This window comes from Eschscholzia californica, unplaced genomic scaffold (genome assembly GCF_041429995.1).
Source record: "Eschscholzia californica isolate CP2 unplaced genomic scaffold, dmEscCali1.0.p SCAF_5, whole genome shotgun sequence".
Taxonomy (NCBI): Eukaryota; Viridiplantae; Streptophyta; class Magnoliopsida; order Ranunculales; family Papaveraceae; genus Eschscholzia; species Eschscholzia californica.
The window spans coordinates 8,589,334-8,656,062 of record NW_028238472.1 but is presented as its reverse complement, the minus strand read 5'-3'; the positions used below and the strand labels follow the sequence as shown (position 1 = coordinate 8,656,062).

Below are 66,729 nucleotides of genomic sequence, written 5' to 3'. Positions count from 1 at the left end.
CACCTCTGTTGGGTCCAATTTATCCACAAATCTTCTGGAGTGTCTCTCTCACCAAATCAATACTCTTCAAAATGACTCCCTCATCGCTACCCCTATAATGGAGGAGATTAGAAATGTTGTCTTCTCCCTCAAACCAGGAGCAGCACCAGGGCCAGACGGCTACCCCCTTCTTTCTACCAATCCAACTGGGAAATAGTGCAGGATGACATAAAAGATATGGTCACTCATTTTTTTAGCACAACGTCTCTCCCCCCACAGTCCAACCAAACTCACATCTGTCTTCTCCCTAAAACAAAAACTCCTATGGACTTCAGACCGATTAGCCTTCTCAATACGACTTACAAAACTATCACTAAAATCATGGCAAACCGCCTCAAAATCATCCTACCGGATTTCATCTCCCCCTTTCAGGCGCTTATGTTCCCGGTAGGCAGATCACTGACAACATTCTGATCAACCAAGAACTTGTCCATTCCTACAAAAAGATTCGCGGGTCTAAAAGTTATTTTGGTCTCAAACTTGACATGTCTAAAGCTTTCGACTACATTGAATGGAGCTATTTGGAGAAAATCATGTCTATCATGGGCTTCTCATCTCATTAGACCCATATGATCAAAGCTTGTCTCAATTCCAGTACCAAGGCAGTGCTCATTAATGGTCGTCCTGGATCGACTTTCGAGGTTAGTCGCGGAATCAGGCAAGGCGACCCCCTCTCTCCTTTCTTGTTCGCTATTGTCATGGAAGGTCTTAGCCGCCTGCTGGAGAACAATACCAATCATAACTTTTTCATTGGTTTCCTTATCCCCAACTCCAATCTCACCATCAAGCATCTCTAATTTGTAGATGATTGCATCATCTTCTACCAAAATACTCCCGAAAATGTGCACAATCTCAAACAAATTCTGAAAGAATTCAGTGAGGCATCTGTTCGAATGGTTAACTATGCTAAATCCAACATATTCTTCTCAAAAACTCGCACCCCAAATTTAAAAGGATAATCATTCGTAATCTCAAAGTCCATCAATCATCGTCCGGAGATCAATACCTCGGCACAAATCTTTTTATCGATAGAAACAAAAATCAAGCTTTTAAATCCTTTCTCACACAAATCAAAAACAAACTCTCTAAGTGGCAAACAAATCTTCTCTCACAAGCTGGTCGATCGATAGTAATTTCAACTATCGCAGCGACCGTTCCCCGATACCAAATGTAGTTCTTTGCCATTCCCAAAGGCATTTGTAACAGCATAGAGTCCCTACAGAGGACTTTCTGGTGGGGAAAATCCAAACCTTACACACTATCAACTGGTCTGCCATTTGTAAGCCACGCAAATTAGGAGGACTAGGGCTTCGTCTTCCTCTCCTTGATAATCAAGCTTTCCTTAACAAACTGAACTGGCGGCTCCTCGACAATCCTCATTCCATATGGGTTCAAATTTTCAAAGCTAAATATTTTCCCAAATCGGCTAAACCCTCTCCCCCTAAAGCAAACCATTCATGGCCTTGGAAAACTTTAAGTAAACAGTATAATCAAGTTGATGGATTAGTATTCTGGGATGTCAACGAAGGCACTCAAATCAATATCTGGCATGATTTCTGGATTCCGAATCATCTGCCTCTAATCATAAACCAGAGCAACTCTAGTCTCAGTTGGGTGGCCCAGCTCAATACAAATAATAATTGGAACACTAACTTGATTAATAATTGTTTTGATAGTGACACTTGCAGCGCGATTTTAAGTATTAATTTGCAGGCTGATAAGGAGGACTCAGCAAAATGGACACTCACTAAATCTGGTAAGTTTTCGACTAAATCTATGTATAACTATCTAAGAACGGGTAACAATGGACTAACGCACGACACCAATGACTGGTTTTTCATGTGGAACCAAAATACCATACCACGCATAAAACTACTTCTTTAGAAATGTTGTACGAATAGTTTATCAGTTAGGGACAAAATTGGCAGATATATTGGTAACACCTATATTTGTATTAACTGTGATGAAAATGAAACTTTAGACCATGTGATGTTACACTGCAACTACGCCAGAGCGATTTGATTTCACTTTCAGGTTAGATCTGAGCAATTAACCACGGTTAGTCAATGGATTCAGCAATGGAAAAAACTGGATGAGGAAATTACTACTTTATATGCTAAAATCTTTTGGTTTATCTGGAAAGCGAGGTGCGAAAATGGCTTCACCACTCAAAAACAGACTCCCATACAAATGATCACTCGCATAAAAAATACGTCCACTACACCTCTAAAAATTGAACTCATAATAAGTAACAAATGCAGGGGAAAATCACGGCAACAAATATGAAGACCTCCATCGACGCCATTTCTTAAGATCAATGTAGATGACTCTTTTATTCAACTTACAAAACCAGCAGGAATAAGGTGTATCATACATGATGACGAAGCAAATTTTATCATAGCGGTAGCAGACACAGTTAGAGGACAAAATGCAGAAGAATGTGAAAGTCTAGCTATACACTACGGCATTTTATGGGTTATTCAACTTCAAATACAACATGTCCATATTGAAAGTGATAATCAAAATATTATCGAGTACATCAATGATCAAAGCGACGGTTTACATTGGCAGTCCAGATAAATAATCTCAACATCTCTAGAACGCAAGTATAAGTTCACAGCTATCATCTTCACCTATGCTCCCAGGGAATGCAACTCCAAAGCCGATGCTCTAGCTAAATGAGGAAGAAATAATATTTAGAAAAAAAAATGTGGGATGTAGAACCACCATTTCTTTCCGCCTTAAATTAAAGACCTCTTGTAAGAACCTTGTTGTTAGTTTACTTTAATATATCTCATCAAAAAAATGAGATGTTGGATAAATAAAATACAAGGAGGTGCATAAGAACTGTATTAAAGTCATTACAATTTCCATTTGGATATAAAATTACATTTACTTCACTTATTACTGCCAACAGTTCAATAACATAGGTCACCTTTTCAGGGATACATCAAAAATTTTGGGAGTACAAAATTATAAGTATAGTTTTTTTTTCGTTTTTTGCTTGTTTTCTTATGTTTCCCCAGCTCCGACCACCATAATTTCTCTCTCCTTCCCCTCTCTCTTTCTCCTCCTTCCTTTCTTTTCTCCTACCTCTCTCTCTCTCCTCCTCCTTCCTTTCTTTTCTCCTACCTCTCTCTCTCCTCCTTCATCTTTCTCTATCTGTTCCGGCGGAAGGGGTGGAGTGTCTCCTTCGCCAGAAAGATAGAGAGAGGAGTTAGAGGGAGAATGGGGAGGAGAGAGAAAAGAAAGATAAGTGGTGGTGGCAGGGCCGTGTTTGAGGGGGGTGGGCAGGACGTCCGCCCTGGTCCCCCACCAAACATGGGCCCAATCTTAAATTTCTACTAATAAGTGTTCCTAATACTAAGAGCTTATACTTGTAATGTGTATGGCTCAGTGGAGAAAAGTCTGTCTTGCGCTTTAATGGTCACGGGTTCGACTTCCATGAATAACACTTTTTTATCTTCTTAGAGTGGTTCTATAAGCGACCCTACTTATTGTTGTTGGCACCCTTAAGAATTCCACAAGTTCTTCTTGTATTCAGTTTTATACCAAAATAATTTTCACAACATTATCAAGTTTTATGTTAGCCTATTCTGACATAAAATCTTAGTTCTACATGTATCGATTATCATCTCTAACATTTATTATGTTCTCTTTGATCATCTAAGAGTCTAATTACTTAGTTGTTATACAGCTGGCATATCAATGAAACTTTACTAGAAAATTATTTGAAGTGATCATTAGAAACTTCATACTACGAGTTTGGTTTCGTGAACAATTTAATGTCATCTACATTATGGAATAATTTTGAATATTTATTTATTGATATGTTAAATACATTTTCAACTTTATGTTAACGTACTAGAGGGTCTCCCATAAAGTTTGGCACTGGGTCCTCATATTCTCAGCCACGCCTCTGGGTGGTGGGAGGAGAAGAGGATGAAGAAAATGAGGAGAGATAGGAGAAAACAGGGGTGGTCGCAAATGGGTGGTTGGAGATGAGAAAGAAAAAGTTCTGTTGTCCTGAAAAAATTGACAAAACCCACAATTTTCCTTTAAAATTTTATACCTTAGAAAAATTTAGCGAAACCCGCCGTTTTCCTTTGGACGCTAATGTGAGTGATATTCAATATTTAGACTAGACACTTGAACTAACAAACACATATAACAAGTATCAGTAATCTCATCAAAAAAAAAAAAAAAAGTATCAGTACATGGCTGAGATTGGTTATCCGGCAGTCTGGAAATTACCGCAAATCGATAACAAAGTCAGCAGACGGATCAACCAGTTCGTCAGCTCTCCAATGCGTTGACCCAAGGGTTGCTCCTCCAAATATACCTATTTATTTTTAAATCAAATTGTCTATACATAACTCAACCAAAATTGTTTCGTCCTCTCATTTCTACTTTAAAGATGAGCCAAACCAACACAACCAAGGATGTCGACTCGATCTGCCCAATCCGTGACATTGAGGGTTCACGACCGGCATCGGTGCCTATAGATAGATGGATGTGTACCCGAAACATCATCAATCTTATTCCATGACAAATGTCAACGGTAGAAATAAATATAGCATTTTGTACATATTTATTTCTACGAAGGATGTATTTTATTTCAAGTGAGAGAGATTTAACAAGTCGTGTCCAATATCTATATGCCCTAATAGTTGGCTTTTCGGAATCGTGTTATGACATCCTATATTGTAACATAAATGCTAATCAAACTAATTTAGTCGGCTTCACTTCCGTGGGACATTTCTATTGGTGCCTAGACAGCTGTGTTAATAAAATTATAAAATGTTCAGATTATTACAGCTTGCATGTGATGAGATCATGAGAATCCCAGAGAGATAGAAACTCAACTCATCCACCTCTCTAAATTCCAACATATTTAGCTTGCATGTAAACCCATTGTACATTTTTTTTTTGTTGAAGGTGTAAACTTAATATACATAGTTAGTTCATTCCAACTCACAATGCATGTCATGTATTGTATTTCAAATTGGTCACCTTTTATATATAACAATGGACGATTCCATAGTCGAAAAGAAGAGTGAATGAATGCGTTGAATCCATGGCAGGAAACACCCAAAACGCGTTATGAAAACTCGAGTTCTTTTGAGCCCATGGAACCTAAAATATGTCATGCACCCTTTATCGGTAGGACTTATGTTGTCATGCACCCTTTATCGGTACGACTTATGGACAACCGAAATCCAGAAACAAGTTCAACCCGACTGCCTAATAAAAAAGATGGGTCAGATTCAAATTTTGAAGTTATACTCGACCTCCCGCCTCATCCTTGAAAAGAATCTTAAATTGAACCAATTTCGAGTGGAAGATAGGTTATTTCGACCCAAAATAACCAAAAAATCTTATTACTAAATTTTGCCGCGGTCTCCATGTGTAGCATTGAAAAATAAAACACAGCTTCTTTTCGATGTTTAGTGAATTGGCCATTAGACTTTTTATAAATTTATGATCCCCACAATTCATACTTTTTGGGTGACATAAGCGCAATACATGGTACATCTTGAGTTTTGTCTAAAACTTAAATTACTCATCTGAGTCCGCTCAATAATTTTAATTTGTGACCTTTAGGGTCTTTAATTTGTGACTTTTAGGGTCTTTTTGTTGTATCTTTTGCAATCTTGTACTCCTTTCTTTCATGTTGTCTTTACTTTGTAAGTTTCATGTTATTTTTTACTTTAGTAAATGCATGTTTTGTACTCAACGGAGTCCAAAACTATCATTTACTAAAGATATCTCTAAGATATCCAAATTGAATTTTGCATAAAATTTTACTTTAGTAAATGCTTGTACTCAAAGGACTATGAATGAAATTCTGGTTTATCTCAAAAAAAAAAATTAATGGACATAAATTTCAAAGTTCAACCGCCCACAGTTACTTGACCCTACCCTATGTGAATCCTTCTAAAAAGAAAAACAATATGCTAGAAAGCAGTGTTTGAAATCGACAATCAAAACAAACCACGAACACATCTCTTTAAATTAAACTATTAGATCATCTCTAATACTCGATCTTATAAACTCTGAGTGCTACATAAAATTTTTAAAAATTTTCTTTAACAACTTTTTACAATGCAAAATTCAATTTGGATCTTTAAGATGATGTGGGGGTAGTTAAATAGAGATTTCTCAAAATCACACTAAATTTTTAGATTGTCCACTTAAGATATCTCTAATTGTTCAACTCATCATTTATAAGTTTGTACCAATAGAAATCAAGTTTTTATATATCTTCAACATAACCAAATACTTGTTTACAAAAATTATCATGCCATATAAGTAAACAAAATAATTTTTGAGATTTGCATTGGGGACACAAAATTTGGAGATCTATGTGGCAATTTTGGGATTTGCAATGGAGACACAAAATTTGTAGATCTATGTTTCGCCACATAGATATGAGAGTCACAAAATTTGGAGTTTCTTTTAAGTTTTGCATTAGAGATGTTCTTAGAGCATCTGCAATGAGACATTAAAAGAACACTCTAAAAATCGTAGTTGTCAAGTGTCAATTAAGACTCTCTTTCCTAAGAACATCTCCAATGCAACACTCTTGCTCTCCTACTTAAAAACTCTAAAAATCATAGTTTTCAAGTGGCAATTCAGATTCTTTTTCCTAAGATCATCTCCGATATAACATTCAAACTCTAAATCTTAAAGTTCCTCACAAGATTTTCTTAGAGTTTTTCTTAAAGACTATCTAGAATGCAAAACTCAACTTGAATCTCTATAATGACGTGGCATCATTTATTGCAGAGATCATTAAGAAGACACTCTAAATTTAGTGTCATCTAAGAAATTTCATTAATTTTATATTTAAAATACAGTACAATTCTTAGAGTTTTTGTTAAGTGTTGCATATGAGAAATCTTTCTATTAGAGTATTTCTAAATGACCTAGTAAGAGATTAAGAGGCGCGATTAAGGAGACGCATGTCTCAATCTAGATCTCTATTAATTCAATAGTAAAATTTAGTTAAAAAGTAAAGTTTTCTATTGTATAAGTTTTATAGTGACACCTCGAGAGTCCCAAGGAGAGACTCTACTTTTAGAGTGTCTCTATTGAGAGTTTTTATAATAAATATTTTCACATCATAAAGTGTGTAATAGAGTGTCAATTGAAGAAGGTTTTTAGCGAAAACTCTAAAAATCTTAAGTGACACTCTAAGTTATATAATTTGAGTGGTTCTCATCGAGACGCTTTTAGTCTCATTAGACCATCTTTAATGAAAAACTAAAAAAAACTCAAAAGTCTCAATTGAGATTTTATATCCTTGCATTATTGAGACCCTATTATCAAAAGGGATCTCTAATGCAACACTCTAAAACATAAAAATTTCTTAAGTGTCATTTCCTAGATTGGATGTTTTGTTTTTAATATTAAGTAGATAATTAAGATCTCCCGTAGAAATCTTAAATATTTAGTTTTTTCTTGAGATATCTTAGGACTAAATTTTGCCACTTTCATCTTAAGCGCAAATTAAATTTTTATTGGAGAAAGTTTTATAAAAAAACCCAAAATCTAAGTGGCGCTAAATTTTTTCAATTTGAATGTTACATTGGAAATGTTTGATCTGAAGACCTACACAAATGAGGATGAACCAATGTTTTCCTTTTTGGAAATTGATTACGATAGTCATTATAATGACACTGATACATCAATAAGATGTGATAAGCACGATAACCGACAAATTTGAATCCTTACAGAAACGAGCCTAAAGTCCAACTAAACAACTAGCCTAAAGCCCAATTGCAAAGCCTATCTAACTATTATATTTATACATTTTAATAACCCAAATTTAATAAACCATAGTTTTCAGTTCGGCTGGAAATCGAACCTGAGACTTTCAAGATTTCGGAGTACATGCAATACTAACAGAGCTATCAGTTGTTGGCCAGATTAATGAGCCAATGTTATTCCTCATGCACTTTTCGCATGCCCTAGAGAACCATTACATTCACTTTTTAGGCGTCTCAATACCTTGTTGACTTAAATAAATATAAAATCATGACATAACTTATGTCATTCACTTACCTATCAATCTTCTTTTTCAATTTGATATCTACTTCTTCCTTCTACTACTTCTAATATAAACACCGAGAGAACCTATATCAAGAGAAACCAAAAATACTCACAAAAACCTGCTAATTAATCACATGGATTATTCAAAAAATCACATCCGCGATTTATTATTATTTTCCATAATCATAGTAGGAATCATGTATATATTGTTCTGGTCGCCAAGTAATATCTCAATGATGAATCTGTCTTCAATTCAACATTATCATCCATCTTCAAACAAGGTAATTTTCCATTAATCCTTTCTGTAATCAATATGAATTCTGTTTCTAATCAAGTTTTAATTCAATATTAAATGTTTAATATGTAATTATTGTTTAGAGTAGCATTGAAGTGGTTGATACACGTAAAGACGAGCTTCAAACAGCGTTGGAAGAAGCTTCGACTGGGAATAATAAAACGCTCATAATAGCCATTGTGAATAAAGCTTATGTCGAAGGCGAAATAACTATGCTCAGCTTATTTCTTGAGAGTTTTTGGGTTGGAGAAAATACTCGATCTTTGGTTGACCATCTTCTTCTTGTTACTGTCGATCAAGTTTCCTTCGATCGGTGTAAGTTTTTACGACTTCATTGTTATAGACTTGTTACAGATGGGGTTGATTTTGCAGGCGAAAAATTGTTCATGTCAAAAGATTTCCTGAAAATGATGTGGGCAAGAACTCTGTTCCTCGGCAATGTTCTAAAGCGGGGTTTCAACTTCGTTTTTACAGTAAGTTTTCATTTTGTTTCGCTATTTAGTGAAAATCCTAAAAGAATATTTTTCTTTTGGAATATTATTACATTTTCATGATGTACCAATGTCTTGTAACGACTAGCATAAATCGGAGTCGATTCTCAAAAGAAAAAGAAAACACATAGAGGTCTTGGCTCCATTGCAGTTGGAGGAATGTTAAAAACTCAAGTAACTTAATTTGTTCTATGACATAAATATTTGATCGAAGATATTTTATAATTGGTAAATGCGTAGAATGCGAAAACACTGTGTATTTTTTAATTTATTATAAGACTCGGAAAGATCTTTTTAACTTATTTGTGGTAATTGGAGAGATAATTAACCAATCAAAAAAGTCTTAAATTAGTCAATTTCTCAAGTCTTTCTATGGACTACACCATTAAATTTTGGAGTTCCCTTCTCTCTCAAACATTTCCTATTCCACCTAACCCTAATTTTGAATGGTTGGAGCTTGCTCATATGTAGAGTATAAGTCTTGGATCTGATGGGACGGATTTGTCTTAATTTGCCCTAATAAGAAAAGAGAAATTAGAGACTATGTTAATAAGTCTAATCTCAACTTCTAACGTGGCATATGTTAATTAATTTGAAAAACATTGTTTAATTTATTAATTTGCTAATAATTAACCATTAATAGAGGCTATATCTTAGGTCTAATCGGCCAGGTTTCATCTAAATTGACAACTTGAGTTCTGATTTTTTTTTTCTTTTTTGCCTTTCATAAAATGTAGGTCGTTTTGCATACGTGTACATGTAGTGATTGGCCGAATACTGACTTTTTATATAGGTCATCGAGATCTTAACAAGCAACTACTAAGGGTGTTAGAAATCAAGACGGCTATTCGATTGTATTGAAGTATACATTCATATAAAACCTCGAAATTCAATAAGTTAGTTCGGAAAATTCAGAAACTACATTTTTATTCAAAAATTCTCGAAACAATTCAGTATATTATTCCATTATTAAAAGAATATAATTTTCATACAAGGATCGCAAAAATACTCAAATAAAGTTCACTCGACATGAAGCTAATTAAGTAAGATTATTAACATGAGATCATGTGACTTCTTTTTTTTTTGCAGGATACGGATGTTATGTGGTTAAATAACCCATTTTCAAGATTGAGCGAAGACAAAAACGAAGATATGCAAATAAGTGTTGACCTATACACAGGTGACCCTTGGTCGGAATCAAACCCAATGAACACGGGGTTTTATTTCATTAGGTCGAATAATAAGACAATCACATTATTTGAGAGGTGGTACATTATGAAAGATCATGCAAATTATACAAATAAGAAAGAACAAGATGTATTAGTAGGGTTAATGAGGAATGGTTTATTTAGAGAATTAGGGTTAAAAGTAAGGTTCCTTGAAACCCTATATTTTAGTGGATTTTGTTCCGAAAGTCGGGACTTAAATGTAGTTTGTACAGTTCATGCGAATTGTTGTCGAAGTATAAATGCTAAGGTGAAAGATCTAACCGTAGTTCTTCGAGATTGGAGGAGATTCAAGACCACAAATGAGACATCTTCTTCGACAAGGGCGAACTTCCAGTGGTCGCCGCATTTGGGATGCATGAATTCATGGAGAACAAACTCAAGTACAGAGAATAAAAATAGGAAAAATTCAACCCTAGTTTGAGATACTACGTACAATTATTTTTCTGAGTTTCTTCCATAATTTCGAAGGTGTGTTTGATTATATGTTGTTGATCAGAGTTTTTTTTGACAAGTGGTACCATTGTATTATTTATGAAACATGAAACGATACAACACTGAACAGTGGGGTACAAATATGAAGAAACAACTATTACATTTATAATTTAACCCATTCTCTTCATTCTGTGTCGTCGACAGTTGACATCCTTCTCCGCAATAGTAAGTGGAAAGGATTGGTACTCCAAAGACGATCATAAAGAACCATATCCAACGAAACTGAACCATCTCCCCGTAAAATGGCAAGATTGAGACCCGGTTGGCGGAACGTGACTCCCATTCCTGCAAGTAGCCACTAACTAACAGTCTAACCCATACTTCACAATCAAATTCAGTTCAGAGCACACCCGAAGAACCAAGTGGAAAAAGAAAATCAGAGCTTCAAAGAAGCCTTGCGATTTCTTAAAGGCGGAATCAACAGATTCCAGGATTACCCCCCAGTATTCTCTCGATAGAGAAGTCGTGTCCCACCACAACCCGAAGAGATTGCGATCGAACACCTGGTAAATAGGGTCGCTGAAGAAGTCTGAGTCAAAAGACTCAACAAAGACAGCAAAATAATGCAGACAAGCTGCAGAAGGTGGAAGGTGAGGCAGAGAAGCATATCTGGTGAGAATTGAGGTCAAAGCTAAGGCTACTAAAGCAGTGCTAGCCGAAATAGGAAGAACCCAAAACATTTCCAAGAAGTCTGAAATTTTCTTGCCCGGGTCAAAAGGCCGGCCCAGAAGGAATAAAAGCCAGACCCCCCTGGACTCTCTCGGGTCGAAAGGAGTGCTTAATAGATAAGTGGACCCAACCTCACACTTGAAAATAGGAATGGGCCCCAGAATAAGTAACATGCCTCGAAACAAAGAGCCCTTTGTTGTCATGCTTATAAATTGTAGTCCAAAGCCACCTGACAGTTGTTGATCAGAGTTCTATCAAATTTTTTAATATTTTTAAAGCCCTAAATTTGATATTATTCAATTCGGTTTTTAGTTCTAAAACATATAAGATTTAATACCATTTTCTTTTATTTTCTGGCTAGCAATTCGAAGATTCTGATAAAACCTTACAATTGATTACAACCTATCTTCGATTCTCTGTTATTTTGATGGAAACCCTCAACTTGAAATTTGTCCATTTGATTTTTAGATATAAATTAGGGTATATCCTGTGCCCTAGAGCACGAACAATTGTATCAATTAAATTTGACGACTTTCTATATAATGGATATCCTAACTTTTTGGTATTCCACTTATTGTTTCTTTTCTTTTGTTTCTTTTTTTTTTTCTTAAATTAGTTATTTTATTGAGAGAGATAAGTTTCAATTTTTTTTAACCCTTGCAATATCTTTTGTTTCATTTTTCTTTAAATTAGATATTTTATTTCTAAGAAGGACACCGTTGTTTTTTTTTAATAGGTTATTTTATTTCTAATAAGGACTATATGTTAAATTTAAGGAAGGGCTTCTAGACAATATTATTTATTAAAAAATGATGTTTGTCTCAGTCAACGTTTTCCCTTCTGTTTTATTATATAGATATTATCAGATTTAGTACCATTTATGTTCACCTAATATAAGTAAGTCAAAAACATGTTATACATAAGTAGGCTATAAGATTTAATGAAATGCTAGATAAATGTTCAAAATTTTGTCATGTAAGTCAGAAAATATGTTATATGTAACTAGGTTGTTAGAATCAATAAAATGCTAGAGAAAATGTCAAAATTTTGGTCACTTGATCTTAGTCAAGAAACATATTACACATGATTATGCTATTGGAATCATCAAAATGCTAGAAAAATATCCTTCACGTGATGTAAGTAAGTCAGAGAACATATCATACTTAACTATGTTGTTAATCACGCAAATGCTAAAAAAAATGTTCAAAATTTTGTTTACCTATTCAAATTAAGTCAGAATATATGTTAAATTAACCTAAGTATGTTGTTAGAATCAATAAAACACTAGATAAACATTAAACATTTTGTTCACCTACTCTATATAAGTCAGAAAAATATTCAAATTTCATTTGATCTAAGTATCTCAATTTTGAATATATGACACATTTTTCGTATTAAAAAAAAAAGGTAAAAAGACAAACCAAAAAAAATATTTAGATGGGGTATTTAGCGATACCCACTCATCCCTGATGTCCAATTAGGGGTGTCCCCTTTTTTAATTGGATATTAGGGATACCCCTTTTTTGTACTTATATGTACAAAACTACCCTTGTTCTTATCGTTTCTTTTTTTTTTCTTCGATATCTTATATCTCTTCGATGTTATGTTTATCAACTTATTTTCGTTTCTCATAAAAAAAAAATTCTCGTATCTATCTTTTTTTAATTTACTAACAAAATTTATCAAAAATTTAAAAAATTGATAAATCAGAACAATTCGAAATAAAAATCGTAAATTCTAAGAAAAAAATTAACTTTTCATTTGTTTTTTCTTTTACGATAAAAATGATGTATGTTACCCATTTGAAGACCTCTTGATATTTATTGTTCTTTTTATTAATTATAACTCGTATCATTCAATAAATACAACTGGAAATTGAGATTCTGAATAGAACAAAAAGTAAAAAAAAAATTAAAATGAAATTACTCAATGAACTTGCAAATGAGATTTCAAAATTCTTAGAACTGGCAAAATTAGAGTGTTATGTTAGTCGTGAATTTACAAAGAGTTAATTCCTATATGGCTCCCTACTTTGTGACCAGCTTCCTTTATGGACCCCAAATTTCTGTAAATTCAAATATGGCCCCCTATTATGGAAATGTCATAACTACCCTTCCCATTAATATATTTTCAAAATAAAAACAAAAACCTAAATTCCACCTCACTTCCTTCTCCACCACTCATCTCTCTCCACGTCACCTCTCTTTCCAACTCACCTCTCTCTCTCTCCAAGTCAGCACTCTCTTATCCGATGAAGGTTGCCGGCCGGAAAATTTTCCGGCCGGCGACCTTCAACCTTAAAAAAAAAAAAAAAAAAAAATTCACTCATCTCTCTCTCTCTAAAAATTCCGGCGAAGGGAAACCCCCTTCGCCGGAATCTGGTCTGTTGAAGAACAGACCCATTCTGGTCTGTTCTTCAACAGATCTGGTCTGTTGAAGAACGGACCAGAACGGGTCTGTTGAAGAACGGACCAGAACGGGTCTGTTGAAGAACGGACCAGAACGGGTCTGTTGAAGAACGGACCAGAACGGGTCTGTTGAAGAACAGACCAGAACGGGTCTGTTGAAGAACAGACCAGAACATTCCGGCGAAGGGAAACCCCCTTCGCCGGAATTTTTAGAGAGAGAGAGAGATGAGTGAAAAAAAAAATTTTTTTTTTTTTGAAGTTTGAAGTTTGAAGTTTGAAGGTCGTCGGCCGGAAAATTTTCCGGCCGGCAACCTTCATCAGAGAAGAGAGTGTTGACTTGGAGAGAGAGGTGACGTGGAGAGAGATGAGCGGTGGGGAAGGAAGTGGGGTGGAATTTAGGTTTTTTTAATTTTATTTTGAAAATATATTAATGGGAAGGGTAGTTATGACATTTCCATGAAAATAGGGGGTCATATTTGAATTTACAGAAATTTGGGGGCCATAAAGGAAGCTGGTCACAAAGTAGGGGGCCATATAGGAATTAACTCATTTACAAACTAGATAGAAAAAATTACGAGAAGACCAAAGTTAGAATGTTATGTCGGACGTAATGATATAAAAGAGAAGAAAATAAAATACAATATCTCGGTCGTTGTGATTTATCAATTTTAAATTTTCGATAAATGTTGTTGGTAAATTAAAAAATGATGGATAAGAGAAAAAAAAATTATGAAAAATGAAAATAAGTTCATAAACATAACATCGAAGACTTATAAGATATCAAACAAAAAAAGAAACAATAAGAACAAGGGTAGTTTTGTACTTTTAAGTACAAAAAAGGGGACTAATAACTCTTCCTTGCAATAATAACGAAAGATTGAACAGAACTAAAGATAAGTTTAGAGAGGGAGAGAGAGCCGGGCTGAGCGATTTCCTCCCTGGTGGCGGTTACCGTCGAAGAAATTGGTGTTACCGTTCCCTTCTCTTTCACTAACCCTAGATAATATAGATCTCTTATCTTCTTCTTCTTCCTTCTCTTAATCTCTCTCTATCTCTTCATTGGAACTGTTGATCTTAGTTCTCATTTTCTTCCCTTTCTCACAATCACACTCAAATCCAAATTCATCTCTCTGCAACAACAACATCAATGGATCTCAGTCGAGGGTTCATAGTTACAGCAAGGATTGATCTACTAGGTTTTTTATGGTTTCCAGTAAGGGATAGAAAACAATGAGAAATCATAGACCGGATCTGAAGAATATAGCCGAATCAATCTACACTGGAGGGGCATGGATTAGGTTTCTAAATCATTCTAATCACGATTGTGATTCGTGAAGAGGAAAAGATGGACTTTGGTAATGGTTTGTATATGAATAACAATGAAGATTTGGTGTTGTACGTGGTGTGCTCCATGGCGGTGACGGCGGCGGTTTTCCACTCACGGAGGCGGTTTTCCGGTGACAGCGACGGTGGTTCTTTTGGTTTTTCCTGTTTTTTTTTTTTTACCTTTAGGGCCCTTTCATCCTTGATCTTTAGGATCCTTTCATTTTTCGACCTTTAGGGTCATTTATTGAGTCGGTGTCTAGTCTCATTTCTTTCTCTTCATGAGGCACTTTGCATTTAAAGGTACGTAACTCTCATGAAGTCTTCAAATGAGAGAAACAATTATGATCATCCATGTAACATTGTGATTTAATCACTTATGAATGATAATTGGTTCGCATGGTTTCAAAAAAAAAAAAGTACAAAAAAGAGGGCATCCCTAATATCTATATAATAAAACAGAAGGGAAAACGATGACTGGGACAAACACTCTTTTTTAACCAAGGATATTGTCTAGAAGCCCTTCTCAAAATTTAAATATAGTCCTTCGCAGAGATAAAGTTACATATTTAAAAAATAATAACCGTATCCTTCTTAGAAATAAAATAACTAATTTAAGAAAAAAAGAAATAAAATAAATTTCAAGAGTTAAAAAAAGAAATTAAAATCTCTCTCTCAATAAAATAATAACTAATTTAAGGAAAAGGAAACAAAAAAAAAATAATACAAAAAAATGAGGGCATCCAAAATATAACAATAAAATTTCGTTACATTTGATTGATACAACTGTCGGTGACCTAGGGCACGGGATATACCCTATTTCAATTAAAAAAAAGACATCCCTAATTGAGAGATGAGGGGGTATCGCTAAATACCCCTATTTAGATTCATAATTGTTGCATCTAAGTACAACATAAGTTTTTTTTTTTTTTGTTAAGGACTAAGTACAACATAAGTACTCAAAAAAAAAAAGTACAACATAAGTATTTTAACCACAGCTAACTGAGAGATGCATGAACTTCAAATTATTAGTTTCCTTTTTTTTAAAAGGAACTCAATCATAATTGTTAAAGAATTTGAGCACGCACAAATTTTGACAATAAAAGGAGAGTCCTGTCCGTCTAAAACTTCCAGGTTATTAAAATCTTTAAAATTTAAACTTTTTTAATTAACGTTCCGATTTCTATACTAAAAATCAATTTAATAAATTTAATCGTTTGATTATAATGAAAATATAAGATATTTAATTTAAAAATTAATATTTTACTTATAAGAATAAGTATAACTAAAGGAAATATACAATTGTCTTTAGAAAAAACTAGTAAAGGATAATTATCGAATTGGACTATCGCATTTATATCCAAATCCTTTAAAATTTATCGTATAACTTCTATTAGATGCGTATGTATTCAGACATCTTGTATTCAAATAATGTTCTCCTCATCGATTACGAGTTCAGCTTCAAATATCGGAATGTTCGAATAACCATTGACACATAATCCAACCAGGCCAAAACATTTTTTACTTCTATCCCTGCATGACGAAGAGATGAAATAAGGCACTTCTCATCAGTTGGACTCCTTAACCAATAAAGATCAAACTCGACTAAACCTTAATGGGCGGACGTGTTAATTGGTTTGGCTTTCGATTGAGCCAAGAATTGTTGGAATCGTCTGAATTTTCCTATGCAGTTAGCACTAATATATAATTAGTTGAATTAGTAACAAGAATCAGAGTGGCGCAGCGGAAGCGTGGTGGGCCCATAACCCACAGGTCCCAGGATCGAAACCTGGCTCTGATAATAAATTTTTTTTTTTTTTTTTCACTTAGCAAATTGATTCAAAACATGAGAGCTCAATTTTGTATTCCCTATCTGTTATGAAAGAAGGGTTGGGGTGAAATGGTGTGACCGTATGAGACATGCCTCATAACTATGAGGTTTAGTGTTCGAAACATTTGAACTCCACTACCCGAGCATTTAGCTTTCAGAGAGTATAAACTGAACACCTTCTGCTTTTGCACTTAGCAAATTGATTCAAAACATGAGAGCTCAATTTTGTATTCCCTATCTGTTATGAAAGAAGGGTTGGGGTGAAATGGTGTGACCGTATGAGACATGCCTCATAACTATGAGGTTTAGTGTTCGAAACATTTGAACTCCACTACCCGAGCATTTAGCTTTCAGAGAGTATAAACTGAACACCTTCTGCTAGTGATTATTTTTTTTCGTATCTTGACTTGCTTTTGGGCAATATTTACGGACGACACATGGTTTAGTACAGTATATTCTAACTCGTTTAGATTACAACAGTACAATACCAAATGGCCATTTCAAAGAAACTCAAAGATATGTTCAATCTTGTCGCAATTCAAAATGGAACTACAAACTTTCTGAAACAACAAGATTCGAATTTTGGTCTTTTCATCTGAAAGAGATACACATGTTACAACCTAAACAAAAGTAAGTTTCAGTAGACACAAACTTAATTTCTTCATTCCATCTAAGGAAAACACAAGATACAACCCAAGAACAAGTCAAAAAAAAAACAAGCAAAGAGAGTTAAAAATAAGAGTCATTACTAATCATAAAGATGAAGAAGCTCTAATGAGTCAGCAGCTATAGAATGTAACAATTCCTTCGCCTTTTTCTTTGTTTCTTGATCTTAGGAGGATGAAGAGCCACTTTAATTGCACTATCAAATACTGCCTTCACATTCTGCATTCCCGAAAAATGTGGTTCTTAGTAGCATGAAAATCTGGATATTTGATGAAGTCAGGCTTAACGGTGTCCCTAACTGCCTATTCGGGCTTCACCACCTAACAAATCTAGGCGCCAAACCCACATAAAAGCCTAGCAAATATGCAAGAGAAAGTCATATATTGTAGTTGAGTTCTTCAAAGTCTCCTAAGTGTCGGATTAAGTGCCTTGCAGATGAAACTTCCGCGTACTGTGTCACAGGAAGTTCGTGTGCTCCGTTTGTGAATTTGGAATATTGTCCATGTTATGTGGCCGAATGATTATACTTCAGTTTCTTAACATGTTCCTCAAAAATCTCATACACACAAGTTTAAATGAACAGTGAAAAGCTAGCAACAATCTTGGGTGTTCTTGTATCTTGTTCAAGACAAGCAAATGAATTACAATAATAGATTATGTGGGGATGAAATGAACATGATCTAGCTAAAATGTCCGCACGTTGTTATAATTTCTACAAATGCACAATATAAGAGTACATCACTAAATTGCTTATGTCGATCATTTGAATTCAACAGAATTGATAGATTGGAGAAATAGTAGATATACCTGCTGGGTCTTAGAGCTGCACTCTATATACGCCAATGCACCTATCTGTTTCTTTAATTCTTGACCCTGAAAATTTTAGACCGTTTATGAGCTATTAACATTTAAGATGCATGGATACTCCTTTTACGTTTATTTTTTGTGTCAGAAACAGATACTCGTCTCAGGAACTCAAATACCTGTGCCGTTGATATGGTACATGCTCCAGGATAATCAATGTAGAATTGCTTGTCTTCTCTCAAGTCTAAGCCACAAAGAACCCCATAAACCATCAAGAAATGATAAAAATGTGAAGTGTGTTTTGCACATATAGTGCCGTTACCAAAATAAAGGGTTCTTGTAAAAGGAACAAACTTTACCTAGTTTTGTGCCGACAAGAATAATTGGAACCGAGGGTGCGTAATGTCTAAGCTCAGGGATCCACTTCCCGGATTGAATGAATCCCGAAAAGAACGCGAAAGAGATGAATAAAACTAATTAGAAAATGGGGTATGTCTTTGGAAATGTCTTCAGCATTCTTCTTCGACCTCAAATATAATATTAAATTTGCTAAAAAACATATATCAATACCAAGAATTTTAAAAAAAATTACTTTTTTCGTTATGTTCTCAAAGCTAGGTCTGCTGATAAGTGAGAAAGCAAGAATGAAAACATCTGCCCCTCTATAGCTCAGAGGTCTGAGTCTGTTGTAATCTTCTTGACCTGCAGAAGTAAAATTTTAACTTTAGGCCCCAAAAGCTGCGAATTTGTTGACCTAGAACATTACCTTTCATTGACATTGGTATGTAACCAAGATATTAATTCCAAATGACAGTTCCAGTAATCAGTAACGTTTTCTTTGGTTTCAAGAACCATAAAAGTTTAGTTATTTTGACGTAACTCTATTAGAATTGTCGTGTCAAATACTCAGATACTCTTGTCGAATACTCTCGGACACTTCAGTGGGTACGATATGAGATTTGTATGCAATCCAAAGAAAATTTTCGTCCGTAAAATAGAAAGACCTAATACTATGACAAGAAAATACATGTTTACAGCCGTATCCCCGTTTTTGAGCTTTTAGGTATCCGATTCCGAATTTTAAACTTACATAAACTTAAACTACGAAATTTTCTTGCATTTCGAACATAGCCAATTAGAAAGATCTTAGTAGTTTCACCAATATGAGGGTGAATTGTTAACAACAACAACATTCTCTAAGCACATACAATCAAGAATTTGAACCCAATAGAAATCTCACATAACTAAATTGAAACAATGAGGAAGAAAAGATCAAAACAGAGAGAGAGAGATTACCAGCAGTGTCCCAAAGACCAAGACTAACAGTTTGTCCATCAACAAGAACACTAGCACTAAAGTTATCAAAAACAGTTGGAACATAATCCTGTTTTTAAAGTAAATTTCATCAACAAAGTCATAAAAACAAAGAAAGAAGAACCATAAATATGAAGAAAAAAAATAGATCAAAAAATAGAAGAAAGAAAAGAAAGAGAAATATTTACAGTTGGGAAAGTGTTGCTAGTGTAGGAGATGAGAAGACATGTCTTCCCAACAGCTCCATCTCCAACTGTAACACATTTTATAAACTTAGATGTACTCATCATCCCCAACAAAACCCTTCTTCACAAAAACCTTAAAATTCCATTTACACTTCACAGAATCACTTTCTCTCTCTATTAAGCATTACCCATTGTAATTGCAGAGTCTCTCTCTATCTCCCCTTCCTCTCTCTTTGTTTACTGAGTTGCAGAAAAGAGACTAGAGAAAGAGAGAGAATGCAAAGAAAGTTATAAAGTTAGGACCTTTAAGCTTTTTTTTCTTCCTTGGGGGGAAAAACTTTATTAAGGATTTAAGATGCTTTAACATTTGTTTAAGCAATCAGATAGGTAAAGAGGGAAATCTATCTATATATCTAATGTTAGAGATGACCAAATTATAGCCGTTTGATTTTTCATTGACTTGGAAATCAAGGTACTACTGTCTTCTCATTTCTATTCCCTACCAAGTCCTTTATTCATTTCTTCTTACAATTTTTGAATTAAGGAGAACCCTCTTTGTTTTTCTCTTTTTATGGTGACAACATTTGACTACAAAAATCAATATCATAACACTTATAATGTCTTTAGAGAAAAGGGCAATTTTAAATTTTCACCTTTTAAATGAAGTTTTTTTTTCTTTTTTGTCAAGGAAAAGAAAATGAAATTATTGTAACTAAGAGTATATTTTTTTTTCAAATGTTACGAGTACGTTGTGGTGTTAATTTTTTCGCACCACCTTAAATAGGATACGATATAATTTTGTCTTTTTACACCTTTTCAAACGGCATGAAAATGCCCATTTTATATTGTCAAGGTACGATATATGTTGTACAAGATTCTTTTTACATAGACTACAACAGTCATTACAATGTGTTGATACACCGTGAAGATGCATCAAGATTTATGAATTTGAATAAACACTCTAACAACTGTCGCATATATCAATCTTTAAAGATCATACAAATGAGTAATTACTCTATGGGTTATTTCTCATATGACCCCCTAATTTATGATCAGCTTCCCGTCTAGCTCTCTAGTTTATCTAAAATACCAAGATGACCCCCTTTTTTCATTTTTCCGTCCATTGATTGTTAACTTATTTTTATGACTTTCACATCAACTCTTTTTTTTTCTCTCTCAAAACTTTCTCTCTCTCTCATTTTCTCTTTCTTTTTCTTCTTCTCCTGCAATCCATCTTCAATTCCCCAAGATTTTTCTTTGTTCCCCCTTCTTCTTCTTTAACCCCATATTTTTTCTTCTATTCTCTGCAAACCCATCTTATTTCTCTCCCTACTCTTTAAAATTCATTTTTTTTCTTCACCACCCAACTTCCACAACCCGACATCAACAACCGAGACGTTTTATCTAGGGTTTTCTAACTTTGTGATCCAAGTGTGAATTATAAGCAACCGAGATGATGAGAGAGTTTTTAGAGAGAAAGAGAGTTGACGAACTGGGAATTAAAAGGAGGACATTTTTGGAAAGTCTTAAAAAAACTAACAGTCTATAGACGGAAAAGAAGAAAAAGGGAGTCATATAGATATTTTTGATAAAATAGGAAGCAGGAAGTTGGTCATAAACTAGGGGGTCATTTGGAAAATAACTCATACTTTTATACCTCAATTCAACAAATCATAAATTGCTCTTCAATCGGGAACAAATTGGAATATCCAGACTGCTTATTCATGAATTGACTAAGCAATATAACAACCATCATATATCAACCTTTAAAGGTCATCGGGTCTTTACTTTATTTATACATAAATTTAATAGATTTTCATTCAATGGAGAAAATGAGAGACTTCTAGACTGCAAATTGTATTTGCAACTACTACACCAAAAAATGGTACACGTCGTGCAAATTCATACGCAGAACTGTTCTATAAAAAAGTTTCGACTATTTATCGGCTTCTAATACCTCTTTCGGTGAGTCCCACTACCTTTTGGTGTAAGGTTGGACACCCCTCTTAAGTTCATGAGATCGTGAGATCGAATCTTGTTAGAAATCGTTTGTCATCAAAATTTATCCCATATAATTTAGACAAAATATATAATAAATTTATCGTATTTTAGGCCTCCTTCATGTGGTCGGGCTCTAGACCATTCAACTTCTTACACTAGATAACACCCAACATTTTCCACCCCTTGTATTGCATAGACCGCTCAAATTCTTCAAACCCCGTTTCTGCCGAATATATATAAAGCTTTCTGCTTGATCAAGACTCAAGAAGAGATTAATCGAAATCGAGGCGATTGTGATTCTCTCTCTCTCTCTCTCTCTCTCTCTCTGGAAAATGGATTTTTCTGAACAGGAAGTTGATTTATTTGGGGAAGATTACGAAACAGAAGGAGAAAAAGATAATACCAACAACAACAATAACAACAACAACAACGACGATGGAGATAGTCATAACTCATCATCTTCTTCATCTTCCTCCTCATCTTCTTCCTCTAATGGTAGTGTTAGCAGAAGTGGTAGTGGAAGTGGTAGTGGTAGCGGAAGTGGTAGTGGTAGCGATGGAGATGAAGAAGAAGTTCAAGGAGGTGGAAGAGGAGGAGGAGACAAGGAATATGGGTATGATGATAAAGATCTATTTGATTCTGATAATGAAGGGTATGTCAAAACTGCAGCTTCTAGCCCTTTTCCTGTTCCTGGTGAGTTTTTCAAATTAGGGTTTTCTTCTTTACATACTAGTCTACTAATCATGAATTGTGAAAGGTTTATACTTTAGATGATTAAAGATTGAATTTTGAAGGATGCCCAATTTAGTTTTTGGTGTAGATTCCAATTATTGATTATGTTTAAGGTTGATTCTCTATTGACAACCTAGTATATAAGTTTGATCAATTGATTAATCTTGGAGTAGGTAATTTAGGGGAATGAATACCCATTAAGATTTTCCTTGGTATTTCTGTTGAGGGTTTATGTGGTAATCACTTTTTGTACTTCTTTTTTTCTTTTGATTTTCCATCTTTGTTCCTTGGTTGATTTAGCATATATTAAGCTGAAATTGGTAGAAGAATATGAACTAAACTATTGGTGAATTAGAGTAGGTTTGAAATCCCAATGTTGGAGAAGTGTTTTTTTTTTACATAAATTAATAATTTGATTCTTAGATGACAAATAGTTTTTACATTTTGGATGCCTTCTTATTTCCATTACAAGTTAATCGGCAATTTCGCAACTTTATAGTTTCTTATTACTGTCACACAAAGTTTAACCTAGTTTCTACTCGGCTAAACCTAATACGAAATACATGTTTGTGTTGGTTTGTCGTTTACAAGTGATCAAAAGGAAAAATTTGTATATATGAATTATGATATTGCTTGAATCCTTTTGTCATAATGTTGATTTATCTTCACTCTTTAGAGAAATATCTGGACCAGCTGTTAGGCTTTAATGATATATTATTAGATTTTCTTTCTTTTTTAAGGATTGAATTGAATACAACTCAGCTTTTAGCATACTTTAGTGGCGAAGAAGCCTTAATTTCTTCTTGAAGTATCTGGTAAAGCTAAAAAAACTGAGTCGTGACAATTAAGATAACGAAATGTTGTAAAGTCTTCAAGCAGATATTACTACAAATTTGATACTTTTAACAATTTTATACTTATTTTAACACATAATATTAGTATGGGACAAGTTACCAAATTTGTTTCTCTAATTCTCTCTTTGTGGTGTTATGGATTCTTAACTTGTGTACTTCCTTTGTTGAATGAAATCTTTATGGCAGAATTACCTCCTATGAGGGAGTCTAACTATCCATCCAGAGGTGGACGTGGACGCGGACGCCATCAGTCTGGGTTTCAAAATGGTAGAGGGGGGAATGGCATCTTACCCCGACCTGGATCATATGGTCAACGACAAAGTTATGGGTATGGTTCTAGATTTTCGAATCCTCCACGAGATGAACGTTTTGTTTCCGAAATGAAGCTTACAAAGACTGAAGAAACCTTATCTCGGAAACCTATTGCATTTCAGGAGGTACTTAAACTTGTCCAACTTTTTTTTATTTCTTGGATTGAATTCTTGTTAACCCTGTGATGAAATGAAAGGCGCACGAATAGCTTGGGTCTGTAAAATGCAAATGTACGTTATCCTGCATAGTTGAATTGTTCTAAGCAGGATTGAGCCAACTTGTTGTATAGGGACGGGCTGAAATTTCATCAAAGAAATTCAAAGAAGCATGCGTTATATCTCTGTTTTATTTTTATTCAGCTAGTTTCTCTTCCTATATCTATCACATCCTATCTGTAACTTTCTCTTGCAGCCGTGTGAAATTGCGTGTTATAGTCGTGTTGAAGGTGGAGATGTTCACTTCGATGAAAGCAGCTTGGTAGGCATCATACAACCCCATTGATTCTGATGCTTCTTTACTATGAGAAATAAATGAGTCATAGAGTTTGTGTAGATTTTCTAATTTATACCACTCTCTATTATATATTATTAGAGACTTTTTAAGCGGCTTATTACTGAAGAAGTTGGAGCTGATTTGAATCAAGGGTTTGATACTTTCATCGAGAAAAAAGGTAACATCTTACATTGAGGAAACTTTCATCTATTTCTGGTAATAGCGTGAGCTTTAAAGACGCTATATATAGCTTATATAAATTTTCTTCATGTAGAAAATATCTCTAGGCAATAGTTATATCTTCTTTCCTGTTCACTTTGTGCTTGAGTGCTATTTTAAGTAGGAAAACTACTGTTCTTTATATCAGACTTGGGATCAATGGGCTTTGGTGATATGCTTGCTTGCATAAGAAACAAGAATATCCCACTTTCTAACCATATTCATTTTGTGGTAAGATATTATAATTTCTTTTTTGCTGCTTGTGCTTGGGCATAAAATATTGGACAATTGTATAAACATGTGATTCATTGTGCAGACGTACCGGAACAACCTCAACAAGGTACCCACTAAACCTCTACAATATAACACACCCTTTCGGAAAACATTGTAACAAACTTTTCCGTTTGATGACATTTACTTCTACTGCTGATTTCGCCTTTTGTGTAGATATTGGCTACTGCATATATTAGAAACGAACCTTGGGAAATGGGGGTACATAAGAGAAAAGGGGTTGTTTATCTTGATGTCCATAAGCTTCCAGAAAGACCTCAAACTGAGCTAGATCGTCGAAGGTACCTAGATTATTGCATGAAAGGTTTCTATGGATATTACTTATTATTTTTAGTAAATTATAATGAGCAGAAGTAACTTTGAGAACAATGCCTTGGATATTAGATGTTATTGGGGCTACTGCTTTGAGTCCCTTGCGACTGAAGATTCAAGTAGAGCCGATGGAGAAAGTATACATCATGTTGATGCAAATGTCGAGTTTTGCTCTGTGATCAGAACCAAATTAGGGGCTCATCGTATTCTAATGGGTGCTGAAATGGACTGTTGTGATTCCACTGATGATGGAAGGAAGTTCTATATTGAGTTGAAAACTAGTCGAGAGGTTCATTCTTTCTCTACCTTGTGGTCAATTTTCTTATGTGGATATGATTCACTTCTTCACCCTCCAAACCATGTAAATCATGAATTATTAACACTGTTACTTTTGAGTTTGAGCTCGTCTAACATTTTCTTTTCCATATCACAGTTGTTCAACTACCATACGGAAGAAAGATTTGAAAAGGAAAAACTTCTGAAATTTTGGGTATGAATTGCTTGAAATATCTTGAATGCTAATATACTTGTAGTCGTGTACATCGATGCTATTACTCGTATGTTTTGGAATATGTGCAGTTCTCAGCTAAAATACTTGTACATCTGATCTGATCATTCTAAATTTTGTTAAATTTTAGATCCCAAAACATGTAAATTGTTAGGAACTTGTTTTGATAAATGGTGCGACTTATGTCATTTGAAGTTGTAATTCTCCTCTTATACGTGTGTGCTCTATAGATATTTTCGTAGAAAGGCAAATCTATATTGATATGTCAGATAACGTGTATAAGAATTGTCATCAACATTGGAGCACCAGACTTCTGACATCAAGAAATCATCCAAATTTGGCAAGGTTTCATGAAAATGATAACTCCGTAGATCTCACATGTAGGACACACAAAAACATATCAGATTCTATATGTAAGATATCATTTAAAGTATCCTGGTCCTAAAAAAATCCCTTATTCCGAAAATGTGTAAGATGATCAAGTCGTGCATTTCCAAGATAGAAAGTTTTCCGTAATCACCTGTGAAGGGTTCCAGTTGTACCTAGGCTGATTCCGAAAATGTGTCCAAATATCGGATGTAAGCTCCCAATGGACTGTATCCTGGCATTTTATTTGCGCATCAGGCATCTATTCGCCATGGGGAACTCCATCGTTTGCATCCTATCCTGAGCTGGAGTCCCCTTAAACGAGGGCCTCATATAAAAATTGTACTTTTCTTGGGCAGTTGTCTTCTCCATCCTTACATGGAAATGTTAGTGTTGATTCTTCTCCTAGCCCGTTAAAAGATTTGACCAATGGTCAAACACAAAAAATTGTGTCGATTCAGTAGATGTTGATCTCCAATCCAGTTTGAGTAATGTCTTCCTTAGTGTTTGGTAGAACTTTAAGGAAAATTTGGAAGTACGGTAGTTTCTGTTAGTCTTTTTTGTTCTTTCTGGTAATTGATTGTCTGCTGTGTATGTGGTTATCTAATGAGATTTAATGTTGCAGATCCAGTCATTTCTAGCCGGTGTTCCTTACATTGTTATTGGATATAGGTAAACCCTACATCTTGCATAACTCTTAGATTGTCATGGTTTTACGTTCTTGAAGATGATTAAAATATGGAAATACAATTTAAAAAACATTAACTCTTATTTTTGAAATTATGAGAAATGATATTCATGCCGGGAAGTGGGTGGGTATTAGTTTGGAAGCTCTTGGGCACCAATATATATATACATATATATACATATATATATATATATATATGTTAATTTAAATATACAAGAGGGAAAAAGAGAGAGATTGGTCATGTTATTTTGCTTTTCACCTTCCGTCGGTTCTATCTTACGAACTTGACATATGAAAATGTTGTAGCATAAATAGCAATTTGCATATGGTGATCCTAATTGTGGTACCTCATTATGCAAAGGACTCTTGTAAACTTCTCAATACACATTTCTTGTATATGCGCGAAATAGTTATTCTGGATCACTCAAATTTGGTTTTTTGTAGCTGTCCTAGCATTTGTTGTTAGATCAAACATTGTCGTTCTCTTTTCTTGCTACAGGGATGATGATGGTCGACTTGTTCGGACTGAGAGGTTAAGAACCAAGGATATATCACAAAGAGTGAAGATGAAGAACTATTGGCAGGTACTGAAATTTTATATAGCAAGTATTCGGGAAATCTAGTTATATGTTGTCTCCTACCTTCCTAAACTATATCTTGTTTTTACGACCCTAGAATCCGATGATTAAGCGAAGTACAGGGCCCATGATCAAGCTGGGCTTCCAAATGAGGCATATATGTCTTACCTTAACTACATCAAAGATGTAGCAAATCTAATGTCAGTTAATCGAAATCTTGGCAGTCAGAAATGCTATGTTCACTTTTGGAGTTCATTACTTATATTTCGTCATATAACAACTCACTCTTTAGGTAAAGAGTGTGGGTTTTGTACTTAAAACACGAGAGCTACTTATTTTATTTAACACCAATCACATTATCAACCACATCATCCGTGATCTTAGGTACCAGCCTAGCATTGATGTACCTTCACCAACCATTATACTCTTCACCTGACTAGCCTAGTGTGAAGCGGAGTTGAAAGGCCCGATAAAGATGTAAGGTGCTATCCTATAATCTAGTTCTAGGTGGTCTTCTCGTGGAAGAGCAATGTGGGACCATGTGCGAGGAGTATGGGCCTTATGACTACGTCGTCGAGAAACCCTTGACACAAGGAAAGGTAATAAAAGAATGACTAGAGGAGAACCAACAAAAACCATAAAAAGGAAATAAAAGAAGAATAGCCGAACTAAAGGATGATGTGCCCAATTTAAGAATAGGACTAACATAGTAATAATTAAAAATTTACAACTCATTCTATAATTCTCTTGCATTTAGTATTGTGTTTTCTTCCGAGTTAAGTGTTTGTTACTGAAATATATAATCCTTTAGCTTCATCTATCTGTGCGCTCATTTTTTTGTCAGGGAGGTGTTTGTTTGGCATTTGCCGATGAAGTCCTATGCTGGCTCTATGGAACAGTTAAAGAGAGTGAGTTCGATCTTACTTTTCTCTATTAGTCAATCTTTTAAATGTCATTATTCATTATAAATCCTATACATTTTTCGACAGATGAAGACTATATCTTGCAATTTGCATATCCTTTTACTCGTTTAGAGCTTCTACAAGCGCAGTCTTGCCCTGACTCTATCACTACCCATGCCGAACAAGTATGAGCGTTATTTATGTCGTTGTTTACCCGGATCTAGATACAGACAGGTATAAATTTTATGTTTCTTGGAACCTTGAGCTGAAGTTCTTGATAGGGAAATTTCGATAGACAGATGGCTCAATAGTCATGAAAGCTATAAAAGTATAAAGAACTTTTATGTTATAAAAGAGATAGTTGAAAATTTTGTACTGGCAATTGGCTTAATAGTGTTGCAAAACTATGGAACTGATAAGTTACTTTTTGAGATGATTTCATGTTATATGTAACCCGATCGACTGTAAAAAGGAAATGAGTCTATTCATTCATCAGTTTGTTTTGATTCCAGGTCCTGTTTTTCGTAAGTTGGTATTCCTCTGTGTTCAGATATTTAGTTCGATATAATACAATTCATCTTCTCAAGACTTTATGAATATGCCAGGCAAATGCTTTGGCATGCTAGTCTAGGTATGCAGAAGTCTAGACGTGCCGAAGGTCTAGACGTGCCGAAGGTCTAGATGTGCCCAGTGCCCCCGGACTGACATGTACAATCTCTTGATTTGCTATATTTATGAATCATGAATGCTGACTAACTGTGTAAGCTAAACATCTCAAAAATTAACAAAATGACTAACAAACATTTTTTTTTTGAATTGTTCAGTGTGTGCCTCGAACCCTTGATCTTTAGGTGGAAGATTATACCTCTTACCACTCCGAACAAGGGTTGTTGGCTAAATGAACAACAAACATGATCCAGTGAAGTAACCTATTTCACTCAACTAAAGCGAAACTTTCATTTTCGAGTGAACTTTAAGATCGAATGCCACATGTTATTTCGTTTTCGAGTGAACTTTAAGATCGAATGCCACATGTTATTTCGTTTTCGAGTGAACTTTAAGATCGAATGCCACATGCTAATCGGGTTTTCTTACGCACTTTGAGATGGGGTGAGAGGGAGCGGTGCAAAATAACTTCCCATGGAAGCAACCAGTGTTGTTTTGTTCATTGGATTGATGGTAGTGGGGATGTTGATGTTGTGCATAGTCTAAACTATGTAGATACCAGTTTGGGTTACTGCTCGGGCTCGACTCCTAAGATTCTGCTTCAGTTTGGGTTTTCTTACGCACTTTGAGATGGGGTGAGAGGGAGTAGTGCAAAAACCTTCTCTATGATAATTCTTTAAGTTGGTCACAAATCAGATGACCAAACAATTATTGACCCTTTTAACACGATTCCTTAAATTTTATACCGAAAACGAACTTGAAAAAATCGAACGCTTGTGGCTCAACTAACCAAGTAAAAGAGTAAGATAAAAAGTAGAAAGTGACTCATTTATAAAATCACCCCCTGTAACCCTTTTAACACGATTCCTTAAATTTTATACCGAAAACGAACTTGAAAAAATCGAACGCTTGTGGCTCAACTAACCAAGTAAAAGAGAAAGATAAAAAGTAGAAAGTGACTCATTTATAGAATCACCCCCTGTAAACTAACGAGCCTATGTATTATATGGTGTAAAGAAGAGAGAAAAGAACTTCAAAAAGCGTGGATAAGAAATGAAAAAAAAATGTGAAGTTAAAGTTAACAGATCAATGACAACTTATGGATCAAAAATTTCAGTTTGACAAACATGGGGCCAAATTTTCATGAGGGTCAAGTTAACTGATGGAATGATAGCTTATATACATTAATAGATGTAAGAGGAGTGAGTCTCGGTGGAAGAAGTTTGCCATCAAGATTTACCCCATGTAATTTAGACAATTTATAAAGTAATAATGTAATAAATTTGTCGGGTTTTAGACCTCTTTCATGTTATCGGACTTTAAGCCTCTTTCATTATGGTTTAAATTAGGCGGTTATCATGCTTATCACATCTTCATGATGTATCAATGCCTAGTAACGACTACGTAGATCATAGTCGATTTCTCAACGAAAAAAAAATAAAAAAAATGTAAGAGGAGTGAGAAAAAGCTAATTGATGGAATGACAGTTTAGGGGTCAAAAATTTCAGCTGGACAAACATGGGGGCCAAATTTTCACATTGGTCACAAATTGGTGTTTGAAACGGAATTAACCCACAAAAATCGAAACCCTTACTTTCTCTCTCTACTTCTGCTCTGTCTTCGAACTTGGAAGCCACCTTACCACAAAACAAAATGGAGTAGAGAGATTGATATCAAGGGTTTCTCTTGCTTTTCATCTCTCTAGCGAAACCCTAATTTTCTCCTTTCTTAACCCAGCTATTTTTCTTCTCTCTTGAATTCCCAATTTCTTTCTTATTTCCCTCTCTCCTTCTAGAAAATTTTAAACCTTTTTTATTAGGCGTTGTTCAATTTCGTTAAATTTAGGGTAAATTTTATATACTGGGAAGGATTGATTCATTAAAGGTGAGGACAAATAATAAAAGGAAAAGGGGAGGAGAGGATATGTATAAAGATCGAGGAGGTGTTGGATCGAAGTCAGAGAATGTTTCTCTTGATCGTAGAAGGATCAATGATGCCCTAGATAAACATCTTGAGAAATCTTCACCATCTTCTTCAAGAGGTTTGAATGGGAAAGACAAAGAGAGATTGTCAATTCCTTCAACATCTTCAGGAAAACAACCTCCTGATCATAGAGACACTCGTTCTGCTTCTCTCTCCAAAGCTAAGTGTTCTGAAGGTAAAACCCCAATTTCTTAAAAGTTTTTAATTTATTCAGTTGAAATTCACTCATTTTATGTGATTTTTATGCTCTTTGGTGTTGATTCACTTGTTGCCTTACTTTTGGTGTGGGTCTCTTGAAGAATTATTATTTCTCATCTTATTGTGAAGTTTTTTTTTGATATCCCAAAAAAATTTTCCCTTAAATTACTACATTTACTTTGATTATGATGAAGGGTTTTAGGGTTCGACAAGGATAGTTTATGTGACATCATAGGCTGAAGGTCTCTGTGGTATATTTCAATTGTGATGAATCAAGTTTTTTAGGGCCTGAGTGTCTCGCTAGAACCACAAATTAGTTTCATAATCACTTGATCAGTTTGCTCTTGAATTATGATGCTGTGATATAGACATCATATAATCTACATTTTAGAAAGGAGAATTCTTTTTTGGCAATTTAGAAATTCTTAGAAGTGATTTGTTACAAATCACAAGGTGATATAGTGCTACATTAGCCTTATTTGAGGATTATGAACTACATATACGTCAGTAATTGATATTTTAATTCCATCATATTATCTACTAATGTAACTATTAAAAATGATTTTGTGCTGATTGATGTTCTTGTTGACTTTAATTGCAGAAGAATCTGAGTCAGACAGTGAAGAATCTGATGTAAGTGGTTCTGATGGGGAAGACACATCCTGGATTTCATGGTTTTGCAATCTCCGTGGGAACGAATTCTTCTGTGAAGTTGATGACGAGTACATTCAAGATGATTTTAACCTTTGTGGCTTAAGCAGTCAAGTTCCATATTATGATTATGCCCTTGATTTGATATTGGACGTTGAATCCTCTCATGGTAAGCATATCTTCTTCTCTTTTTAATTTATTTCTCTGTTTATAAAGGCATACAGCTTCATTCTGTTTCTAAACATATCATCCTTTTGGAAGTGGTTGAAGAACGGCTTATTGCATAGCTATTGGTTTTGCTTGTTCTTTACCCTCGTGATAAAATTCCAATATATCAAGATAAATATACGCAACTTCAATTATAGACTAATGGTATTGACCATAATGATTTGGCTTACTAATTCGACTGACTTTTTCAGTGTGTATGTTTGATTGTTCTTTTTTCTTGTGCGAAGTTCTTACCTTCTACTGATCTTATATTCCATACTGGATTTTTGCTCGGAGAGCATGTAGGTCTCAACTTAAATTTCGATTACTTGTGTTTACTCACAACAGACAATCATTATATACAAAAATGTATGTGATTTAATTTAAGCAGTAGACTGCTAAAACAAATATGCTTAGACAACCCCTCTTATAATAAGGTTCCGGACCTTCCGGTTTAATAATAAGATAATTTTACAAGCTGAACAAGGACCATATTTTTTGTGTATTAACTATTAAGTTGTCACCTTGCTTGGGCATTGTGAAGCTTTTTTTTGGTTTCAGTTGACCATGGCAAACTCTGTTTAGATGTTGCTTCATCAGTGGAAGTAAGAGGTTCCTTAAGAAGGGTAGCGACACTTGGACTCTAATACATTGTTTTTGCTTAGGTCAATTTGGAAATGTAAAAAACTGATGATCTATAATGTTTCTGAGGTAATATTCGAGAAATGTTTCTGAAGTTAGCAGTGGGGACAACTGTTAACCAGCATTCTGATTTTGTTTTGTTTTTTCATTGATTCATCCAAGTGAATTTCTATTATTGACTTTTTGCATTTAAATCTCTTCCATTTATATATATACATATATATATATATATATATATATATATATATATATATATATATATAACCTCATTTTAAAAAATAAAGTGTCAAATGTATCAGCAGTCTAGGTATATATAATGGATGTTTAGGAAAAGCACAAATTATGAGCACCACGTCAACTTCTCAGGCAAGCGCACAAGAAGTGTGAGCTTCTGCCTTTCTGCGAGATCTTCCTCTTTTTGAGTTCTTACTAAATGAAGGAATGTCATATCATACTTGCGTGTAAATTCAAGGTTCTTCTTTACTGAAATGACTTACTCTCTGTGAATTGATGTATAAGTTTTGTGCCCTAGCTCAACTTTTCAATTATTATCAAACAGTGAACTTTTCTTTTGTTGTTAACTTTGATTCCTATTTATGACCTTGCACAGGTGATATGTTTACGGAGGAACAAAATGAATTAGTCGAGTCAGCAGCGGAGATGTTGTATGGATTAATTCATGTCCGTTATATATTAACCACCAAAGGCATGGCTGCAATGGTGAGTTAATGCTAACTGCCATACTAGTTGTCTCTTTTAACATCTGAATCTGACTCAAATTTATGTGTGTTTTACATACTTCTTTCCTTTCTTACCTCTTCTTCTGGTTATCGACTTAGCTTAACATGTACAATGTAACTTCACAGTTAGAGAAGTACAAGAATTACGACTTTGGACGATGCCCAAGAGTTTACTGCTGTGGTCAACCCTGTCTTCCAGTCGGTCAATCTGACATTCCCCGATCTAGCACCGTCAAGATCTATTGCCCCAAATGTGAAGATATTTACTACCCACGATCTAAGTACCAAGGAAGTATCCTTTTCCGCTATTTCATTTACTATTGTGTATATCATCCTTTACGGCATTATGTTTTAGTATAACTAGATTTACTTGTCTCACTTAGATATGTTCTCGACATCATATGCTAATATCTCGTATAGTTTGCTTCAGACCCGTTACCATCACGGCATTCCCATTAAGGATCATCTAGGTACTTTGCTTCTCACCCGAGGGCGGCATGTATGCCCCATCGTTGCAAAGAGCAGGGTCTGAATCTTGTTGTTTTATTGAAAGAGGAATTCAATCATTCCTAGAGTACAGAATCATTTAGGAGCGATATATGTTTTAGCGTTCAACCCATTGAGGGTTTAGGCATCTTCTTATTTCTCATATTATTACATGCCAATTTCTTTGATTGGATCCACCTAGATATTGACGGAGCTTATTTCGGCACAACATTTCCTCACTTATTTCTCATGTCATATGGGCATTTGAAGCCACAGAAACCATCACAGAGTTATACACCAAGAATTTTCGGTTTCAAGCTTCACAAGCCATGAATATTCATGCTGCAACTCAGGGTTGAGATTTCCCGTACACAGTTGCTGAGATTTTCATCTTCTTTGTTTCGCTCTGTGGAAGAAATGAAGATGATTGAGGTCTTATAAACCCTAGTAGAGTTTGGAAGTTCTTCAAGTAGTATTATTATTGGATTCAAACTCTTTCTATACTACGAAGGAAGGATTGTTCGAAAGGAAACAGTTGGTCACTCAGCTGCTATTTTTTCCTGGTTTTTAAATGCTAGTCATATATGTACTAAGACATATCTGTCAAATTGTGTAACATCTAATATTTACGCGTTTTTTTTTTCACTGTTAAATTGGGTTGCTTTGAAGTCTTTATAATTTATTATCGGTTGTAATACTGCTATATCATCTTAGTTGAGCTAGGTACTTCAAGTGTGAACTGATATATACAGGAAAGAACTGTGTTTTATTACTCATTTTTTATCCAAGAACAAAAGAAAACTGACCAAAAAACAAAAGTAACGGTGATATAGTGTTAACTTGAGGAAAGAAAATGTTAAATAAAGGAATATCAAAGGAACAGTTTTAGACTCGCTAACTGTGCGTTATTGAACCGTTATATCGATCCATGGTGTGTCATTAATGTCATTTGTTCGAAGTTGCATATTAGTTTTATTATTAGGTTATTTTCCAAATGGCATGATTAGCTTTTTGCGTAGCTTCTTAGTTTATCGAAAATACTCAGATGATCACTTTTCTGCCGTACCCCTCCGATTACTATTCTTTCAATAAAAAGGCGTTACAGTTAAAGTTGATAAAAAAAACGTTACTTATGTTGCGTTTTTGTTTTTCATTTTACTTACTACTTCTTTTTTACTTTTCAAATGTGTTTATGGAAGTAAGAAAATCGTAAAAAACAGTGTCCGTGCCGTTTTTTAAGCTATTGCCACGTGGCAAAAAAGAAGGGGGTTGATTCGTTTGAACGGGTCCTATCCTTTTCCGCAAGTGAAGTTGAGACTTGAGAAGAGGCGAAAGGTTGAAGGAAGAAGGATTTGTATGATTGTATCTCATCCCCAAAATACCCTTTCATTAACCTCATAATCACCATACTACATCTACCCCTCATAAACAAATAGTAATATTTTTGGAGGAGCACCCCTCATTGTTTTTTGGTTTACAAACAAGTACTAGTCTATATGATTCTATGAAACTTTCAAGCTATATTTATCTATAACCTTCAAGTTATTTTTATCTATAATATCATATGAATTTTATGTTTATGCTTCTTTGTGGAAATAGTATAGGTAAAAATATGAAAGCTAGTAACCTAGTTTAGTTGTAAAGCTACGTCTTTCAGATTACAAACTTAAATCTTTTGGGCAGCTACTATATTTTTTATTTGATTGTTTATAGTTCAAGGATTTGACAAAATAGTTAAAGCACTCGTGTGGTACTATAGTGACTCTAAAGAACCTAGTCGTCTTGTTTGGATATGGTTAATCGGCAAATAAACCTTAACTTTTAGGGAGCCAACATTGTCATATCTAGTTTTGTCAAAATGATTGGATGACTCCTAAATTTTATAGTTATGTCAATTTAGTGCTTATTATTTGTCATCTAATTTTATGATTTTTATTTGTTTAATTTTTCTCCCACCTCTATCTATCCTTTTCCTTTGTCCATGAAAGACCTCTACGAATGGCATCCCAAAAGAATTAAGTTGAAATGTTTAAGTCTATTTCAAATATTCAAAACTTCCTTTATGAAGTTCAAGTACGAGCAAAAATTGAAAGAAAAAACAGAGAGAAATATGGATAGGTTGTAGAGATAAAGGAGGAGAGGAAAGATGTAAGGTATAACTCCTCCCCCATTAGGATAAGAGGTTGACAATCATTTGATTGGATTAGGGAGAGGGATGTCGTGCATACTAAGACAAACATCCACCAACGAACCCTCTAAAGAGAGTGAAGTCCAATATTATGTACCAATGAAAAAAGTTCCTTAAAAGTCAAGTAAATAAAGTTTGGGTCTATTAATATAAATCCACTAAATTTGAGAGATAAATGACAGATGCAAGTGGGAGAAACACACCAAATACTATTAAAAAGAAAACAAACACTAAAAATGTTTTTAAAGAATATAGTTAAACATAGGACCAATCTAGTCAATTGGAAAGAATTAGGGTGTAAATATAGAATTGAATACAAGATGAGGGTCATTAGGAATTAACACATTTCAACAAGGAGATACATAAAAAAAAGGAGTGGCATCATAGTAAATGAGAAAGCAAATAAAGGGTATCTCAATAATCTCTCTTCTCATCCCCTAAATCGAGTTTTCTCCCCTTCTTTTTCTCTCTCTATCTGCAAAAACTCAAAGCCATAGAAGAAAACACAAATCAGATAAAAAAGAGAAAGAAATACAAACTCAAAAGACACAACAACAACAAACACACACAGATATAGAGAGAGAAACAAGAAAGGGTTAGAGAGAGAAAAGAAAGAAAGAAATTGTTTGATACAGATGTAAATGCATCAGAAGAAATCTGAAGTTCAGATCGGAAAAGAAAGTAGCGGTTTCTCTTCCGATTTCAATCCAACACCGCCACTTTTTCCTCTTCATCATAAAAATTTATACCACTCTCAATTACTTATCCACCACCACCCAATACCATCATCATCTCTTCATCATAATCTTACCATTCAAGTTCCACCACCACCACCACTTTCATCATCAGAACCACCACCACCAACACCTCCGTTTTCATCATCAACAACAACAACAACCCAAGATGAGAATTCCCTCACAAACCCATCTACAGTTCTTCTCTCTACCCCTCACAAGAGACCCATAATGAATCACCAGCACCACCACCACTCTTCTGCAACTCTTTCTCACTCACCCACTTTATCTTCCCTTCATCATCACCACCACCATAATCAACATCAACCCTTTGCCCCACTTTCAATTTCATCAAAGAAATCACCTTCTTCTTGTCCATCTCCTTATCTAATCTCATCCGCCACCAAGGCCGCCTTTCGCCTATTACGTCAAATACGTCACATCCGTCGTCTTCGTCTCCACCTTCGTCTTATCCTTCTTCTCTCTTTACCTTCTTTCTACTTCTTCCTCTCAAACCCTCATTCTTCTTTCCTTCTTGATTTTCTTTCAGCTCTTGCTTTCTCTTTTGCTCTTCTTCTCTCTTTAAATCTTGCCCTACCTCGTCTACCCTCAATTCGTCTCCTTCTTTCTCGCTCGTTTCCTTTAAAGCTTTTATCTTCTCCTTCATCTTCTAGATCACCCCCTCCTCCTGTTTTTTGGTCAATTGGGTCGAAACCCAAATTGGAAAATAGGGTCAATTCTGGATCTGGAGTTCAAGTTTATAGCAATGGTGATATCTATGAGGGTGAATTTCATAAAGGGAAATGCTCAGGAAGTGGGGTTTATCACTATTACATGAGTGGTAGATATGAAGGGGATTGGGTTGATGAGAAATATGATGGGTATGGAGTTGAAACTTGGGCAAGAGGGAGTCGATATCGTGGGCAGTATAGACAGGGATTAAGACATGGATTTGGGGTTTACAAGTTCTATACTGGTGATGTTTATGCAGGAGAATGGTCAAGTGGTCAAAGCCATGGATGTGGAGTTCATACTTGTGAGGATGGGAGTAGATATGTTGGTGAATTCAAGTGGGGTGTCAAGCATGGTCTTGGGCACTATCATTTCAGGTAATTTTATTAGATATTGGAGTTGTTCCATTGATTTGTTTACTCTCTTGTCTTGAGGGACTAGTTTGTTTAGGTCTTTGATCGTTAGATTGCATGTATTGTATTGAATTTGTGAATATTGGTTTCATAGCTTATCGAATCGCTTTATATGCCCCATAGATGTGGTGAAGTAGATAGCTATATTTGCATTATGAGCTTGTGTCGAATAATGGATAGTTGAACCTTGATTATTTTGATCTCGTTGATTCTTAAACCTTCGTTACCCTGTTTGTTCTAAAGTTAAGGTTTTAGTTTATGTTGATTGTGGTTTGTTTATAATAGATAAGACAGTCCATATTCTTTTGGTTTATCAACAGATAGTAGATTTTTTTGATAAGTATCAACAGATAGTAGATGAAGTACAATACCTTTAATCTCTTCTTTTGCTTTGTTTGTTTCATATTGGGATGTCCAATTCTTATGCTTTTCACTATTCAGTGACCTGTTTAGTGTAACAAGGAGAAGTGTAATGAGTGGAAGCGTTGAGTGAAATAGGTTTATCGTCATTTCATATTAAGGTTTAAGTTTCCACACAAGTTTCAGGCTGGAGTCTCTTACTTACGGAACACTTCACTTGGAAATTTAATTAAGAAGCTGGTAAACCTATCTCATCCATGCCTTTCTAGTGGCCTTCATAAGTTGCCAGGGAAGTTGTAGTGTTCAACACTTCAACCGTAAAGTGGTGATGTTGTATCATTAGGATTACTGTTTCTCTTTCTCTTTCCCTCTAGTTGGTAGTGGTACGAAATTAAGCTGTTCATTGTGCACTAAATAGTTAGTACTTTATATCACATCTCGAGTAATTTCTAAAAAAAGAAAAACAAGCTTTTCACTCAGTTACTCGTCAAGAAATTATATACCCAACTGTTGTTTGAATCGCTAGTCTAGTAGTTTGAGAATAACAAGGTTAAATTATTATTGATAGTAGGAGTACTTAGACTTCGGATGATAAAAAAAATGGTTAGAGAAGCAATGACTGTCACACTTTTCATTTCCTAAATGACTTCATGGATATTTTGGTCCATCTACTTTAACCAATTGGTTTTACTCTGGCTATTGTTTTTATATTCTTCGGCGATATGATCTTTTTGTTCAAATCTTGCATTCTTGCTTATGAAGAAAAAAATTTGTATGCAGAAATGGGGACAATTATGCTGGAGAATATTTTGCTGACAAAATGCATGGTTTTGGGGTATATCGCTTTGCCAATGGCCACAGATATGAAGGAGCCTGGCATGAAGGAAGACGACAAGGGCTCGGAATGTACACATTTAGAAATGGTGAAACACAATCTGGTCACTGGCAAAGTGGTGTCCTTGATGTCCCTAGCACACAAAACATTCAACCTGGATCTCCTGTTGCTGTTAATCATTCTAAAGTGTTAAACACAGTTCAGGTGATTTACCAATCCTTCATTAATGAATTCTGCTCATGTCATAGGCACGTACGTGTTCATGATTTCTTTCGATTATAAATTAGCATCCTTTTAGCTTCTAAGTTTGTATTCACTATCAATTTGTCATGTAAGTTTATGGCTAAAATAGTTATCCATTTGAATCAGAGACTGAACTCAGAGAATAATAATAGCAAGTATGAAAATTTGTGAGGCTAATACTAGTACAGCGTTCCCCTAAAGCTTAACCGTAAACTATGATGTCAAAAGAGAAGTAATGGTACCTCGCCTTTCTGATTTTGCTCTTTATTAACTTATATGTGTTTGCTAAATCGGTAATGATATTTGGTAACTACATATCTATATAATAGGATCACCTTGCCCTCCTGTAGTCACCCCGGCTTGTTTACGTTAAACTTTTCTGTCTCGTTTCAGTTTTTGCCCTGGCCCATTAACGTTAGACCCCTCCATCCCAGTTCCAGTTTTTGCCCCAGCCCATTAATGTTCTTTACTCCTCTCCCCTATTTCAGTTTTCGTCCCGGCAAGCTAAGGTTAAACTCCTTCCCCCTTCAGTTTTTGCCCGGCCCGTTATTATCAGTTACCCCGTTTGAGCTTCCTCCCTAATACCTTGACTGAAGCGACTAGTGAGCTAGAGTAAAAGATTACGGAGATTGTTTTTTTACTGAGAATCATCTGTTTTCCTTGATCATCATTACTGAGAATCATTTGTTTTCCTTGATCATCAGGAAGCACGAAGGGCTGCAGAGAAAGCGTACGATGTGGGGAGAGTGGACGAAAGGGTAAACAGGGCAGTTGCTGCAGCAAATAAAGCAGCTAACGCAGCAAGAGTAGCTGCTGTTAAAGCCGTCCGAAACAGAATGCATCATCCTGAAAATGAAGCTGAAGATATACTTTCGATTGTGTAATATTGCTATAGCACCAATCAATTCTCTCTGACAAGCTGCAATTTGACTCAAATTGCACTCTCTTAGCTCAATTACTATGTAGGGAGAGAGAGCAAGTTATAGGGAAGAAAGATGATGAAAACAATGGCAGAAGAAATTTACAGTATTTTCCTTTTGTTTTTTTAGTCTTCCATGTAAGGAAGGTGCCAACTTGGAACCACTATTAGTTGTTGAAAGGACAACTGATGAGGAGCAAGTTGGTTGGTTTCCTCTATTTTGTTGTCATTGTAATATGTATAGGATGATGATGATGATGATTAGTAGAGAAAGTGTACTAGTGAGAAGAAGAGGAAAGTACCATGACAAACTTCATGTTTGTTTTGTAGGTAGAGAGAGAAACAAGACAGAGAGGTCTTAGTTTTCTTTTGTATGTCTTTATGTTGTTTTTGCTTGTATATTAGAGGGATGAAGTAGAAAGGGTAAATGGAAGTGCTGGTAGCAGAGGTGAAACCTCAGCCTAGCATTTGTTTCTATGTTCTCTGTGTGAAACTGTCGACACTGTTGTGGATGAAAAAAAATCGATTTGAAAAATTGTTATGTTATTGAAGAAAGACACGAAATTTGTTATGTTATTGAAGAGATTACAATCTCTCAAAACCCACTATCAAAAACCCCAACTGCTGAAAATGGATCTTACTAGAAATTGCTCTTTTGTAATGAAGATTTGAAAAATTGTTATGTTATTGAAGAAAGACACGAAATTTGTTATGTTATTGAAGAGATTACAATCTCTCAAAACCCACTATCAAAAACCCCAACTGCTGAAAATGGATCTTACTAGAAATTGCTCTTTTGTAATGAAGATTTGATGAATGAAAACTTGGCAAGCCAAAGACAACCATTTCTTTTTTCTTTTTTGTGTTGCAAGGACTTCACAATACAGATGAAGGATAAAAGGTAGGATTATAGTCCAAATTCTACTAGAATTATGAGTTCCAACCCATTTAGCTAAACTGTCTGCGTGCATATTTCCTTTGCGAGGGATGTGACAGAATTTGATGCTTATGAATTGTGGAAGTAAGTTTCTTATCTTCGAAACGTGAAACTTGGATTGTCATTGAATCGGTATGGTTGAGTTTTGAAGATGCTTGAGTGTCTACATTGTCACTTTCTATGTGATGAGTTTTTTATGCTACTAGCTGCCCATTTGATACCCATTGAAATGACTAATAATTCGCTTTCTTCTGCGGTTCTGGCTCTGATTATAGAGCCATGAATTGAGCTTTATGATTATGAACGATGCAACTGATTCCGACCTGCTCATTAATTATTAATATTCATAAAAGAGGCGTCTGTATTAATCCTGACATAAGGGTTAGTAAGAGGTGACCGGTTAATTATTTTTGGCTTCAACTTATAAGTAATACTGGTGTTATTGATGTTGGAACCAACAACCATAACGCGCCTTCCAGATAAACCATAAAATAGTTGTATAGTAAGTATTCTTGTTAAGGTTATCTGTTTTTGCAGTATCATTCCAAGAAGTAATCCAGTCTTTTAACGATTACGTTGTCGGTTTTGATATTAGAGTAAGACCGCACATTAGGGGCCGGCCCGGTTTGGAAAGTGATAGAAGTAATAATAAGAAAGAGAAGAGCTAAGATTCAGGAAAGGATGACCGGAGGGTATTAGTTCCATTTTTGAAATGGGAGTCGTTTTTTTTTTCTCCCCGGCCTCGTCGTGATTGCCTTCCTTTAGCCGCCCAGCAGAACAAGCGCCCCTTCGGATCATCAGTTCAATGTTGAATGATGAGGAAAGAAAGGAGTGGATCTCCGGGAAGGGAAGCTTTATGGGAGAAAGGAGGAAAAGTATGTTCGTGAGATGTCTAACTAGGAGACTTCTTGATATTCAAAATAAAAGTCCATTTGGTATGTGAACCAAATATTTAAGGAATCAGTTAAGTTTTTTTGCTTTCCTAAATGGCCCCAAAACATGAGGTTGACCAATAACTCTAATCTCCATCTCCATCTCCATCTCCATCTCCATCTCCTCCACCTTTACCATCCTTTCACCTTGCTCACCCTCTCTTCATAATCTGCCCAATATCTCTTTTTCCTGCGCATTGAGAAGAGCACAAAACCAACCCAACAACTAATTCAAACCACTAGCATGTCATTGCCTAGTTAAGAAGATAAGACCCTCGAGAACGTGTCTTTCTTTTGTGTTTACAACATAGTAAATCAGTTGGATTGGAAAAAAAACAACAGATACCAAAGAAAACAATACCAACTCCTCTCAATCGAGGATAATGCACTTCGGCATCCAGGAAAAAGTAATCAGACCATTTGGAAGGTTGGGAGATACTCAAACTTTAAAACAAGAGAGCTGACTATAATTAAGTGTGCCAAAGTTTAATTCTTCCAAAATCAAAACCTAATATTTCAAAATAATAGATTCCAAGAAAGTATTTTACTTGTTCTCTGAAACAGAAAATCAAAACTCCCAAAATACTACAATAAAACTGAGAAAACTGAGAAATCTCTATCCTTCAATTTGCTCCCTGAGCCTACGGATTGTGCTCCTTACAGTTACAGCTGCAGCAGTGCTGTAAAAACACGACCAAGAACAAATGAGCACACGACAAAGAACAAATGAGTACACGACAAAGAACAAATGAGCACACGACAAAGAACAAATGAGCACACGACAAAGAACAAATGAGCACATGACAAAGAACAAATGAGCACATGACAAAGAACAAATGAGCACACAACAAAGAACAAATGAGCACACGACAAAGAACAAATGAGCGACAATCAACAATATATCTTTTAAAAGAACACCAAAAGAGAAAAGAGATTGAGTATGTTACTTTAAGGTGTAGGCGCCTCCTGCTTTCACTTTGCCACAATCCTTGCATCCCCATATTCCAACAGCCTTCCTCTTGACGGCATACTGCAAGAACACATTTTTAACATTCTTAAACTTCCACATAATTCAAGCTAGCAAGACAGTAATCTTTTTTAATTATATGTCACCATCCACTAAACCACATTACATCCAATCCGTTGAGACATTAACTTGTCTCTAGTCCATCAAGCAAGCGACCAACCAAGTAAAAGAGAATAATGAGAAAAGGCGCAGGTAGAAAAATGAACATACCTTTCCACAGAACTCGCAGAAGTACTTGGCATGCTGGGAAACTTCCATCTTCTTAATCTGTTTCCTTAAAGATGCACCATATCTGGTACCTGTAGGAAAGCCATCCAAATCAGTACTACTACTTCAACATATATCAACAACAACAACTAGACGATTGAATATCATCATTACATGTTCTTGTTGCTTGTCAAAAACATCATTCGAATAATATCGTGAATTTAGAGTTTACAAATTTTCTCCATGTAATAGAACAGATGCACTTACCATATTTACCGACGATACCGGCCTTCTTAGTACGCTTTGTCTGCAATTATAATTAACACAAATAAGCAAAAGTAAACATCGAAAACCAACTCAAATGGGATATAATTGACATGTTCAATAAAAGAGTAAAGCATTCGGCCCATTTAGTAAACTTTACCAACAAAACTACTTCTAGCATACCAGCCATTGATACAAATATATTGGTGGAGATTAACCTAGAAAATCTTCTAACCCACCAACAGATGTTAATGAAATTCTCAATTACAGATTCAGAAAGTAGCTGAGCCCTTTCATTGAGAAAGACAATAGTTTACATATTATACAAACAGTAGTGAATGTTTACACTTCAAAGCTAGGTCATTTCTCAGAATCTCATGATTATGAAGATTAAGAAAAAAAAACAAAGTTCTCATTTTTATATTTAGAATAAAACATGAATCAATGATAAACAAATCGAAGATTTAAGTCTTCAACGATTAAACCCTAGAATCTATACTGATTTTACAAATCTTAGTGATAGAACATGATATATAATGAAAGCATATGCAAGAACCAAAGATTAATAATTATAAGAACTGGTAATGATAATATGTGCTTCCTACTCAGATCAATCGAGACATTTCAACGACTGGAATGGAATCAAAACGATGGTATGACAATAAACAAACAGAAACCCTAAATCTAGACAAGAAGATATGAACTTACCATTGCTAAAGATGGAGGAGGCGAGCTAGCTAGGGTTTTTCTTTAGGAATGAAAGAAGGCCCTGACCATTTCTCATATTCGATTTTATAAGGAAAATGTCTTAGGGTTTCAGAGTTGGAATTTTATACCGATATTACCCCCTACCAATAGGTAGAATAAACCCCGAGTCCTTTACTCTGTATGTGGGTTAATCTGCACCGTTTGTTTTACTGTTTAGCGGTAATCGATAGAATGTGACAATTTATTATTCCATCTCATGATCTAATGGAAATTTAGTCCACCACTTCTTGGTGGAGTTATAGACACTCACTCTAAAAATTCTAAAGAAATTCATTTCTCGTGGAGGTAGAAATTCATGACTTATTGATATTGTGTTGTTACAAACACAAATAATGTTTCGTAGGATAGTCTGTATATGCAACACCGAAGGTACCCCTTGTACCAGTGGTGGTTACATCTATTGGAGTGGTAAGTTGTCTCGAGTTAAAGAACAAGAGAGATAGAGATGTCAATTAAAGGATAAACATAAGAAGTTGGAAACCCATGGTCCATTGGGTAATTGATTGTTAATCCGTATTCTAGCAATTGCTATATGGTAGAGTGATTCTACACCCAAAACAAATATTTAAGAGAGCAGATATCGATGTCATTTCCGACCTTAAAGTGTCCACAACTCTTGAGAGGTCATAATTGAGAGAAAAATAAAGACTGAAGGAACGAGAGAGATAGAGACAGACGACTTTTCGACTAAAATTGAAGAAGAGAAAGAACATACGTATAACGTGTGTGCAGTAATAAGAGGTTTATTGTTGTGTGTGTAACAATTTTCACCCGTGTGAATAACGATTTGCATGTGTATAAAATTCCAAAGCTTTAAAGGCACTATCTCGAATATCTGTAGTTGGCTGCCCTCAAAGCAGCCCCTTTAGACGTTTTTCGTCCTAACTTACAAGAAGCGCCCCTTTGCAAAAAAAAAAAAACAGTCCTTAGAGCTTTTATCCTCGTAATCTTATTAAAAAAGAAAATCTACCCATGAAGAAGATGAAGATTAAAGTGATGATGATGGTCTGTCGTCCTTTGGTGCAGTGGTTGGACACTCCCTCTCAAGCAATGCGAAACATCAGGGTTTGGCCTCTCACGAGATTTTGAGGTCGAATATCGGTGGAAACCATTTATCATCAAAATTTATCTCATTAATTAAGACAATAAATAAAGTATGCAAGAACATATGAGCTTTCAACCCCCCTAAGATGATCCTAAAGGTCTTTATATAACCTTTAAGACCCAAGATGTCGTAACTAACCGTTATGGTGCTCATTTAATCCATGATGTATTACATGTTATATTCATGATAAATCAAAGTTATCCAAATATAATGAATCTTGGATTCCCATCACAGAAAGAAAGTGATGATGAAAAACCTTAATATGAGTTTTTTCATTGCCTAGGTTATTTCTATTTCTTCTTTTTTCTCTATTTCTTCTTGTCCTTAGTTTCTTCTCCACTTTCCTTATTTCTCATCCTTCATTTTTTTAATCTCTTAATCCATCTACATCATTTTCTCCTTCTTCTTCTTCGGCGCACGGGTGAAAAAAAAATTGCCAAAAGAGGGGTGCTTTTAAAATCTTAATGTCAAACTTGTTTGATTAAAGTCGATGGTGCTTGAGTCCAATTGTAGTAGAAACAAGGGTCACGGAAAGAGACCCCCATTTCACTATAAGATCCCCCGAGCGCCTTTAAGTATAATTCTTTTGATTCTCCCAATTCTACTACCATTTCTTTTTCATGTCAGTTGCTTAGTTAGGATCGTCGGCAAAATGTCGTTGCGAACGATTTTTTTTCCTTCAAACTTCCTCTCTCTTTTCTCCTATTCCGATCATCAACTCCGACCACCACCACTATCATTTGAATCGCTTTTTCTCTCACATTGTCTCCCTCTCACCCTATCTTTCTTCCTTTCTCTCTCAAAGTGTATCTTTTTGTCTCTCATCGTGTCTTTCTCCCTCCCTAAACCATAAACCTCGAAGGAGGTTTCAGAAACATTCCTTGAGGTTGACTACATGGTCGCGAGAGATAGACAATGAGAGATAGACAATGAGAGATAAAACAATAGATAGGGAAAGAAAGAGACAATAAGAGAAGGGGATCACAACAAAAGAGAGATAAAAAGTGTGGAAGAGAATGGGAGAAAGAGAAGAAAGAGGGAGAAATGGTGGTGGTGTTGGCCGTAGGTGGTGGTGTTAGTCGAAGCTAGTGACATGAGTTAGTTGTCGGAGATAAACCTAAGGCGAGTAGCAGACTCTGGTTTTAGTGCACGTGTGGAAGCAACTCTGTTTAGCCAGCAAGCATAGGAAATAAGTCCCTCCGGGGGACTTAATATTAATGAAAATCCATTAGTTCTAGCTCGAAGTTTGCCCTTAGTTGTCTCGAACTTAGCTGCTTGGCATGAGTAGCTTGGGCAGTCTTAGTGAGTAGCTTGGCTTGCTCATCCGGGGCTTTGGAAAGAAAGTAACCAGGGAATTCATATACTAATCTTCTAATCCAGCTCGATAAGTTTTTTTTTGTTTAAAAGGAGATTGGGAGTTCAAGGAGATGTGAAATTAGGATGAGGTTGACTATTATAGTCTACATGCCACCTAGCTAAACAAAATCCTGAGTATCGACTGTCGTAGCTGCGTTTAAAAGGCTATAAGTAACGACATTCACAGTTAAGGTAACAGGATTCAGGCTTGCTTGTGTGTACATGCTTTTTATAAGTAGATGTGAAGGTGCCTAAGGAACCCCCCTAATCCCCTTAAATACGTTGTTAGAGGCGTCGGCTATTCGTAGATCTGTTATACAGGCGATTTAGCTACTTTCAATCCTTAGTTTTAACTCTTCAGTAAGTCTTGCTATCTCCCAATCGTAATTGTACCTTGTGGACTCTGACAAGCTATCTTCGCTTATCGGACAAGCGAAAAGAAGAAAAAAATTATATTGCCATGGAAAATTTGACAAAATCTAAATTTTTCCTCCAAGTTTGTACCCTAAAAACATTTGACAAAACACACCATTTCTTTCTAAAATTTTCTTTATTCCCCATTTGCGAAAGGAGAGACCAGCTTTCTAGTTGTTGAAAGTCCACCAACTCTTAATATTCTCAATATACAATTCTCTCTCCCTACTTGAACGCAACTAATCCTCTGAAAATTCTTCCCTCTCTCTCTCTCTCTAACTCTCTCTACTTCCATTAAATTTCTCATAATTATCTCCCAAAATTCTCTCCTAATCTTCATCTAATCCCGCCACCATCATCATCATCATCTTCACTACACAAGCAAGAAAGATGTATAATAATATGATGCTAGTTAACTGTACAAATTGCCGTACTGCTCTTCAGATCCCTCCCGGCGGTGCTAAATCGATCAGATGTGCAATTTGTCAAGCAATCACTCACATCGCCGATCCACGAGAACTTTCTCATCCTCCTCCGCCTCCGTTTTCACATTCTTCTTCTTCACATAGTAATTCTTATACACCTCCATCTCCGTACAATCACGCTCCGCCTGGTCCTCCTCCGTCGCCTCACGGCCGGAAGAAAGCTGTCATCTGTGGAATTTCATATAAATACTCAAGACATGAACTCAAAGGTTGTATTAATGATGCTAAATGTATGAAATACCTTCTTATGAATCGGTTCAAGTTCCCTGAGGCTTCCATTCTTATGCTCACCGGTAATTTCTTCCATTCTCAAAATCTCTCTCTACGCAAAAATTGTTTAATTAGGTCAATTTTGGTTGGATTTGGTCATGTTTGAATTTTGATTGGAGTTGTTGATGTTTGAATTTTAATTTGTACTTTTTCTTTCCTTTTTAGGTCAAATTTGATCAATTACTTCTAGAATTTAGTTATGTGACATGATTATGAATAATTGAAGAAGCTTGAAATGAACTTAGTTTATTTGTTTGATATTTTGATGTAAAGATGATTCTTTTATTTCACAATTTAGTTTCTCTAATCATCTGACGAGTTTATGATATAGAGTCGACTTTGATAGAAAGCAATTTCTAGGTTATATTAACACCATCTCGAAAACATTTATGGTTAAATGCCATCCGAAAAAAAAACATCTTTTTCCAGGACCTGGATGATTGAGGTTTCTAAATACTTGTGGCAGATTACATGTACTACTTTAGTAAAGGAACTAGTTGATGTTCGCAAGAAACAACTTTACGATTTGAGTTATTCATTTTGTGTCTGAATTTGGAAGAAGGAAACTCATTTACTTATTACAGTCACGAAAGACATTAAATAATATAAGTATCAAACTATTCTTTGTCACAATTTACTGATCCTAGATTTTTATGTCAAAAAGGTGTTTTTTCCTACTAGTACTTGTAATTTACAATGAATGGAGAAAAATGATGCACGATTAAGAATTAACTATTGTATTTTAAACTAGATAAGGTTAATATCAAAATTCCTGCAGAAATTCATTTTGTGTTTCATATGTTGGGTATGGGAGCAAAGGTGGAGTTTTATATTACACAATTTGTTGAGGAAAAAAATTAAGCTTGTTTTCATAGTAGGCGGTCTATGGTATATTAAAACTAATCATGGGACGGTGGTTAAATGGTCATTGGAAATGAGATGATAACGTTTTTATCCTTGAAACTTGCCAAACTCGGCAGTCGGTTGCATAATTCTAGAGGTAGAAGAAGAAGAAGATGCTTGAACTACATGTTATAACAAATAGCAAAAGAAGTGTGCATAGTACTTCTTTAGGATCCTTGAAATGTGTATAATGACTTCTCATGACTCATCTGTGTTTCTCATGTATTAAGTGCATAAAGGATTTCTAATGTGATAAGTACCTCTTGAGTTATTGTCTGAGCTGACTCCCCTTGCCCATAGAAAGAAGAGAGGAACAAGCACTGAAGTGTGTGCGCCTTATCTTCTCAAGGCTCAAGCTTGATTTAATTCAACTACTTACCTTGGCTATCTTCGCAATCTATTGTCACATTCAAGTTTGGTCACGTTATTCACAGTGGACTTGACGTGTTAATGGCTAACGTACATACCTTGCTTAGTAATCACATCTGTCTTACGACTCTTACCAGATAATATAGTACTTAACGTCATCTTTTATTCCGTTTTCCATATATGTTTCTCTTCCTTCAGCAAATTTTGTATCTGTTCGTTGTTTTTTCAGTTGTAAGATAAATAATTAGATAAGTTGTGAACTTTTGAAAGAATTCCAAATGATTTTTCATTACTTTTGTCTCACATGCTTCTGGACATAATCCTTTCATGGAAGTTAATTTGCAGAAGAAGAAACTGATCCGTACAGACTTCCCACTAAAAACAACTTGAGAATGGCTATGTATTGGCTTGTTCAAGGTTGTCAGCCAGGAGATTCTCTTCTGTTTCATTATTCAGGTCATGGTTCACGACAGAGGAACTATAATGGAGATGAGGTTGATGGATACGATGAAACCCTTTGTCCCTTGGACTTCGAAACTCAAGGAATGATAGTTGATGATGAAATCAACGCAACTATTGTCAGACCTCTTCCACATGGGGTTAAGCTTCATGCAATTATAGATGCTTGTCACAGTGGCACTGTACTAGATTTGTCTTATCTCTGCAGAATGAGCAGGTTAGTTACAATCTAGATTTTTTTAACTTAAAAGCATATATGATCAGCTTACTAGAATGTGAAGGACTGTTCTCAGGCTATGTTTGTTTTCTAGTTAATTTAAATCTGGAACTGCATTTTATCTATTATGTGTCACTTGTAACTTTCTTGGATAATATAAGTTTCGGTATGCATTTTCCTCTCTAATAAAGTCAGATCTTGAAAACAAGACTTCTCTAATTCGGCCTTAGTGTGGAGCTAAAAATACGATAGGTTGGAAACAAACGCTTACTATAAGATCTTACTAAATTAGAGAGACAAGAGCATGGAAAACAAATAATATAAAATACAAATGATAAACAATTTAAGATTCAAAAAAAAAAACACAACGGTGTGCCAAACTTTTAATGATATTAAGATGTATAATTGACGATGATGCAAATCGGCTGAAACCTTGCTAAGTTGAGTTTTTGTTATTCCTGCAGAACTGGACACTATATATGGGAGGACCATCGGCCTCGTTCAGGTGTATGGAAAGGAACCAGTGGTGGAGAGGCTATTTCATTCAGTGGTTGTGACGATGATCAAACCTCTGCTGATACTTCAGTAAGTAGCGAAACTTAACACCAGCCTCTTGATTTACTGCTTCTCAACTCCTAATCAGCTTTAGATAAGTGAATTACAAGAACAATTAAATTTAATGATTTTACATGTACAGGCTCTATCGAAAATTACTTCAACGGGTGCCATGACTTTCTGTTTCATCCAAGCACTCGAGCGTGGACATGGGGCTACATATGGTAGCATACTGACTTCAATGCGGGAAACTATTCGTAGTACTGGTAGTGGTAGTAATAGTCTTGGTAGTGGCCCTGTGACATCACTACTCACCATGTTTTTGGCTGGAGGTAGTCTTGGTGGTGGTGGTTTGAAACAGGTAATGCTTTATTTTATTACTCTATTAATGTCAATTGTGATAATTTACATGATCTAACACTAAAATAATATCACCTGTATATACTATACCATTATAATATACACGTTTTTTTTAAAGTATATATATATATATATATATATATATATATATACACACACACTTACATATAAATATATATTTTTTAATCATGTGTCAAACGACTCGAAACTTTAGGAATAGCGGATGAGTTTGACCTAATTAGGGTTTAGGTAAACATTTGAATTGTAACCAAAACGTGGCCCTCAAGTCCAATATAACACCTTTGGTGACTGAAATCACATTTAGCCGTTGAGGTTATGGCTTAAGAGTTCAGTACAGATCTTACCGTCTGGCTTTGACAAGCATGCATAGCTAGCTTTTCAACATTAATCAAACATGCAAGACAAAATTGCCTACACCACAAGCTATCTATGTTGCCTAGAATCCAGATGATCTGTTTAGGGAAATTTATCTGTTGAAAACTGAATCAGTATTGCATTTGACATCTAGGAAAATTGTAAAAAGGTATGTGGGACCGAAACTAAACAGATCCATATCATGTACTAACTCTGACCTAACTTTGGCCAAGCTCAATCCTGAGAAGTCACAAATTACTCAAGATCAGACTGGCCATGGGGCGGTGGGATATCCCACTTGCGAGTTATTACTCATAAGTCAATGAATCTGTTACTTTAGTTAGTTTTTCTGGTAAAATCGTTAACTTAGCTATATTTTTTTTTTGCCACATGTAAGTTTACATGTTTATAATTTTACCTACTTGATATTTGTTACAGGAACCACAGTTAACGAGCAACGAACAATTCGAACCGTATTCAAAGCCGTTCTCCTTATGATTACGAACCTCCCAAGTCAGTCACATCTCATACATATATAACTCTTTAAGCAATTGAACTTGATCATAATGATTTTTATGGATCATTTTTAGAGTTTTGATAGGATTCTTCGTGTGAAGATGGTCCAATCTCAGGTCCTCGGTCTTTAATACTGGTTTGTTCAAAATGATCTGTGCTTTATTTTCTGTCGCTACAACTACTGCTGGTTATAGGCATATACTAGAGTTATTTTCGGTCAGCAGTGTACCGGGTGAAGCCAATTCGATTGGATTATAAGTAATTTATTCTTAGGTTACATTTTCTTCCTGGTTGTCTTAATATGACTTGTCGGATTCTGTCTTTTGACTAAAGCTAAATTGTCCCTGTAGAGGGATGATGTCAGTTAACCTACTCTCATAAAAAGATCAATTTATGCCATTGCTATTTTCTGCCAGGGAAGTTATTATTTGACAAAACTCCTACCCTCAGTAGTTTGATTCTGTTAGGGCAAAACTAATGTGGGGCTCGGGCTCCCAATTTTAGGAGTTCCAGGGCTTTTCGCAATTCCAACGTTGGGATCTTAACAGAGACTCTTAAATCCAAGTTATGTACATGCGTGGTATACGCGTGTGGGGTTGTGTTTCAATTTTCGACTATAAATTATGGTCGCGGCTTTGGGGAATAAAAAAAAATCTCCGGAAATAAATTCTTACGGGAATCCATGTTTCTTTTGTAAAATCTCTAGGGAATAATTTCTTATCGGGAATACAAAAAAAAATTACAACTTACAAAATTAACTTGAATTTTTATTTTATTTTATTTTCCCCTTTTTCTTCATCTCCGAAGAAAAACTCATTCATCTCATCTTTTTCCTCCTCCATCACTTCTCTTACTTATCTTCCCCAAATTTCCAACACCTACTAACCTTATTTCTCTAACATTAACAACAAAGTTAATTAGGGGAAAGCAAAAAAGAAGGCCAGCGCTTTGGGGAAAGCTAAAAAGTTTCCGGGGTGTAAAGACTTGGTCAAAAATTGGTCAAATTTATTTGACAATTTTATTTAGGGGAAAGCAAAATAGCTTCTCCACCTCACCTCTCTCTCTCTCCACCTCACTTCTCTCTCTCCACCTCACCTCTATCTTCTCCGATTAGGTCGCCGGCCGGAAAATTTTCCGGCCGGCAACCATTAAAAAAAAAATAAAAAAAAAAATTTTTCACTCTCTCTTTCTCTAAACTCCGGCGAAGGGGTTTCCCTTCGCCGGAGTCCCGGTCTGTTCTTCAACAGACCGATCAGGCCTGTTGAAGAACAGACCAGATCTGGTCTGTTCTTCAACAGGCCTGATCGGTCTGTTGAAGAACAGACCAGATCGGTCTGTTCTTCAACAGACCGGAAGTGGTCTGTTGAAGAACAGACCAGTCCGGTCTGTTCTTCAACAGATCCGGCCTGTTGAAGACCGGATCTGTTGAAGAACAGACCGGACTGGTCTGTTCTTCAACAGACCGGAACTCCGGCGAAGGGAAACCCCTTCGCCGGAGTTTCTAGAGAGAGAGAGAGTGAAATTTTTTTTTTTTTTTTTTTTTTTTAATGGTCGCCGGCCGGAAAATTTTCCGGCCGGCGACCAAATCGGGGAAGACAAAGAGGTGAGGTGGAGAGAGAGTGAGGTGAGGTGGAGAGAGAGTGAGGTGAGGTGGAGATAGAGTGAGGTGAGGTGGAGATAGATTGAGGTGAGGTGGAGTGTTTTTTTTATTTCCCCTTAAAATTTATTTCCCCAGAAAATCTCTAAAATTATGCATATTCCTTTTAAAATTTCACACCCCGGAAACTATTTAGCTTTCCCCAAAGCGCTGGCCAAAAAGAATATTCTAAATCCTAGAAATCATCAAACAAAATATCTTGAAGTTCTTAATATATCTTCCATGGGATGTCCAAAGCAAGTTTCTTCATCCATTAATCCTCCCCAAGATAAACACATTATAAACCCTAGAAATTAGTTAATTTTGAACCCTAAATCATATTCACTTCTAAACACATTACGTTTGTTCTTTATGTTTTTAGGGTTTAGTGATTAGAAAAAAAAAAACTTTGGAAAATAAGATGACAAAAAAAAGAAACACTTGGAAGGAGTTCAGAATTTAGAACCTTAGAAAGATTTTGCTTCAGTTTTTAAAAGTTCTTTCTAAATTCGTTTATGGGATCTTCTAAAAACTTAGTTTGTTTAACTTTAAAATTGAAAGCCCAATAGCAACAATTAGATAAAAAAAAAATATCAATCTTAGTTGACTAAAGTTGTAGAGTTTTTTTATTCCCTGGAGACTTCTCTTTATTCCCCAAAGTCGCGGAGTAAATTATTAGTTTCAAATACAAAATTTGATATTATTAGAGATAAATTTATGAAAAGATTAAAAAAAAAAGAATTGGAGAAAGAAAAAAATTTTAGACTATTAGTATCATTTTTAAAAATAAAAAATAAATCAAAAGAGGTTTAAAAGAAAGAATCAAAAAAAAAAAAATGGTACCCACCTCAAATGACATGTTGGGACTTGGGAGTTCTCAACTAGACGTTTCCCAACGGATAGTTTGGGGGCTGGGAGCCCCCCAACTCGGACTCCCATTTGAAAACCCGAGAGCCTCGGGGCTCCCGGGTTGGGAGGCTGGGGCTCACAAATTTGAATTGGGAGTCCCAACCCCCACCACATTGGTTATGCCTTTAGTGAATAAGTTTCTTTTAAGGAAGTTATATATCGAAGTCATTACACCAAAAGAGTTAGTTAAAGAAGATGGACAACCCCCTAACCAGGAGAGATTAATGTTCAGGAAAAAGTTTTGTTGTTTGGAGAGTCACTTGATTCGATTTACACCTATAGAAGATTAACGAAAAATCCAACCTTATTTACAAAACATTTAAACACGGTGAGTCATAAGGTTCTCTTAAGTTTGCATAGGAGAACATGAAAGAGCCTTCTATTCCATTGAAGGATTTTAGGTCTGAGTCTCTTAATTTGAGACAGAGACTCTGTAATTAGGCAATCAATAAAACAAATATATGGGAACGTTAAAGAAAAATTGATTTCGGTTTTAGAAAGACAAGAGTAGAGACGAAACAAGAAGAAAATTTAAAACCAAAATTTAAAACTCTGTTCTTTATCTAACTCTCTCTCAAGCTGAAAAAGAAGTTGTCTAACCATATAAGTGAGGAGTTATCTTGAGAAGGTGATAAACTAGTGGAAGGAGGCTGACTGTATTACTTGATGATGTTTTCAAACAAAATTCTCTTTTTTTCCTTTCCCTTTTTCCTGAATTGTGTTTTTTCTTGGCAGAACACTAAAAATTTTCGAAGTACAAAATAAAAAAGAATTGTTCCTTGTATCAAATTTTCCACAGCAACAATATGACACAACTTCTTCTTCTTCCTCATCTCCCCCATATCCAACCACCACCACCACCACCACCATTTCTCTCTCTGTTAAACCTTTCTATACGAAAATTATACTCTCCCCATCTCTAGTGTTTCGTTGAAACCCCCTAGAGGATTTCAGTCCCTCAATGAGGGTTTTGTAACCCTCGATCGAGGACTTGGTAGTCAATCACCACAGGGCTGGCCACAAAACTCTCCTCGAAGCCTTTCTACTTTGTCTAAGATGAAGGGAGTTCCAAAAGATGGAAAGAAACAGTGAATAGAGAGTCGTCTGAGATGAAAAGGGAGTTCCAAAAACAAAGATCGAAAAATTAAAGATAGAGAGTCAAAGTTTTAGAGAGATTTAAGATCTAGAAGAGAAAATGAGAGATTTGAAGAAAAAAGAACAGTAGTTGTTTGTCGCGGACCCTTACCGACGTGAAGATATTGTGGTGGTGGACTTGGGAGAAACAAAAAGATTCCCACACTGCCTTTCCCGTGAACTGTTTTGTATTGTAACAGTGTAACTCGTAGTCCAGCACCACTTAATGCAGTGGTTTGACACCTACTCCGTATAACGAACGTCCCAAGTTTAATTCTAGTGAAAATCTACGATTTATTGAACTTATATATAAGATAAAAGTATAAACAAATGAGCTCTCGTGCCCTTGCGAGTCTTTATGTGACCCTTAGAATCCAATATGCCTCTGATATACTTCATTGAGATTATTCAATTCACAATGTTGTATATTCATGGCACACAACTAGCTCTGGGAGATTTGTATATAAGACCAATTCTTCCCTTCATAACTCCCATCCCCAGATTTCTTGAATTAGTGCAGCTTGATTTTCAATACAGCTTCAGCAAGAAAAGGCAAGCAGAGAGAGAGAGAGGCCGATTGGATGTTCGAATCGCTAGCTAAAACAACTACATGCAACCAACGTAGTTGCAGAATAAAGGATCGAACCAATAATTATAAGGTATGAGAAAAAAGGAAAGATGAGTCAATGTGCAAAGAGTTTCTGAAAATTACTTTTGAGATGAGAAAGTGTCTAAGAAAGGTTAAATAGCTTACTTTGTTTAGGAGAGATACAAAGTAATACCATAGTTCCTCTAAATAAATGCATCTAGCTTCTTTGATTTCATAGGAGCAGGAGCTCGAAATTCATCCAACCTCAGGTTCGAGTTCGATTGAATATCTTTCAAAACAGACTCTCCTTTCTCTGACTTTATCATCTCAAGGATTGTTCCAAGAACTTCTGCTGCTAGTCCTGATTCAAGAAGACAACCTGGTTCTTCCCCACCTTCCTTTATCAGCTGCCCTATCTCTCTCAGAGAAACTATGTTTTCTGATATGACTTTAGCAAGAATTCGGCCAAGGAATTCCCCTGCTTTTGGAGCGTCATTCACGGCATCTTCCAAAGTAGCGAAAACAGACTCAAATCTGTCATCAGTGAGAGAAATGCGGGTTAATCACTACGTATAACATCCATAAGCAACCCAAACAGGTGTATATATATATACACATATATATATATATATATATATATATATATATATATATAGAGAGAGAGAGAGAGAGAGAGATGTAGTTTACCCTTTAATGAACTGGCCTTCAGTTAACAAGCTATCATGAGATTTTGCGAGGTTGACAAGAAGCTTGGATAAGAGATCCCTCTCCATATCTTTCCTTTCAAAAGAATCAGTTACCCATATAGATATCATAGATGGGTAAAACCCAGGTGAGTTCAACTCCTTGATACACAAAGCAACCTCGCCCTCGTCTTTCGCACTGAAACATAATCAACATTCATTTCAAAATGTAAACAATTTTTGGAAAGAATGATTCCAGGAATTACCCTTGCTACACAACAATATTTACCATAGAGTATTAAAAAAACAAGACAAACTAGGTTATTTAGCAATCTTAACAATCAAAACACACAAACAAATTACTAAAAAAAAAAGTGGTCCTATAAATATTTGAAGGCCAGGAAATTTCTCAGAATTAATCCTGCTAATGCTCAGATTTCTTAGAAGATAAACAGCAAATGGCATGATGATTCAAAGTGAAGGGATAAGAAGATACCTGTAAAATTCCTTAATTGCAGATATTGACTTGTCCCGTAGATGTTCTTCCGGCCACACTTTCCCTGAACCAACTGTTGATGCACCTGCAGAAGGTAAAGACTCCCGAGCTGCAGGCATACCAGTGAACCTTTCGGGGGTAAATCTTGGCGCAAGTTCCTCTCTTGGCTGGTAAGGTGTCCGGTCTGACGTAGAACTGTAGCCATTTGGACCACCAGCCGTTCTTCTTGAATCTCCGGGAAAAGGAGTCGCGTCAACTATTGGCACATTAGATATAAGCGGTTGTCCTCTGACAGACATGACTCTAGCAAGACCACCTTGCGGTCCGAGGGTAATTGAGTCCTCATCCATGGGCCTCTGGGACATGGGAACTGACAAAGGTCTGTTCTCATAATGATGTCTCTCCTCCAGTCTCGCATCCTGGCCACCATACCCACGAAGTTGAGGTGGATATCCACGGGGACCACTCATTTGTGAATTTGGAGAAGAAAACATACTTGATCCCCGTTGACCAAAATCCATAGGCTGACCTCTTCTTGTAGAACTACCCATGCTTGGACCACGAGCCAGCCTACTTGTTTGGGCTTGTCTTTCATGGGCTGCATCTCTATGAACATCCTCAATCTTTTTAGGCCCTTCAACTTTTCTTCTTTGCCTCCAGTTATTCCTTCGGAGATCAATTGTGTCTTTCAACATGAATCTCACCCTAGAAGATAATTTCATGTTGTCCGACAACATCAGCATATTTTCGAAATATGCATCCATATGTACCTTGGCCTTATAATGATCAATCATCTCACCTATTGTGCTCATCAACTTACATAATGCTTCAATATCTTCTTCATCTGGAGTTTCATATTGACCCATTAACTTAGTAATGCATTCATGCATAATTCTCTCAGTTAACATTTTCTTCTTGTATAACTCTCCAATCAGTCTAATATTACCCAGCATTCGTCTCCTTGCTTGGACTCTTCTCTCCTCTTTTTCCTCCTCGGACCTTTTTATCTCACCCTCCTCTTCAACTCTATCTGCTTCCGCTTGCTCTCTTTCTCCTCTCTCAAATTCCTCCTGGCATTTGTTTAAAAGCAATCTCTTAAAGGTGATCTTCTCATTGTCCTCACAGAAATCAGGCAGCTCACTCGAAAGATGGGAACAGAAGTTAGCGTACATTTCACAAAAAGTTGGCTCCATAAGAGCTTTATCAAAAATCTGTGAGATGACTCCAGTGAGAGTAACTGCATTGTCAATGTTAACCTCTTTGACTTGCTCAAAAAGTTTCTCAAAGTTCTGCGGAGTTAACTTGTTCAGAATTGCTTTCAACTGTCTCTGCTTGACCTGTTCCTCATCAGAAACTTTACCAATTTCATACTTCTTTTCAGCTTTGTGCATTATCTGGAGAGGAGTCTGAGGAGAAGGAATCAAACCCCTGTGAATACCAGTAGCCCGTTGCCAACGATCAGCATCAGGGCTGTTCCTTTGCATCCCTCCCTGATGTCCCATTGACTGCATCGGCCCAGATAAAAGTCCCCCATTATACTGTCCAGGCCCACGTGGGTTTCTTAAAACACCATGAGTTCCTCCTTGCCCAGGTCGAAAACCACCAACAGCTCCACCATGACCAGGTTCTAGACGCTGGTCCCTTCCTGCAAATGGACCAGGTGATTTGCTCCATCTGTCATCATCCATCATGCCAATGCCACGTCTTTCAGGACGAGGCCCCCCACTTGATCTATCAATAATTCTTCCAGAATTGGGATATTGTTCACGACCAACGTGATGTGTATTAGAAATTTGAACACTCATCAATAAATTAGCTATATCAGGTCCAATATGAAAATTAGCAGGAAGTTCAGTACACTGCTCTGAAAACGTCAGAAGAAAATCTCTAGTATATTTTCTGCTTGTATTTCCATCTCCATCATCGGATGATTTTAACTTTATCACTGAAATATCTGCAGCATCTTCCCAGTCATCTAACTCAGCTTTACTCTGTGATTCTCCCTTATTTACTATGACATCCTTCTCAGCATCATCAGTAGGTGCTTGCCTCAAATCAGCATCCAGAGAGAGAATACTTTCAGAAGAACTGGCGGTTTCATGCTTTTCTTCCGGGCGCTTGTACGCCATATAAAGATCAGAAATTGAGCCAGCAGCATCTGCAGCCTTGAGAATATCCTTCATTTTCTTCTTTGATTTTGCTGCGGTGCTCTTACTCCTAGCCAACTCAGGCTGATCCTTCAAACCTGACCCTGAAGTTGAAACTAAAGCAGAACCAGTACTGTTTAGTGTTTTGCCTTCAAGTTCAGAATTAACTTCAGTAGACATTACAATTACAGTTGGAGTAGGCAGCAAATCTTGGTGCATATGAATACCAGATTCATTTATCGAAGAATCTATGGTTTTTATAGCATTGTTACTAGATACTGTACGAGCGGCATTGTCGGAGTCTGAAACTGCAATAGCTGAACTTCCCAAGCTTTCAGTCCTGCCGACTTGAGAGTTACAATCCACAGCTTCATCTATCAATGCTTCAGCTTGCACGGTACCAGCATCACTGACACCATATGTTTCTTTCACATTCGACTCATCTTCCTGTCCATTGCTTTCTACAGGTCCGGAATAAGTAGATCTAGTCAACAACTTAGATGAATTGACTCCCTCGTGGTCCATTGGTATCGGAATTTCCTGTTTAAGGTGAACTTTCTGGAAAGTTTGATTAACTTGCTTTGTAGAAACATTTTCCTCCAATTCAAGGTTTGAACTGGTCATTGGTCCAGAAACTGACCCCTCACCAGTTTGAACACCATAATTCACTGAAACATAATTATTACCAGAACCTGGCTTATTACTGGATTCTGATGTAGAAATACATGTCAACGACTGAACTGCAGATAATGAAGAATCCTTACCATTTTCAAGGGGTTTGGCCCCCTCAACAGATAACACAGGTAAAAATGACTTAGAACTACCAATACAATCCGATGAAATGTCCTGCATTAAAAGCCCATGATTAAAAACCTCAGATAATAAAAGCAACCAAATCCTAGTGACACTTACGAGATCATATGGTACCTGATGCTGGGACTGAGCATCCTGTATATCATCTCCAACCAGCTTCTTCTGCTGATCTTCATTAGACTCGTACCTTTCAGTACTTTCTCCTTTTCTTGCTTCTGTACTGACCTGAAGTACTGCGGATTCATCAAGAGGCACAGCAGGAGAGGATGGTGAAGTAATAGACAGGGATTTCTGCATTGAGATTGCAGCAGATACTGTGGCTGGATTTTCAATTATGGCAGATGGTTGAATAGAACTCACTGGTTCAGACACAGATTTTAACGGCTTCATAGAGCTTTCTGAACTAATCACAACGTCTTTTCCAGGAGAAACTGTACCAGCTTCCTTTGGCGGCCTCAATATCTTAGGTGATTCACCCTTGGTAACAAGAGGTGAGCTAACTTTGACTGAGGAAGAGCCAATTTTTTCTCGGCGACTACCAAAGTCTGGCTTCACTGTCACCTCAACAGAAGCTGAGGGAGCAGAACCAGGTATTGCATAAGCATCATGAGGGTGTGGTGGTGATTCCACATTCACCGCAGCTCCAGTCTTATTGACTGGCAAGGCACTAAGAGCAGAAGGTTGCATAAAAGATATGGCTGGTGAACCCTGGTTGACTGGATAATTATATCTTGGTGCTTGAGAACTTGTCGGAACCTGGGAACTTGGTAAAGGATGGGATGTTTGAGACTGAAAGAACATATTACTAGGATTATAAGTACTGGTTGGCATAGGGGGATAGTAACTCATCTGGTGAGCTGGGGAAAAAGAAGGAATGGGCAGGGATTGGGGAGTTACAGAAGAATGGGACCTTGTACCCTGTGACCCTGCGTCCACATATGAATCTGTCCTTTTATCGAGCCTTAACTCTTCATGTGTCTCAGGATGAGTTATCTTAACAGTTTTTCGTGCATAAGTTCCACCCTGTTGTTGTCTGAATGGAGAAGAAATACCAATCGTAATATTGCCCATCTGAGGAGCCAACGGATGGCCAATTTGTGGTGCATAGCTCAAATTCTGACCCTGATGTATTATGCCCTGTGGCTGTAACGGATGAGTCTGGAGATTTGGAACAAACACTTGCTGGTGCACCTGGCTGGAATTTGCCATTGACAAAGGCATCGGCATTTGCAGTGAAGTGGCTGTGACACCCTGGGACTGAATCTGCGGGTTATGTGCCCCAAATGGTACCGGAACCTGTGGCTGCTGAAACGGCATGACCATTCCAGTACCTGGGACAACAGCAGGCTTTGGAATTGTACTCGAGCCAGACGAAGCCGCGCCTTGAGGATGGGTATCTCTTTTAGCCTGTGTCCGTATAGGTGACTCTCCAATGTTAGTTGAGTTAACTTTGCTGAAATCCTTCCTAGGCTGCTGCTGCTTCGGAATAGATGGGACTGGCAATGTGGGCACAACTCCAGGAGAAACATGGCGTGCCTACACGATTCAAGTGTCATCTTAAGAAATATCCAACAGAGCTCATCTATCTTCTTAAATAAGTTAACTAACAGAATAACTTGGACCACTACAAGGTAAGAGAAGAAAAAAAGTATAATGAGGGTATCAAGTTTTCAACTCCACCCCCTCTTCCTATCAAATCAAACATAAGCAAACACACACCCGCGAAACACATGACACATTCAGCTCCTCGGAAAAAAAAACGTTTGAAGTTTTTTAATAATTTATTTGAAGAAATGAAAAAGAATAACTAATTTAAACATGCAATATCAGCAGAAGGAAGAGAAGACGTCACATAACGGATTAACCATGTACCTGATCACGTTTCTGCTCATCCAAATTTGGGGGAGCTGAATTAGTACGAGCAGGAATCTACAAGAAAAAAGGGATAAGTCCTACTTATTAGCCAAATAACTAAAAGAAGAAAAAATGCAGCAATGCTACCTTTTTGTTGCAAGGGCAATGCTACTTAACATTGGACGTGAAAGTGACGTACCTGCATCCCGTTAATGAAACCGGGACTTATGCTCCCAAACTGGAACGAGAATGCATTACTGTCACCTACGGAAACACCATCATAAGCAACAATACATTAGTACAAGATTAAGAACGATAGTATAGTTATCAGCAAACATTAGCCAGCCATTTTCAAAGTCCTACCAAGTACCTCTCTTTTACTATCTCATTCTACGATATTGATTCTCTAATACACAAAATAACTCATAAAGTGATATATCTAAGTAGTATTTAAATAATGTCTACGCCGAGATATGATAACCTAGAATTCTACAGTAAACTAGTTCGAATAACCATGAAGATGTAGCCGACTCCTAGTTTGAGAGATTGTCATAACTGCTAAATATGGCTTCCTATAAACAAACGAAGAACTAAAGTAGTGCAAGTATACCATGAACTATAAAAACCGTAGGCACGCTAACTGGGATTGAGAAGGCTTCAAACCCATACCAAAGAGGTTTTACCTTTTGCAGGTGTGACAGGAGCTGGAGATTCCGAAGCTGCAGCAGTAGCTTGAGAAGATGGGACCTTTGGAACAGCTCGGTTAACCCTCGGAGCAGGTGCGCTTGTTGGCTTCGCCAAAGTGCTTGTTGGTACTGGTGCATTGGATGATCCTATGGAAAATAATACTAATGAGAAAATAGATTCTGGTAGAACTACCCAAATTAAGAGTAGAATATCTAACGTATTTAAGCACATTACACACTCAAAGAGCACGAAATTACCATGCATAGCAGGTTGTACACGAGCACCGTTCTGCGGAATGCGCGAAGACGTAACGTTTGCTTCGGGATTAGCACGGCCAGTGCTTACCCTAGCAGGTCCACTTTGTCCATTGCCAGATTGTTTGAAGCTGAAAATAAACAATAACACCCAAATCAAACCCTAAATTTCAAAGAACCAAATAAAATTCAAATATATTATTACTTGATAAAACAAAACCTTGAAGTTTAATATGTACCTTTGGTTCCCGGACAAAGATGAAGACGAATTATTCATAGAAGAGGGTTGAGGAGGGGCGGAACCGCCACCGCCCTTCCCACTGACAACTGAGAAGTTCCTTTGATTACCGGAATTCCCAGATCGTCCTGGTTTCCTATAGTGAGACTCGTTCTTATCAACCCTAGATTGATTGTAGGACATAAATACGAACCTCTATTTCTTCTTTTATTATCTGAAAATCAAACAGAAAAAATCCCAAACAACATGCATTAATTCAAACCTAAAACGATAAACAATCGTAATCATATACTGAAACCCTAAAAAGAAGCATTTTTTTTTACTAATTGATAAGAGAATTGAAAAACGAAGACTAAACCTAGAGAAAGATAAGATCAAAAAGTAAATTGTTTCTTCTTCTCCAATATATATAAATATATTGGGTATGTTTAAAAGTGTCGATTTACCTGAACGTGAATTTGTGTAACTTGATCGAGTAGAAGAAAATTAGGGTTTCAAAGGAAACCAAAGTCGTTGTTATGAATAATTCCAACACAATCAGGTGTAAAAAGTAGAAAGGGGGGAAGAGAGTGAGGAAGAGAAAAAGAATCGAAGCTGATGAGAGAAGTAAAATTGTTGGGAGACTGTCAAAAGTAGGTTTTTTTTTTTAATGGTGAGATCGTAGGGTTGGTAATGGGTATATCTCTTCACTATTTTTTCTCTCTCTCTTCTTAAATCTCTTTCTAACTTTGGATCATTTGGGTATTGTATACAAATACGGTTTTTCTATGTTATACAGTAATTGATCAAGAGGGGCCATTTCTTTTTAGAAATCGGCTGCGATATACGTTAGTCGTTATAAGACATTGACACCTCGAGACGATGTGATAAGCACAATAACTGCCGAAATACTACTGAACTTAAAACCCGACGAACTAAATAGCTTATAGTCTAGCGAATTAAATAGCCTGTAGCCTGACGAGTTAGATGACCTATATCCTGACGACTTAAATGACTTAAAACCTACATAAACTACTTCATTTATACCAAATTTCAATATTCCTGGATTTCCACTTCTATGAGATCAAACCCGTGACCTCTGCATTGCAGAGAGTATATGCGTTGACCAACTAGGCTACCAGTGGTTGGCAAGAACTGCCCATTTTTTTTAATGGAAAAGAACTGCCCTTTTAAGAGACTTAATTTTTTTTTTTTTTTTGTTGAAAAGATGGGACTTAAATTGTTAATTGGTGGTTGCCTTTGTTATCTTGGAGCCCAAGTCTTTTGTTTATTAGGGTCAAGATTGACAAAGTATTAAAAACAACATATGAGTTTAAAGACTTAATGGGTAAGAATCCAAAAATTTAGACTTAGAGTATGTCCAATGCAACACTCTATCTTAAAAAAATTGTGTCCCATTGGATTTTTAGAGTTTAAAAATAATTATTTCAAATGCAAAATTTAGTTTAGATAGAGATTTCTTAAGAAGACACTCTTTTTTAAATACGGGTGAAATTAAAAATTGCGAAAATCCGAATCAGACCCGTAAAAAAATCGGTTTAGAATGATCGGTCTTTTTTTTATTAAATTGGTCTTTAGATCCAGTTCGGTTCTTTGTCTAACAAGCCCGTAGGCCTCGAACCAGACCAAATTAAATACTATATATTGTCCATACAATTAATGGTAAAATATTAATGAATAATTAAGTATTATATCTTATAATAGAATTACCTATTAGTCAGGAAGTAATGAATATATAATCAACATACAATTGTGTTTTTATTTTTGAATAATCAATCAACTTAGATATTATTTTTTTATTGAAATTCATTAGTCTTGTTCTCATTCTTGTTTCAGTACACTATTGAGTAAAAGAAATATTTGCACAGATCACTGTCGTTGTTGAACCATAATCATTTGATCTCTTGCACCAAAAATTAGCCTCAATTATCTATTGATTGCATTAAGCACAAGCAAGATATGCAGTTACTCCCTCGGTATTATGTTATTCATGGAACATGTACGAATGGAAGACCTATGGTTTCTTTTCTTGCCTTCATAGGCAGGAGCATGACAATCTACAATTAAGATAGATCACCACCTATCGCATGCCTCTATATTAGGGTTATCTAAGGGTGTGTTTGATATCACTTATCTCCATGAGAATAAAAGAAATTTTATGGAAATAGGTATTTCCACAGTTTATGACTTTAATTGCCTAGAGAATCTATTTCCATGAAATATTCCACTTTTAATTTCTTACTCCCACTAGGAATTAGCTTTCGTGGAAAGTCAAAAATCAAAATCAAAATATTTTAGTATATTCGGACACTTAAAACTTATATTTATCTCCATATATATATATATATTCAAAATGGCATTTTACCCATAAAATTTAGTAAAATACACTTTTACTTATACATTGGGCAAAATGCCATTTTTGTCCTTCTTACCATACGACATGTTTGTCAAAGTTGTCAAAATGATATTTTTACCCTCGTAAATACCAAAATGACATTTTTACCCTTATGCGGTCTGAATGACATTCTTACATTTATCTTGTAAAAATGGTATGTACACTTTTATATCAAAAGGACAATTTTACCTTTTCATATTAGTTATTCTCTTTTTTATCCATAAGTTGTCAAATTTATATTTTTATCTTGTTTTTATTAACAACTTTACAATTTCTTTTTTGAAATATTCAACGGGTTATAGGGCCCGACTCATTACAAAGAAGTCAAAAAATGGAATAAAAAATAAACTTATCAAGCAAACAATGTTAACATGAAAGAAATAGCAAAATCTAAATTTTACTAACGTCGGATTACAAGTACACCTCTCTTGTCTTCCTGCGAAATCTTTGTCAATTTTGCCAATATCGATCACGATGGAAACTCCAGATAACCCATACTAGGTTTCAATTTTGAGAGGAAATTTGCCGCTTGATTTGTCTCGCGATAGACATGTGTTATTGAGCACAACTTTACATTCTTACTTTTAACTTAACAAAGTGACACAAGGGTAAATAATTTTACAACGTAGAAGTAAAAATATAATTTTGACAACATAAGGGCAAAAATATAATTTAGACAACATAAGGTTGAAAAATGTAATTTTGGCAACATAAGAGTAAAAATGTCATTTTGACTACATAAAGAGTAGATAAAAATTCTTAATTGAATATTATATTCGTAGAAGTTAGTTGTCAACCAAATAACAGAGTTTGTAATTCCACGGAATAGTAAATGACTACCAACGGAAAGAACTCTTATTTCCACGAAATAAATTCTGTGGAAGATTTTACATGGAACTTTTTTATTTCCATGGAATTATTTCCATGATATCAATCACAACCTAAAAGAAGTTTTTTTTCCAGTTTTTGTTTTATTATATAAATAAAACAATGGGTAATTCTCTATCCAATCCAATATGTATGTTTGAGCATTCCGAGACTCTCGTGAGTCTGTATATGATTCAACGCGTAGTTGTAGACGAAATATTAAAAATATATAGATCGCTCCTCTATGATTGAATAAATCAAACGAAATTTTATTCAATAAACCAAGTTCCCTTAACAATGAACATAAACGACCTATTTATAGGCTTGAAACCCTAAAATAATAGAAGTCTAAAATTAGTAAAACTTTAAAATAATTAAAATTTGGGACACTGCTAATAACTAGGAAAACAACCAAAATTGGAAAACTGCTAAAAACTACAAAATCTTCCTTAAAG

General features: G+C 35.8%; 8 protein-coding genes and 1 non-coding gene across 11 annotated transcripts; 6 read left to right on the top strand and 3 right to left on the bottom strand.

The window, feature by feature from the left end:
* The first annotated feature begins 8,212 nt into the window (after positions 1-8,212).
* On the top strand, positions 8,213-10,617 carry LOC147536807 (uncharacterized protein At1g28695-like). The gene is made up of 3 exons (XM_086640244.1): positions 8,213-8,375; positions 8,473-8,862; positions 9,970-10,617. The coding sequence occupies exons 1-3, from the start codon at positions 8,229-8,231 to the stop codon at positions 10,528-10,530; spliced, it is 1,098 nt and encodes a 365-aa protein (XP_086496370.1). The 5' UTR covers positions 8,213-8,228; the 3' UTR covers positions 10,531-10,617.
* Positions 10,618-16,730: 6,113 nt separating this feature from the next.
* On the top strand, positions 16,731-16,802 carry TRNAM-CAU (transfer RNA methionine (anticodon CAU)). The gene has a single exon. It is a non-coding gene; the product is annotated as a tRNA-Met (tRNA).
* Positions 16,803-17,332: 530 nt separating this feature from the next.
* LOC147536805 (rac-like GTP-binding protein RAC2) lies at positions 17,333-20,186 on the bottom strand. The gene is made up of 7 exons (XM_086640245.1): positions 19,805-20,186; positions 19,599-19,686; positions 18,895-19,004; positions 18,662-18,725; positions 18,482-18,546; positions 18,306-18,371; positions 17,333-17,717 (listed from the first exon to the last, which is right to left on the bottom strand). The coding sequence occupies exons 1-7, from the start codon at positions 19,904-19,906 to the stop codon at positions 17,619-17,621; spliced, it is 594 nt and encodes a 197-aa protein (XP_086496371.1). The 5' UTR covers positions 19,907-20,186; the 3' UTR covers positions 17,333-17,618.
* Positions 20,187-21,922: 1,736 nt separating this feature from the next.
* LOC147536804 (glycine-rich protein) lies at positions 21,923-28,567 on the top strand. 2 transcript variants are annotated; one of them, XM_086640243.1, is made up of 13 exons: positions 21,923-22,495; positions 23,575-23,825; positions 24,112-24,177; positions 24,292-24,370; positions 24,560-24,642; positions 24,728-24,751; positions 24,859-24,983; positions 25,087-25,303; positions 25,448-25,504; positions 26,514-26,560; positions 27,076-27,160; positions 27,999-28,062; positions 28,144-28,567. In XM_086640243.1, the coding sequence occupies exons 1-13, from the start codon at positions 22,135-22,137 to the stop codon at positions 28,245-28,247; spliced, it is 1,563 nt and encodes a 520-aa protein (XP_086496369.1). In that variant the 5' UTR covers positions 21,923-22,134; the 3' UTR covers positions 28,248-28,567. The 2 variants fall into 2 exon arrangements, 1 of the variants encoding a protein (XP_086496369.1); XR_015225172.1 differs by having other exon boundaries at positions 21,955-22,495; positions 25,448-26,381; positions 26,433-26,560.
* Positions 28,568-29,936: 1,369 nt separating this feature from the next.
* Positions 29,937-34,282, top strand: LOC147536803 (casein kinase II subunit beta-1-like). Of its 2 annotated transcripts, none has more exons than XM_086639540.1 (5): positions 29,937-30,880; positions 31,505-31,723; positions 33,014-33,123; positions 33,270-33,435; positions 33,832-34,282. In XM_086639540.1, the coding sequence occupies exons 1-5, from the start codon at positions 30,646-30,648 to the stop codon at positions 33,960-33,962; spliced, it is 861 nt and encodes a 286-aa protein (XP_086495666.1). In that variant the 5' UTR covers positions 29,937-30,645; the 3' UTR covers positions 33,963-34,282. The 2 variants fall into 2 exon arrangements, 1 of the variants encoding a protein (XP_086495666.1); XR_015224977.1 differs by having other exon boundaries at positions 30,330-30,880; positions 33,270-33,620; positions 33,775-34,282.
* A 1,736-nt stretch (positions 34,283-36,018) lies between these two features.
* Positions 36,019-40,588, top strand: LOC147536802 (Histone H3 K4-specific methyltransferase SET7/9 family protein). The gene is made up of 3 exons (XM_086639539.1): positions 36,019-37,660; positions 38,837-39,095; positions 39,839-40,588. The coding sequence occupies exons 1-3, from the start codon at positions 36,459-36,461 to the stop codon at positions 40,016-40,018; spliced, it is 1,641 nt and encodes a 546-aa protein (XP_086495665.1). The 5' UTR covers positions 36,019-36,458; the 3' UTR covers positions 40,019-40,588.
* A 1,779-nt stretch (positions 40,589-42,367) lies between these two features.
* On the bottom strand, positions 42,368-44,394 carry LOC147536801 (large ribosomal subunit protein eL43z). Its single transcript, XM_086639538.1, has 5 exons — positions 44,129-44,394; positions 43,424-43,463; positions 43,160-43,248; positions 42,870-42,952; positions 42,368-42,602 (listed from the first exon to the last, which is right to left on the bottom strand). The coding sequence occupies exons 1-5, from the start codon at positions 44,129-44,131 to the stop codon at positions 42,539-42,541; spliced, it is 279 nt and encodes a 92-aa protein (XP_086495664.1). The 5' UTR covers positions 44,132-44,394; the 3' UTR covers positions 42,368-42,538.
* A 2,780-nt stretch (positions 44,395-47,174) lies between these two features.
* Positions 47,175-51,889, top strand: LOC147536800 (metacaspase-1-like). Its single transcript, XM_086643304.1, has 5 exons — positions 47,175-47,841; positions 49,436-49,766; positions 50,231-50,351; positions 50,464-50,682; positions 51,495-51,889. The coding sequence occupies exons 1-5, from the start codon at positions 47,454-47,456 to the stop codon at positions 51,552-51,554; spliced, it is 1,119 nt and encodes a 372-aa protein (XP_086499430.1). The 5' UTR covers positions 47,175-47,453; the 3' UTR covers positions 51,555-51,889.
* A 4,049-nt stretch (positions 51,890-55,938) lies between these two features.
* On the bottom strand, positions 55,939-63,923 carry LOC147536799 (eukaryotic translation initiation factor 4G-like). The gene is made up of 11 exons (XM_086643854.1): positions 63,459-63,923; positions 63,014-63,226; positions 62,778-62,905; positions 62,517-62,666; positions 62,033-62,097; positions 61,852-61,908; positions 60,094-61,515; positions 59,931-60,012; positions 57,020-59,834; positions 56,528-56,722; positions 55,939-56,374 (listed from the first exon to the last, which is right to left on the bottom strand). The coding sequence occupies exons 2-11, from the start codon at positions 63,193-63,195 to the stop codon at positions 56,044-56,046; spliced, it is 5,427 nt and encodes a 1,808-aa protein (XP_086499980.1). The 5' UTR covers positions 63,196-63,226; positions 63,459-63,923; the 3' UTR covers positions 55,939-56,043.
* Between the last annotated feature and the right edge of the window lie 2,806 nt (positions 63,924-66,729).

What these genes read in the sequence shown, in the direction of transcription:
- LOC147536807 (XM_086640244.1), top strand. Translation starts at nt 8,229, where the DNA reads ATGGATTATTCAAAAAATCACATCCGCGATTTATTATTATTTTCCATA. An exon ending in ATCATCCATCTTCAAACAAG is followed by an intron (nt 8,376 to 8,472) that starts GTAATTTTCCAT and finishes ATTATTGTTTAG; the next exon opens with AGTAGCATTGAAGTGGTTGA. An exon ending in GTTTCAACTTCGTTTTTACA is followed by an intron (nt 8,863 to 9,969) that starts GTAAGTTTTCAT and finishes TTTTTTTTGCAG; the next exon opens with GATACGGATGTTATGTGGTT.
- LOC147536805 (XM_086640245.1), bottom strand. Translation starts at nt 19,906, where the DNA reads ATGATGAGTACATCTAAGTTTATAAAATGTGTTACAGTTGGAGATGGA. An exon ending in TCTTGTCGGCACAAAACTAG is followed by an intron (nt 18,547 to 18,661) that starts GTAAAGTTTGTT and finishes TTTGTGGCTTAG; the next exon opens with ACTTGAGAGAAGACAAGCAA. An exon ending in GCAGCTCTAAGACCCAGCAG is followed by an intron (nt 17,718 to 18,305) that starts GTATATCTACTA and finishes TCGGGAATGCAG; the next exon opens with AATGTGAAGGCAGTATTTGA.
- LOC147536804 (XM_086640243.1), top strand. Translation starts at nt 22,135, where the DNA reads ATGGATTTTTCTGAACAGGAAGTTGATTTATTTGGGGAAGATTACGAA. An exon ending in AAAAACTTCTGAAATTTTGG is followed by an intron (nt 25,505 to 26,513) that starts GTATGAATTGCT and finishes TTAATGTTGCAG; the next exon opens with ATCCAGTCATTTCTAGCCGG. An exon ending in CTATGGAACAGTTAAAGAGA is followed by an intron (nt 28,063 to 28,143) that starts GTGAGTTCGATC and finishes ATTTTTCGACAG; the next exon opens with ATGAAGACTATATCTTGCAA.
- LOC147536803 (XM_086639540.1), top strand. Translation starts at nt 30,646, where the DNA reads ATGTATAAAGATCGAGGAGGTGTTGGATCGAAGTCAGAGAATGTTTCT. An exon ending in CAAAGCTAAGTGTTCTGAAG is followed by an intron (nt 30,881 to 31,504) that starts GTAAAACCCCAA and finishes CTTTAATTGCAG; the next exon opens with AAGAATCTGAGTCAGACAGT. An exon ending in ACGATCTAAGTACCAAGGAA is followed by an intron (nt 33,436 to 33,831) that starts GTATCCTTTTCC and finishes GGATCCACCTAG; the next exon opens with ATATTGACGGAGCTTATTTC.
- LOC147536802 (XM_086639539.1), top strand. Translation starts at nt 36,459, where the DNA reads ATGCATCAGAAGAAATCTGAAGTTCAGATCGGAAAAGAAAGTAGCGGT. An exon ending in CTTGGGCACTATCATTTCAG is followed by an intron (nt 37,661 to 38,836) that starts GTAATTTTATTA and finishes ATTTGTATGCAG; the next exon opens with AAATGGGGACAATTATGCTG. An exon ending in AAGTGTTAAACACAGTTCAG is followed by an intron (nt 39,096 to 39,838) that starts GTGATTTACCAA and finishes CTTGATCATCAG; the next exon opens with GAAGCACGAAGGGCTGCAGA.
- LOC147536801 (XM_086639538.1), bottom strand. An exon ending in CGGTATCGTCGGTAAATATG is followed by an intron (nt 43,249 to 43,423) that starts GTAAGTGCATCT and finishes GCTTTCCTACAG; the next exon opens with GTACCAGATATGGTGCATCT. An exon ending in GGAGGCGCCTACACCTTAAA is followed by an intron (nt 42,603 to 42,869) that starts GTAACATACTCA and finishes GTGTTTTTACAG; the next exon opens with CACTGCTGCAGCTGTAACTG.
- LOC147536800 (XM_086643304.1), top strand. Translation starts at nt 47,454, where the DNA reads ATGTATAATAATATGATGCTAGTTAACTGTACAAATTGCCGTACTGCT. An exon ending in TTCCATTCTTATGCTCACCG is followed by an intron (nt 47,842 to 49,435) that starts GTAATTTCTTCC and finishes GTTAATTTGCAG; the next exon opens with AAGAAGAAACTGATCCGTAC. An exon ending in TATCTCTGCAGAATGAGCAG is followed by an intron (nt 49,767 to 50,230) that starts GTTAGTTACAAT and finishes TTATTCCTGCAG; the next exon opens with AACTGGACACTATATATGGG.
- LOC147536799 (XM_086643854.1), bottom strand. Translation starts at nt 63,195, where the DNA reads ATGTCCTACAATCAATCTAGGGTTGATAAGAACGAGTCTCACTATAGG. An exon ending in TCCTGTCACACCTGCAAAAG is followed by an intron (nt 62,098 to 62,516) that starts GTAAAACCTCTT and finishes GTGTTTCCGTAG; the next exon opens with GTGACAGTAATGCATTCTCG. An exon ending in ATGAGCAGAAACGTGATCAG is followed by an intron (nt 61,516 to 61,851) that starts GTACATGGTTAA and finishes TGAATCGTGTAG; the next exon opens with GCACGCCATGTTTCTCCTGG.